Genomic DNA, 72,089 nt, shown 5'->3' with positions numbered 1-72,089 from the left:
CCACCTTTGCTAATTCATCTTTGCTTTGTGTTAATGGGACAACAAATTCAGCTTTCTGTCCCCAGAACAGATCTAATCATTGCAGGCATGGGAGAGGCACGGCCCCCCGCCACGCTCTACAGTCAGCCCGGGAGGGCAATCTCTATCCCAAAAGCTGAGAAGTTTTTGGCAGGATATTTTACTTTGATATTAAATTTCTTTCCAGCTCAAAAGATACAGTAGTATCTCCACACATGTGCTCTGAGCCAGACCCTTAGCTGGAATATATCAGTGTGGTTCCAACGACTTTTAAAGGACAGTTGTATTCATTAATGCTCTGGCCTCTTACTAATTCATGTATTTCACCTCTATGGGTGGCCCAGGTTTAAATAACTTGTTATTTTTATTACAAGGAACTGTGAGCAGGAAGATGATATTTAGGAGCCAACATAACAGGACAACTTCTGCTCTAAAACCAACCTCTGCCCCAGAGAATGGGAAGTCAGGAGCAATATGAACTTTGTGAAATGACAACACAAGCTCACACCCAAATGCTTTCAAGTCACCGCATCGCTCCATATACTCAGATCGCCCTTATGGTAACAGCCAAAAAATTCCTGAGCCCCCAAAGCACAACAAAACCAGCACAATAAATGCAGCTAGCAGTGCTTCAGAGCCTGCAGCAGCCGGGGTGGTTGCTGCCCTTGCAGGACCGTTCTCGGTGTACGGGCTCTCTCTTGTGGCTGTCTGCAGGCAGCACACGGTGCTCGCTGCGCGCTTGCACAGCGCCCAGCAGCACATGGTGCCCAGCAGCACATGGTGCCCAGCCTTTCTGGGCATGTCCCTGACCCCAAGACCATGATGTGGGGTCTCTGACAGGTCTGTGCATGCTTCAGGGCCTTGTGTTTTCTGCTTTTGCCATGCAGCTGCCTGGGCATGAGTGCCCGTAAGACGAAAGACAGCCTGCTCCTGCTCCCCCCTTCAATGGGGGCTCCCGTCCCTCCCGGCTGGGCGTCAAGTTGGGTGCATCTCCAGAACCCACAGCTGATGCCGCTCACTGATCCCGCACAGAGCTGTGGGGCAGGATGATCAGGAGCATTGCTTGGTGGCCTGGGAGGGGTGGGCAAGGGGCAATGCTGACCCATGGTGGCGCCCCTGCAGCTGGGTCCCTCTCGGGCAGCACACACAGCCCCACTTGCCACGCAAGCAAGAGATGCTGAGATGCCTCTGCGGATGCAGCCCTCGGGCAGGGCAGAGGTGTGGGGCTTCTGGCCCTAGTGTGGATGAATTCTTGCTTACAGCACTTCCCAGCGTCTGCTGCAGTGGGCAGCGGCAGTTTCTTTCCAGATTAGTGCCCTTCTAGGCAGCCGGGGCCATTAACTGCACAAAATGATGTTGTGGCGTGACGTGCTGCGGCTGTAGTCTCGGCTATTTTCATGTTCTTGGGTGGTTTTGCCTTCTGCTGCGCGCCAAGTCTGACCGCGGGCAGGAGATTATGATATTGGAAAGACTTTGGAACACATGGCCCCCCCAAAGACAGCACCGTCCTGCTGCCTCCCGGCACTGGGACCGCAGGAAAGGATCACATCTAATTGCCAAACAGAGCGGGTATCTCCAGGTATCTATGTCAATCTCTACTTCTCACAGCCCAGCAAATAAAAGAGGCCTAATAACACAGTGTGACCGGTTGGTGGGTACAATGACCTACTGTCTACAGCTGCCGTTACTATTTTGCAGGCAAATCTCCGGAAAACCATGCAGAGCAACTCAGCCTTCCCCACCTGCAGCTGCCTAGGGCATGGCTCCTGAAGCAAGCAGATGCCATGTAGTACATACTTGTGGCTGGGTCACTCTGTGCACACGTGGCAGGAAAAATCACCCTGTGCCAGCCAGCAGCAAGCAGCACTCGAGAGCTCTCTGACTTCAGCCACCCCTCTGGATTTTGGGGACAGGCTGATTACAGATGCAAGCTGTGGCTGTGACCCAGAGAAGAGCCAGTAGCTGTTCCCTGCAAGTGCTCAGACAGCACATTAATAATCCTGAGTGACAGTGCTCGCAGGAACTGATACGCCAAGCTAATAGATATGTTTAGACACGGGAAGGTGTCCATATGCTTTGGTGATTGCATTGCTCTCCCTTATTGCACCACATATGCTGTGCTTTTTGCACCTAATAGATTTCTAAATTGGCTCTTTCTATCTGAGTGGTCGCCTTAAGTGTTTCCATATCACATCTTTTATGACTAATAAGGCTTCCATTTACTTAACCTGGGCTGCAATCAGCGTGGGACATGTTTTTATATCAGCGCTGGCCATGCCCTGCTCAGTCCTTCTCCCTGATGCTCCACGTTGGTGGTGCTGTGCCATGCCATGGGGTTTGGGCATGTGGGAGCAGCTCCACTCCAGGTACGGGGTGGCCCACCAGGGTGTCCCTGGGGCCCTCTCAGCAGCACGCTCAAGGCTCTTTCACATGTCCCCCATTCAGAAGGAGTGCAAAGGTTTGCTCTTTCCTTTCAAGACAAGACCAGAGGAAGAAGCAAGGAGACTAGCTGCTCTTTTTGTCACTCTGCTGGCCTATAAACATGCCCCCATTAGAGAGGAGGACAGCCTGGAGGGAGCCCACTCAGGGGGGTTTAGTGTGCCGAGCCAAGGGGATGAAAAAGGCTGTTGAGAAATGAATAGCAACAAACCAGCAATGGCAGCACCTTTCAGGGCTGGGACCCGCTGACCCCTGAGCTGCAGACTGGGACTGAGCTAATTAAATAGAAAATAAACAGTCCTGAAGTGCCACTTGCCTGGGTACGCTGGCTGCCCTCACAGAGAATAGCCTCCACTGCCTTGTGTGCTGAAAAATGGGACCGGACAGCAGGACACATGGGGTCAGTGCTGATGCCGTGGGGAGGATAGCCCCCCAGGCTGCGGCTTCATGGCTCGTACACTCTCAGTGTATGCTCACTGATTGAATCTGGGTGCAAAACACCGTTGTTGCAGAGTTAAGTGGAGCAGGTGTGAGCCAAGAAGCCTAACACAGGGAGCCAGTGTGATCGCTTTGCTCTGCCCTTACAGCACCTCGTCCGGCACTGGGAAGCCGAGGGTGATGCAGATGGTGAGATGGTAGCAGTCGTACACCGTAAGTAGCCCCCGCCTCCAGATCTGTGGAGCCCAGCCTTGCACCGCTGCTCTTACCCACAGTGGGCCAGACAGGACAAGGTGCCTCTCAGGAGATGAACTCCACAGCTTGCAGCTGCCCAAGTGTCCAAGCTGCTGGTTTCATTGGTCTTGGGCATGAGCAACCAGAGTTGCACTGGATATGCCAGCTTTCCCCAGTGCCATGTGCAATGCTGACAACATTCCCCTGCCTCCATGGAAAATACCTCTCTTGATGTGTCCTTGCTTTGCATTTTCTCAGCCACAGGCAGGCTCAGAGCCACCTTGGAGCTGATGCCTACATGGATGGTCTTTCTGTCCCACTATTACTCCCAGCAGCAACTCTTACATGTCCCTAAGTGCTGCAGTCCCAGCACTAGCAGTAGTCCATAATAGGCACCATTCAAGCACCCTGCTACATCCCTGAGAGCCCCAGTCCTCCCTCCTCACATCCCTGCAAGGGTTAATGGCAGGGTTCATGCCCCAGCAAGGCGGAAGGTGCCCTGAGCAAAACAAGTGATGTTCTGAGATTGTTTTGTTTGATCAATGCTATTAAACTGATAGATTGTTTGGGGAAGCTTTTTATCTCAGCCCTCACATCTGTTCTGCATTTGGAGGCAACGGTACGAGGCTGGGGGTGAAGAGCAGGTGCTGCAAGTATCTGGTGAACATTAGGGAACATTCACTCGGAGGCTCCGGAGCTGCCAAGAAGTGCACTGATTGGACAGATGTTACTTCATTACTGTCAACTCGTCATCCTGGATGTTTTAAGGGAACATTTGTTTGTCAAGGAAACACAGCTGTTGCCAAGAAATTTGTTTTTCCTTTCCTTTTTTTGGCTGCAGGGCAGAGAAAAGGCTCAAGGTACCTGGGCACCTTCAAAGCCCCTTTCTGGGCAGCACCCTGCAGCTGAGGAAGGGGCACAGGCACAGGAGGACCGTGCCTGGTCACCTGCCACCTCTTTGCCCCAGGGCTCAGCTCCATCTAAACTCTCCTGGATATGTTTTCTTGACCTGGCCTTCAAAATTTCCAGCAGTGGAAGCCAGCTGGTACTAATGCTCTGGTTGTGGGGTCACTGCTGGACCCAAGCAGCGGAGGTGGGTTTTCCATGGGCTTCTGGGTGCTAAAACCTTCTTCCCACTCGGGTTAAGGGCAGATCTTTGAGAAATTATCCCCAAAGCATGATTTGTTTCAAGGAACTGCATGGATGGTGCCATCCAACAACAGAGTTACCCAGAGGGGAATCGGAGCACAGTTTGGCCCACAGCCCTGCCATGAAATTCCCCCTGGAGGGTACACACAGGTGGTATGTATCTGGTTTATCCTATTGCATGCCTTCCAAAAAAATGGGTGCATAGACTTCCCTCCTGTGTTCAAGCTAAGTTTCATCCAGAAATACTTATTGGGAATGCCAAATCTGTGCCCTCAAGGGCAGCCTTGGCCAGGAAGACTCTTGTCTCCTCCTACAGCAGCAGTGCCTTGTGCCTGGCACCACCCTGCAAAAAAATGTGCAACCTACAGGGAACAGCTATGGTGCACATTTCTGATCTCCTCCCATGGTAAGTCTCAAGAGCAGCCAGGTCTTCTCCACCCTCTGAATGAGACTGAGATGCCATGCCACTGGGACTTTTGGACAGAGCCAATTCCAGCCCACAAGGGTGTCAGGAGGAATAACTAATCCGCCAATGTCCTGTGATGCTTTGGCGGGAGGCAAAGCTTGCTATAAGCTGGTAGCACAGTTTTCAGAGGAGGAGCAGGCTGTGGGTCACGTGCGGTGCAGTGACAGCCTCTGAATCCATACCGTGTAAGATGGAGTGGGCAATGAATATCTGCTGGAGTAGTGAGAGCACTTATTAGTGAAGTCCTGCTTTATTAGGTATTTAACCCAGAGCAAGTCTCATTTTGCTTTTCCGCTGTGCTATAAATATACATGCCAATACCTGCAGCTGAGAGGGTTGGGAACTGTGCAGCTAATCCAAGCATCCCTTTGTGACACCTTCCAGACCAAGACTTCTGGAGCCACTGAATTGCATCAGCTTAGGCAGCATCTGATCAATTCTGAGTTATCATCTTCCCATCTATTAGCACACTAAATGATTGCCCTGCACCTTACACATCTGTAACTATATGTCTTCCCATGCCTTGCACAGACTTGTTTTCCCTTATTGATTTTTATCCTCAAGCTTTTCTGCTTTGATTGATTCCAAGAGAAATGTGCAAATGAGGAGTCAAACATCTTTATGACTTGAGAACTTATCGAAGGAATTCACTGTTCTTAATAACCTCCCTCCCACTGTTGGGTAAGCATTTAACAGCCGATACACTTTGTCAGGAGGAGCAGGCTGGTCATCCAGAAGGATGAAATATGTTCTTCTTTCATTTCATCCCACTGGCTGCAGGCAGTGAAAGAAGGTGGCTCAGTTTTATGCCTCTCTATAACCTGTTTCTGCTTTTTGCCCCCCCCCCCCCCCCCCCCCCAGCTCCCAGCTCAGGTCCTGCTCTTTGGGGGTGATGTGGCAGTAAGTCCAAAAGAGCAAGCTCATTTCAACAGGCTGTCCTGCAAAGCTACCACGAACGGGTAGGCTCCTGCTGCTGCCTGAAAACAGCTCTCTGGTATGGTATGATCCTGCATATCCGCATCGCTGTTTCAAGCACGGCAGAAATCAGCCTCTGGAATAAGATGCTGAAAGAAGAGAGAAACCATCTACAGAAGTATCATGCCGTGCGTACTAATCTGTAGCATCTACACAGAGAGTGATTACTGAGTGCTTCGGTAGGTTTCCAGCTATGCAAAAGTTCTCCTAGTCAAGCAAATCATGGTTTTAAAGGCTATTGAAACTATCTTTGCTAAAAATACACACTTAACTAAGGGTGGCTGCATAGAAATACCAGAATTTTGATGGAGGCAGAAATCTATCAGTTAAATCCATTGATTAAATCTCCTCAAAACCAAGACAAAACCAACAAAACCAACCATGGGAACAGCTCCTGTCTTTATATTGAGCCAAGCCACATTTCAGATGTGAACCTCACCCAGGTTATGGCACAGGGAATCCGCCTCCTGAAGCCCAGGCTACCTTCTCCTACCAACACTGGGGAGAAACAGCCAGGAAAAAAATCCCAACAAACAACAATAGCTGAAGAATTCACAAACCCTCTCAAACTGCTCAAGATTTACCCAGTTTCAATTGACGTTATGGTTTGTAAAACCATGCTGATATTAGGCTGTTGGGGACCGTTAATTTTTAGGAAGGGGTCCCCAGTGGTTCCCTATTTAAAACAAATGGGACACTATGATCCATAGTTCCCCCCTCCCCAGTCCTAAAAATTGGGAATTACCAGCCTGATGTCCCCTCCTATTCGTGTCCCTTTTAAAGGCTGCTGGAATTGCAGATAAGGTGCTGGCAGTACCTTAACCGCCAGGCTTTTCCTTGGCTTATTAATGTTAAATAAAAGTTGAATGCTCTTTGCAGTTACAGCTGGAGCCGGAGACTTTCAGAACGAATCTGCTGAAAATGAGTTTTATATACTGACTGGCTGAATGGATAATTAAACAAATAACAAAAGTGAAATGCAATTTTGTTTTACCTCCTGGGAACATTATTGTTAGTTTATTCTTTTTATCAAAAGACTTAAGAAAAAAACCCAACTATGCAATTTAACAATATTGCTTTTGTAAACAATTTGAAAATCCAATAACTGTAAAACTTATGACATGTTATTAAAATGTCTTATTTTTTTCCCCTACAAGTGAAAAAGCAATTCCAATCTCAGATGCTATAATTTAATTATACACTTTAGGTTCTAAAGATATACCATAATTCTTAGCACTGAATACATTCAATTTAATGTCCTTCTGGCATGTTTAAGAAGCTCAGACATCGCTGAGCACATCGGTCCGGTTTCACAGAAACTTTGCTCGCCAGGTGCCTTGCTCTTCCCAGCTGTAGGAGGTTCAGGGAGTACAGGAGGCCACCACATGTCCCCAGCGCCCCGTCGCCTGGCCGGGCTGATTTGCAGCCCTGGCTGGCTGTGGGAAGTTTTTGGTTTTCTTTCTAAAACATCTAACAGGCGAGACGCCAGAGGTGTCGGTGGGCGGCACCAGCAAAACAAATTCAGTGTTGACTTGGGAAAGGGGAATGGAGGGGGTGACAAGCCCTAGACTGGGTCACGAGGCCCTTGATGGGGATATGATGAGACGGGGAAACAGGACACTTGCTTTCCTCCCCCCAACCCCAGGCAGCAAAAAGAAATATTACCCAGGCACTAGGATCACGGTGCCTAGTGAGTCTCCTCTGTAAGCCCCGAGCCGCAGCGCTGCGGATGCTGCCCCAGCATCCAAGTGCAGCATCTTGGGCAGTGTGACTTCACGAGGCAACCACGCTCAGAAGCAGGGACGTGCTGCACCCATGCCCACCCAAATGCCATGACGCCGGGTCCACGCAAGTGCTGCCACAATCCTCGACCTGCCTGTGCCCAGGGCCTGCCACCCTACCTCCCCCTCCCTCTCCCCTCCCTGTTGCAGTGACTTGAGCAAATACAAACTTCAGCCGTGGCCTTCAGCAGAGCAAGAGCAGGTCCTACCCTAGCAGCAAGGGTGTTTCCAACAGAAGAACTAATTTGAACAAAATTTAAATGCTAACAAATAAATAAAGGCAAGCTACAGTGAACTAGTAATAAGATACCTTTGGATGTTCATTATGCTGGATTTCCAGGCAGTTAAATAGTTTAATGCATTTCCCTTTGGCTTGCATATCAATCTCTCAGCCTGTCTGAAAATAGCGTCTAATATCCTCCCCCGTTATACATTATTGGCGAAATGCCTCAGTGGCACCAGCAGTGACTCTCCCACCAGGTAGGGGCTGTGATTCATTGACAGCAGTGGCGTGTGGATAATTGATGGCAAGTGATTGTCAGCATGTGATGATTATCTCTTTGGGTTGTCTGCAAAACAATTAATGGCAATGAAAAGAATTTATTTAATTAATCATTTCCTGTAAATATATGCATCAGAATAAAATAAATCACTGCATTGTTTCCAAAAATGGTGTGCTGTAAAAGGCTGCCACATGTTAGCATGATGGAGCTGATGGTGTGGAAGAAGCACAAGAGAAGCTGAAATATCAAGTGGGTGCCAGTTGTCCTTCCTCCAAACTTTGGAAATGTGGGAAGCTTCTTAGGGAATGGGCTTGCTTTAGCTACCGAGGGGCTCTGAAGTGAGCAGGATGCTGGGCAAGGGCCTCTCTCTGTGGGTATAAGCTCTCCCTGCCTCTTTCCTGGGGGAAGCACATTTAATTGAGAACTGGTGCGATGTTCCTCACTGGTCTCATCTCCATCGCAGCAGAGCCCCAGGGCTCCCATGGGGACAGGAGCACAAGTTGGCGCTTGGCTGCTGGACCCGCCAGGTTATCTCTGCTCTAACCCACCTCAGTACGGACTCTCTTTTTATCCTATTCAAGCTCTGGGTTGCTCTGAGGACTCAAATTTGCACCATACAGTGGATCTCAGTCCAGATCCACCTGCAGCAGAGCCCCATTAGCTGCTCTCTGAGTTACTGATGCTCCCGCAGCACAACTGCAGCATCACCTAACTCCTAACTGCACCCCCCCTCCCCAAGGCATAAACCCTGCCCCACACAGATGTTGCTTCCTTTGAATGCTGTATGTCCGTGCTGGAAAGCTGCTGATGACACTTGGGATGAGCAATCATGAAGCCCCATCCGGGTGGGATGGCACGATCCTGCATCCCAGTATGGTATTCGGGTGTTTGAGATGCTTGAAGGGCTCCTGCCTCCCAAAAAAGCTTGTGATAAAGCATCACATAGGGCTAAGCCTACCTTCAGCTGCTGCCAGACTAGGGGGTATAAATCAGGGCAGAATTTGGCCTTCAGAGAAAACAATGGGCAAGAGAAAAAGAAAACAGGTAGGTGCTAAAAATAATAAGGATAGATTTCCATACCACCCATAAATAATCCCAACCAGAAAAATACACAAGCCGTGTCATAAACTGATAGCATTTTAAGAATGCTGAAAGTTTCTAAAATTAATTTTCTTCATTTTACTTTATTAAAATTGCTTTCATTTATCTCCTGTGTTAAATATTTTATTTTTCCATATTAATGGCTGCAATTTCTACTGCAGCTTGTTTCTGTCATTAACACTGTACAAACTTAATATCATTAGTAGTTTTTTCCCTTAATTATGTGAGTGGAGAAGAAAAACATCAAAGTTTCCGTGAAATTGGAATAGTATATCTAAATTGCCTCATGTTTATTTTAACATTAACAGTAAATGAAGCTAATGGGCTTTTATATTATTAAAAGCAGCCATTTGTGTCCTGCCTGCTGTAATATATAGCAAAGCTTTAAAAGATGTTAAATAATTAGTTATTTAATAGGGATGTGCAAAATAGATCAAACAAAAGGCAAACTTCCTGGTAGCAGAAGCTTCGGTTCAAACCAGGGCCCCTTTGTGACGCCTTAAAATTGGGTTTTTCCTACGCACATCTTATGTCCCACTGTTAATCTGATTGCTTTAATCTACAGCAGGCCCAGAGGGTTCCCAACCTGCCAGCCTGGGGGACAGCTGAGTCGCATGCCTAGAAGCGATGGTGATGATGGCATTGGGAGGATGCACGGCTGTGGTTCCGCATCGCCCATGGGGGCTCGGAAATGGCTCCTACCCCACGCGAGATCTTTCACAGCAAGCAGTGACCTTCCCCCATCCCTGGCCAAAGGCGGAGGTGAAGGGGGTGAGGCCGATAGAGAAAATCCCCTTGGGTTTCACTGCTGCAGTGTAAGGGCAGGAGCCCCAAGGGCACCCTTGTGCTTTGTGGGTGCACGTTGTCTCCATGCAAGCCAGCACTTGCCAAGCGTATGTCAGGAGTTATTTACTCCAAAATTCACAGCAACAAATGCATTCTCTCTTCCTGGGGAAATCCTCCGCATTGTAGCAGTGACAAAAGCTTAGCAGCAAGATAACAGATGTAAGGATGAGGAATGGTAACGCTCTCTCCATCACTCCTCCATTAGATGAAGCCTATAGATTTCAGCACAAGGACAAATTCAAGAGCAAGTTGCTAACTTGTAGCCAAATTACAATACTTTAGGACGATATTTGGCAATTAGGGCAATTGCCTTTAGGGCAATATTGCAAAAGCCTGCCCATCTAATGGGGAGTAGTTGCAGGATTAGTGCCACTTTCCTGTGTTCCCGTAAGGCAGCACAAGCTCAATTCTTCTGCTCGCACAGAATGACAATTAAACACCTCCTGGTATTGCCTCTCACACCCCCATACTCCTGCTTCAGCACTTTAAAACACCGGTAACAGCCTATATCTTCCTTTCCCATTTGTTTCTCTGCTGGGGAGATGCATGCACTTAAATCAGCTACAGCCGGCCTAAAGAAAGGGTGTGCAAATGAGAGCATTTCTCTCTTTCAACCTATTAGTGCTATTAAAAATGTGCCTGCAATTAATAATAATAACAAACTGCTGTGGCTTAAATAAAATCGATAACAAATGGCAGATTTGCAGAAGGCCTGGGGAAAAGGCTGGAAGAGGGGAGGGAGGACAGAGAGAGGGATGCGCAGGGGAGCACACCTGGGAATGACAGAAAGTGCTGGTGCTCCCTGGCTTTGCTTAAGCAGAGCTTAACTCCCAGGGGTTATTTTTTGTTTCCTGCTCATCTCACAGCATCTTTGTAAGGGCTTTCTGAGCGGTGTGCTCCCCTGACACCAGCCTCTAGCGTAACTGTAAGTCTTGGACAGCGAAGCGATGCTATTTCCTGTGCCTCGGAGAAATGGAAAGCCGTCAGGCTAGGGATCGCTCTGCCTCTCTGCAACATGGGCTGCACATGTAGGACTGGAAAAAATAAATAAAACTGGCCCCGTATTGCAAGCCACAGGAATTTGTCATCTGAGGAGCACTGGAGAGGGGAGAAATCACTGCGTGGTTGTCACTCCCGTCTAGGAAAACTAGTTCACACCAGCAGACTGTAAGTTTACACCAGGCTATAACGGGCCAGTTGTTCTTTCATCACCCACGTGCATATGGCTGAACTTTAAAAAGTAGCCCCCAGAGGTCAAATGCAGCTTGAAGAACTGGGTACAGCAGAGGAGTGTGCTGGGGATATCACTGTGGATAAAGATGAGAGATTATGCCTAGTATTTTTGCTTTAGCCTTCATCTGGGTCAGGGAAGTAGGAGACAGAGTGGGATAAAAGAGGAATTTTTTGGGGAGATAGAAGGTTTCTCTAAAACCTTGGACCTTGGGATGACACTAGACTTGGAGCTTGCAAGCTAGAGTGTTATCTGATTCAAAGCACCAGCTTTACACCCTGCTTGGACCACAGGGTATCAGAAATGCCACGGTGTCCCTTGGTGTGAGCCAAGGTCACACTTGCTGAGGTCCAAACTTCAACCCAATGGACCTCCAGCAGCAAAGAAGACACCCAGGAGCAAAAGTGCAAACCGTCACCCATGGTGCGAAGCAACGCTGGGCATCACCTCGGCTGCAATCTGGGGGACCGTCTGTGCCTCCGGCCTCATCCGTGCTCTTCACCCTCTCCGATTGCTGGTGGGTACCACTCTTCCTTCATCCGAGGTGACAGCATCCAACAAGCCACTGTGAGAAGGCAGGTTTGTCCTCCCTCCATCCCGCACCTCCGGGCAGAAGGGTTGGGAGGAACGTGCCCCGTTGGTCGAGGGAGAATAATTACAGGGAAGTGGCAGCTTTCCTTCTGCTTAACTTGCTTTGGAAGGAACAGTTGGGGGTACTACAGAAACTAATGTAAGGTAATGTAATCATTTACAGAAGATTTGTGGTAAATGAATGTTTGGCCTCTGTCCAAGCGCGCAGCCAGGGCTCATTACGCCGGAGGAGATGGCAGTGAAAGCTTTCCACGGCCACTGTTTGTCTTTCATTTCATCTCATGTCTGACCCGCCTGACCTCGGCAAAGCCTGCGAAGATTTTGCTTTTTGCTGGCTGGATTTCAGCTGCGGTAAATGCGATTTCTAAATGACAATGCTGTAAATGCTCGGCATGCTAGACCTTTCGCGCAGTAATGAGCCACGGCTTTTTCAAACTCCAGTACTTTAGCGAAGAACAGATTTCTTTTTTTTTTTTTTTTTTCCACATGAAAACAGCAGCGAAGGCCCTGGGATAGGGTAACTTAGCAACTCCACCGCAGGGATTAGGAAAATTGACTCCAGACCAAACTAAAACAGCAGAGTTTCCTGTTTTGAGCCACTCTGTACTATATTAAAATTATTTATGAAAAGGGTAAGAAGGAGGGGAAGGATGGGGAGCTGGGGCTGCTGCTGGGGAAGATGAGCCGGGGGGGGGGGGTTCATCCCACTACTGAGCTTGCAACAGAGATGGGCAGTGTGTCAGGGGCTGGGCTGCTGAGCTGGGTCTCAGCAACAGGACCATGGGTCACCCGCCCATGCAAAGGTTGGGTCAGCATCTCTGTCCCTCCGACCTGGTTAGCAAGGCACTGGGAAGCATCCCAAAACTTCCCAGCACTGTTGTATGGGGTAGATCCACCATCGAGGTGAAGGAGGGAAGATTGGATGGATCTGAGCTTCTGAGAAAAAACAGATGAAGCCCACGAGCACATGGAGGTTGATGAGCAAACACCGCCCCTTTGATGTATTTAGAATCATAGAATCATTTAGGTTGGAAAAGACCTTCAAGACCACTGAGTACAACCATTAACCATTTGGTGATCTCTTGACTCCAGGCAAAGTTTGCAGTGCCTGCAACTATAAGTTGTTTTTTTTTCCTTTCCTATTTAAAGGAGACAAACTGCAAGAAAAACAGTGAATGCAAAGAAGCGTCACCGTCCTGCATCACCCAGATCCTTGCTTGGCGAGGGCAGAAACACTGGTGTAGTTTCAGCGCTGGGGGTCTGTTTTATGTGGTGGCATTGATCCAGGGACCGGAGAGATGTGACATAAAGGTTTTGAGGGAGATCTTGCTCCTACGCTTTCTTTGGCTGTTGCCGCTCTGGAGGCCCAGAGCTGGGCAGGGGAGAGCTGTAGCTTGAGCTCCCCTGGCTGCGGTTGTGCCCAGGGACCCCCCCAGGTGTGGGGATGCCCTGACCATGGCTGGGGAGGTGTGGGTGGAGGGGCACAGCCCCTGTGCCCCCCAAATTTCCCTGTTGGAAGCAGTTCTCCCACTCCTCTCGCGGTGCCCCTGCGGTCGGGATGAGGCAGCTCCATTTTTTTGGCACTTGCTTCTTTTTATTGTTACAGATTTCAAAGAGCTGCTTTTGTTTAAGGATTTTTGGTAAATGGAATTAAGCAAAAACCATTGCTGGTTTCAAACTTCCCGAGTCTGCACGAGGGAAAAAAAAAGCCAACGAGGCCCACAGGCAGCAAGCAGCTTGCTTAAAATCATCAGTAGGTTATAAATAGCCTTGTCCCATGATTGCCCATGTCACGGGCCTTGCTGTGAGCTACTGGAGTCTCTTCAGGGTATCTAAAAGACGGTTACTGCACTGTGAGTTGGGTTGGGGCTCCCCCTTCTTCTAGTGACACGCAGCCACCCCAAGAGGTCCCATAGATAAAAATAGCTCATAGATGGGGTATGAGCTAGAAAAGTGTAATTGCACATTGGCCAACACAGGCTGAGGACCTTGCCGGTGTGGTCGGAACCGCCCTGATGATGGATTGCTGCTGGGGTGGTCGTGGGCGGCCCCTGTGCTTGTGGGGATGAGCACATTGCCAGCTCTGCCCACGGACACGGATGTTTTTTGTGGTCCTTGAGGCTGGGTTGAAAGCATTGCCATCATTCAGCACTTGAGAGGACACCTGAAAACTGCTCGCTTTTCCAAGTGAGATTTATTATTTAAAAGGAGACATGCCTTGGACATGCAAGAAGAAAACTCAAAAGGCAGAGAAAAAGTACCTTGTCAGAGCCCAGTTCTCCTGCCATTTATCTTCTAGTCCTTAAGACATATTAAAATAGATTTAAAAGGACACTTTAAGATTTTGCTCTTTAAGGAACACATTAGTGCTACATAGGCTTTTGTTTTAATTAAAATAGGTATTGAAATCCTCCATGAAGCTTCAGCGGAATTGTTACAGACTGCGGTTTTCTTATGTGCAGCGCAGCCAAAATATACTGTAGCTGTTATCTTGCAACAAGGCAGAAGTCTTATTAATTTAGTTCAATCAAATCAAAGCTGCTTTAATTTACAAAGCAATAAAATCTGCAAGCATCACTTTAGATCAAAGAACTAAAAACAGCCTAAACACAAGTGGAATGTTTATTTTGTACAATGGTCCATAACTGCATTTATGTGATTTAAAAGCTTTTTGAAGCATGTGATAATATTACATGCATATAGAATTGTGTCCTTGTTGTGGATCATTACTCCCCACAGAGACCAAAAAGCATTTGCTGTTCAACTCCTACCTAAAATATTTCCTTTTACATAATTATTTTTTCCCCCTTGCTTTAAATGGGATCTGTATGGTAATTTTTTGGTGGGGTCGTGATGCAAAATCATTTACTAAAAGGAATGGGAATGCTGTATGGCATAAAGAAAACTCAGCCAGTTTTTCAGCTTTGGATGAAGGGAATATTTGATAGTTTTCTGGTGCTGAAGGAGATGCTTCACTCAAGGGGCAGCAATGGCTGGGCACTTCTAGGAACCCAACTGCACCACAGCTGCTCAGAGGAGACCAGCACCAAGCAAAAAGCCACTTATGCTGCTCTGGGGCCAATTTGCATCCTCCTACTGATATCAGCCATATCTGGATGAGGATTCTGCACTATGCAGAAACAACGTGATGGTGAGAGCAGGGTGGTCCCGTCCTGCCGGGACGGACCGGGATTCATTTGAGATGCTCCAATCTCCCTATGTTTGAAGGGTGTTTGATCTGGGGAGAAGCCCACTACGGTTCCCCAAAAAAGGCTAGAAAGACCTCTGTGCTTTTAGGTTTCAGCTGTGTGTCTGTAAATAATTTGGTGAAACAATGCCTGTTCTACTGTACTTCAGAAGGAATGAAAAGTATTTGCACGTTAACAAAGGAATTTAATGGATTGGAAAATGACTGCCATTTTGAACATGAGGCTTTCCACTGTATTTGAGAAATCGCACAAAGTGCTGAAAAACTGGATGCTGTTTCTCACCTAACCATTAAATCCTTCCAGATGTGGGGAGAATGAAATATCTGTAAAACTGAATAAGCCACCCCAGCAAATGGCCTGCTCTTCGCCAGCGTTGTTTGTAATGGGAACATACGATTTTCTCCATGTTGCATATTTTTATAGATTTGGAAATATTTCTGCTGGAGTTTTTTGGATGATGCTTTACACCAACATCACTGATATTTAAGACTTCGGGTTTAAAAACCCCCACCCAAACACAGAACTAAACCTTTTCTCATCTTTCTTTTCCTTGACTTTTTACTCAGGCCAGAAGATGGTGGCAAAAACACAGACTCTCATGAAAAATAGTTGAAATACAGAACTGAGTGTTTATAAAAAAATTAATACTGAGAAAATCAATTGCAGTTGACCAATGGAAACCTAATGAAACTGCCATGGCTTTCTAAGAAAAAAAACCACAATTCAGCCAGAGTCCTCAGTGCCGTGGCTGGGTTTATGCAGCAGTAACTCAGACTGCCAGAGTTTTAATAAAGGAGAATATACTACCGAAACTGCTTTTTAGCAGTTACCCAGCAAAGTTTGATGTTTCTGTGGATTGCTACCGACTACCCCATCTAGACCCAGCGCCCGGCAAGCTGGTCCCCAGGAGCTGTCCGTGGGTTTCACAGCTGGAGCAGCCGGCTCGAGCCACCCTCTCTTGCTGACATCCTTGCGGTAGAAAAAGCAATTAAGCTAACTGGATTTTTTAAATTTTAGAGTCACTGTAAATAATATGGAGCATGAGTTATGCGATGAGGGCGACAGTAATTGCTGGCTTCTTCACTTTTTATTACCGACAGCACACTGGGAGCTGGTTTATTGGCCCATTTGAGTGTATAACAGCCCTGCTGGGGTACGTCTTGCCCTCCCTAAATCTGCCTTCGGGGTTGGGCCCTCTGGAGTCTCCCACAGGCTCTGTTTACCTGGCTGTCATTGCTTCCTGACCCACCAGCACCAGGGATGATTTAAGCATTCTTCAGGCCACAAGCACTAACTGTATTTTCCATAGTAAGACCTGCAAGCACCATTGTTTGCCTGGAGATCTCTGGGTATTTTCATCCCCATTTCTCTGATGTATTGACATCAGGTGCTGCTTCTGCCTTACACCCATGCCTGACTGCAACTAGTGCATCCTACAGGATTTCATCCAGCATGAACTGAGATGCCATTCAAGGATCTGCTAAAAATCACCTGTGCTTCAAAGCCAGTGTCCATTCAAATCAAAATCTTTCATTCACTCCTCCCAACTTGGTTCAGGAGCAAATGAAACCATCGCAATCCTTCCCACTCACCCTGGTGTAAATAGAGGACTATCCCACTGCTGCGCCTATAGCACCAAATATATCTGTTGTATCTATTTCCCTCTGCCATGTGCCCACGTTTGCTCCAGAAAAAGCTCTTCTTATCAGGGTGGCCAGGATGTAAATCACAGAAAATGACACACTACACAAAAGTACCCAGTTGTTCATAATACTCAACACTCGTCCTGGTCCGCTACCTATTAATAAAAAGCAGGAGAATTTTCTCCCTCCCCCTACTTGTCCTTGAATCCGTTACTTTTCTTGTTGCTGCTTAAGATGGCTTTATAAAGAAGAGGAAACTTCAATGGCAGCAGATGGCAGATAAGTAGGAATGGTAAATAGTTTTAATTACTGCATAATGTAAGTGAGACAATAAAGGGGAGAGAGTGGGAACAAGCTGCTGCCATGGCAGCCCTGGAACTGTTGCGGGACCCAATTTGTCTGGAAGGCAGCATGTGTTGCTTTTAGTCTTAGGAGGGCTTTAAAAGAGAATGCCGAAAAATATTAATTGCATGGCTCATCTGCCCATCCATCTTCACAACCGAGTAACACGCTTCCTTAATTTCAGGGGAATCGTTTTCAAATGGGAATCATGCAAATGAGTATTTTAGCTATTCATTTGTTTTACTGCAAGCGCTTTGTGAGCAAATGGCCTACAGCTTGCAATGAATTAAAAGACACGGGCACTGGAGACCGATTTTTAATACAAAGTCTTGACACAGAGACGACCCCGACCGACAACACAGAAAATGTTGGCATAGCAACTTTGGGCATTTTCATGCAAATTGGCTCCTATATAGATGATACGAATGCAATGTTTTCCTTCAACTAATCATCATAAAATTAGTTTCACTATATTTAAATGCTTCTACTTAATGCATTATATCCATATGCATGAAATTGCCTCAGCTAATGCAGTACATAAAATGCCAAAGATACAATGAATAGCCAAATTGCAAACAGTTATGTTATCTCCCATAAAAACTCCTTTTTTCTTATTGAATGTGTGGGCCCCAAAGGCATCTATCACAAATTGCTATTAATGCACATACACACATACGCGCGTGCACCCACACACAAAACACCTACATTTAAGTAACATTAAGGTTGTTATGCAATCTAATACAAGCCAAAAATCTAAATTCAAGCTGGGCTCTTTACTTGTTGTTGTCTCTATTGTACACATACGTGTACTTGTGAACATGCTACTTATCAGCTTCACAGGGGAGATGAACCTGATGTTATATTATTATATACACAGTTTTCTAAACCTCAAAGAAATGATATTTTGCATGAAACTACCCCCGTGCAGGTCCCTGGATTGCATCCCACTGGTTCTTGTAATACTCAGGTCCATTGAGAGGAGAAGGAGAAATTGCTGCTGCCACTTTCAATTTCCTTGCTTCTGATGATTTTATTCCAAATCCTGCTACTAAACTGCATGTAGGGTTTCGGGTTTTTTTGTATCTGGACAACAGTGCTCTGAAGGATATGTTTATCCTGCACCTGCCCTTGTTTAACACTTAATCTTCGATTTGGGACAGGATCTCCCCAGTGCCTCTGCCTGCTCCCCTCTTTGAAATCAAGTTTCCCTAAGCACGACTTGACAGCAGAAAAATGACCCAGTCTGCATTAAAAGCCTGACCGAGCAATTGCCAGAGTCAATGAAACGGACTTCTTGGACTTTGACTGAACTCAGTCCAATGCTCAGATAACAGACGTTGGTGCAGTGCTTGCATACAAGACGTCTCTTGGGCTTGAATATAAATAATGACTCTACTGTGCTATAAAGGCACGCGGGGTTTGGTCCTGGGTTGCACAAACTGACATGAACACTTAGACCGGAGGCACAGAGGAATTCACGTTTGCTTCCCAAGGGGCTCTTAGATGTCTTCAAACAAGAAATTCTTCTCTTTTGGAGGGCTCAATACGCCAGCCCAGGTTTTCAGAGTCAGGCAGGACAGACTGCAAACATATTTTGTCTGTCTAAAACACTAGGGACAATAAATCATTAAGAAAACTTTACACTGTGCTAAATGCTGTTGGGGGAGTTATATATTTGGAAGCATTCAGCCATTCATCTCCTTCTCCAGCAAAGAAGCCAAAGCGAATTGAATGGTGAAATCTCTACCCCACCTTGGAGCTGTTTTGGATGGTGCCTGTATCTCTGACTTCTGAGGGTGCAAGTGTCACCTGGAAGGGACAAACAGGACCATCACACCCACAGATCACTGCCAATTGCTAATAGTCTCTCACTCTGTGCTCCCTGAGTAACTCTCCCCCAAAAGTACTGCGGAGAGCAGAGGAGCAGAGAGCCAGAGTCCCACCGCTGAGAAGGAAGTGTCAAAGGACCAAATCCAGTATTTATACACAAGGGATGCAATGTTGTGCATCCTCCTCATCACAAAATAGCTGATCAATAGTGTATTTTAATTTGTCTACGTATTTTGCCATAGTCCTTGGGGCCCAAATGCACTTCCAGAAAATATTGATTTTAATTGAATCAGTTCTTCTAATGCTGTAAATATGGATGGTCCCAAGCAATCAGCAAAAGTAACCCCCAAATAGCTGGCTGGCTGCTTTTAAGAAATCTCAAATTGTTGAACAACTCATCTGATTATGATGTCCAATTCTGGAATTCCCTCTCTGTGCATCTCCTCGGTGGTTTGGTAGCACTTGAACAGAGATAAAACACCTTACCTCATCACTCAAGGACTAATTGCAAGATGATTTAATTAAAGTATACCTCTCCTTCCCCCAAGTTAGTTGTATTTCATATTGCTCTAGTAGGAGTAATTTGCAGAAATTAAGCATTGCATGTCACTGAAATGGTACAGGTGCAATGGAAGAAAAAATCCCTTCATGCAGCAGCAGGCAGTGCCACCAGAGCTCAGTGAAATATCTGTAATGACTCATTAATTCAGCAAATGCTGCACTTTGCAGCAAACATTCAAATTATCCACAAAAAGGCTGTTTTTAAAACTTGTAGGTTATTCATAATTGCTCGATGAACACTTCATGCAAATGTATTTTAGCCCACTGGGCAAACTGTTTGCTTTGAATGTTTGCTACATAACGTACAATTAGCCCCAAGAATTTATTACATCATGATATCTTTCAAGCCAAAAGCAGGACGAGGAGAGGAAGTCAACAGGGATAACAAGAGCATCGAGAGCTCTTTTGGAGACCAGGAAGAGGCACAGAACCAGGATAAATCATCCAAATGGTTGGGGAAGAGGTTGGGAAGAAATTACTTCATGTGTACAAAACCATCGTGGCTGCTGTCACCCGTGCATGGCCCGGGGATGCTCCCGGACTTGGCCTGTGAAAGCAGATTTACACGCTCACAGACATCTGTGCATAACATGTCCACATTAGCCATATATTAAACACTCCAACCAAGCCCCATGGATGCCCGTGATGAAGGGCTTTGCACAGCCGAGGGAAAGGGGAAATGATTTCTTGTGGGGGCTGGAGAACATCCCCACTTGCACCATCCCCTGCTGACAGCAGTGTCACAGGGGAAATAATCCCAACATTTACAGCTTTGCTTTCTACCAGGGCCAACAATTTTTCAAGCTGTTAATTCGTTTCATCTTACGATTCACAAGTGCGTGCCTCCCAGATATTGGCAATCATAATTTTTATTACTAGTTATTGTAACAGTGAAGTCATATTTGTCTCTATTTCACCCTGGAGAGTCACGCAGCAGCAAATTAACATGGTAAGCAAAGCAAGATAGGCAGATGCTGATGGGGTAACGCTATCATTGCTCTCTGAAGGTGTCACTTCTTGCAGACAAAGTGGCGGCATTGCTGGTGCCAGCTGCAAGTCCTCCGAGGCCACCGCATCACTGACACGCAGGAGGCCCATGCATCCTGGTGAACAGAGGTGGGGAACTGGGTGTGGGTGTAGTCTCAGCTCACAGACCAGGGCAGCCCAGGGAAAGGCTCGTGGGACTTTGGGGGTGCAGGAGGATTTCCTGGCACCTGTTTGTACGATGCAGCTCATGAGCTGGCAGAGTGGGAGCATTGGCACCGACCCTGCCCGTCACTGAAGCCTCCTCTTTGCTCTCTAGCTGACATGACACTAATTCCCTTCTCTTTTTGCTCACACGTGATAATGTATATTTAAAGGCAATAAAAATTAGAGCCAAATTTTGCTGAAAAAGATCATTTCTTTGACTTGATAGAAAACACATTTTTGTCTGCAGATGTGCACCAAGTAAAAGAGAGCTTGGCAGGCACCTTTTAAAATGAAATTAAATCATGACACAGGCTACAGGATAGCCTTCATCTGTAATTCCACAAACACCTCCTACCCAGGAGCAGGGTACCCAGTCCCATGCCCAGTACCCTATTTGCCCAGGCAAATTCCCTACTCCATGCAGGCATTTCTGAACGTGGAGACAACATGCCTGTATTCCCAAGGATTTGATGTATGGATTTAAGCACGTTTCACAACATCCATTTTGTAGGGTTTGGGAACGTGTTATATTCCAGACTCTACTGACTGCGGGTCTGGGTTGCATCAGATGGCAGTCAGCTCTGTATCCAGGTAATTCACATCATGAATGTACCATCGTCATTTTAAATAGGCAAGGCATGACTCTTTTTAGGAAAATTTGACACAATCAGGGTCACTTTATATATTGTCTCATAGGCCAAAGCTTTCCCTGGGTGGGGAAAGCATGTCCACTCTGAAATGTTCTGGTCAGTCTCCCTCCAGCCCTAAGCATCCCATGAGAGTTTGCCACTCATCAATGAACTGGCATTGTCACCATGGAGGAGCAACTGCACATCACGGAGGGAATGAGAGTCAGAGCCTGTGTGCTGGCTAGACCTCGTAGAGGAAAGCAATGCCAAAAAAGGATGGATGGCATCCACCATCAGAAAAATGAAAAATAAGAACAAATGCGGAAAGGTGGCATCTACTCGCCTGTAGCTTAAGGCATGGCACGAACCCATGGCACTGTGCTGTGCACACTCCTGTAATGTTGAAAACCACACCGGGCGGCTTTGCAACCTGAGGTTTAGATTTTTTTTTTCACCTTTTAACAATCGGGAAGGGTTCATTTAGCCGCTGCTCCCTTAGGAATATAAAGTTAATCAGTCTTCTCCTAATCCTTTAGCCTGGCTGCACCCTGTCTTTCATTGTTTAGTCAAGGCAATGGAATGGTGAATGAATCTGGAAAGGGGAGAACTGCTCTGTGGGGTGGGCTGAGACCCTGAGCTCTTCCCACCCGCCATGCCTGCTACAGGGTATCCAACTGCTGTTGGGTGCTTCAAGAGAAATGGGATGGTTTCCTCCCTGGAAAGCCTCTTTCCTGATAGGCAAAAATAGGTAAGACTGTAGGTAAAATGGAGTCAAGTCCCTCCCTCCCACCCCTCTGTGCTCGAGCCGGTCCAGCCCAGATGAGGGGATCGAGACAGCACCCAGAGAGGCATCTCTGTCACTTACTTACGGCATAATTTGATATCTAGTAGTTCATTAATTTTTTTTTTTTTTATTTCCTCTCTCCCCTCCCCCAGATGGGGAGCACTTATGCTTATCTTCAGCTAAATAACTCAGGTCATAAAAGGTAATACCATGGGTAGCAGAATGTAAACAAACGCATTCTACCTCAATAAACATGCTAATTTCCAGCTATAATATTCACAAGTAAAATATCCATCACACAGACCCTATTTGGCGAAGGCAGCAGCCCTCATCAGTCAATGAAGTAGGCTCCTGCCAGTTCACTGCGGGAGGCAAATAGTACAACTTAACTCACTTGATGATGCCCTTGGGGGGAAAACATGAGCCTCATAAATGAGTCTGGAAATGTGATAAAAGGATAATCTTGCATAAATGAGTCTATATCATCATTACCTGCACAAACAGAAGAGCGTGGAGATTGTTTGAATGATGCGGCCACATTTAATATAAATTAAGCTGGGGAGTAACCACGTGCAGGCAGCATTCATGGTCCAACTCGTGGTAGATGCTGGGGATGGTGCAGCTCGGATGCTCCCTTTTGTCCCCCACTGTCACGGCACAGCCCCTTGTGCCCGCGAGCACCCACGCTGTGGGGCAGGGCTGGACCTGGGGCTGAGCCTGTTCAGGTGGGATGGCCGAGGCTCCCAGGGGACAGGACCCACGGGACCAGCAGCAAATCCAGGCACTTCACCTGCACAGGCTCCTCCTGGCTCTCGGCCGTATCTGGATGTGGCTTTATGTTCCGTTCCAACCGGAGAACAACCGAGTGACCTCCCAAAATGACATCAGTGAATGGAAACAACCCAAACGCACCTTGCTATGGTGCTGAAACCCCTTAGAACAAGAGATGATACCAAATGGCCTTCTAAGATACAGCCAAAAAGAAGTAATACAGGGGGGCATGACTTCATCTCCCCCCTGCATTTGCAAAGGCAGCCCAGAGCTGCGGCATTTCGTGCAGCACCCTGGGCTCTGCTGACCATCATACCTGTACTCAGCTCATCTTGGGAGAGCCCCAACATCCATCCCGTGCTGGTGGGAAGTTAGGGTACACAGCTGGGTGGCACCTTCTCTCCCACATTCAAAGTCTTTAGTGCACATGTATGCAGCATCACTGCGGCAGCATGCAAAAGGCTGCTGGGGGGCAATGGTCCCATGGCCAGCAGGAAAACTTTTCCCAGCCTTCCCCAGTAAAGCATCTTTCCTACCACCCGTGCAAGCACTGGCACCGGGCCGCTTGCAGTTGGGGGAGCACAGCTCCTTCCCAGATTTTGCCTGAGCACCCTGCTGTGCGCTTGGGTAAGGGTGCCAGGCACCAGGACAGCTTCCAAGCCACTGGTCTATCAGGTTTGATTTTCAGCCTGTTACTTTAGTTAAATGCCTAAGAGAAGAGCCAAATAGGATTGCTATTCCAAAGGATGCAAAATCTTTCATTTCAGCTTTTCAAGTGAGAACACTCATGGTAACATCCAGTTCATCTGAGTTTAAAAACAGGCTGCTCGGATTGTACTCTGTTGTAACACTTGCTAGATAACATTGCTTTTGGGAAGGCTTTTAGTCCTAATGGGTCAAACACTCAAGCAAAGGGCAAAAGAGGCAAGGAGAGCTTAGTGCTCCTGCTCCCCTTACTTAGTCTGGCCCATAGGACCTCTGTGCCTCGGTTTATCCAAATACCACAACCTTGAACTCACCTGGAAACTATGAGTTTAAACCAGTTTGATTCATCTGAAAGCATAGCGTTTGGAAGGATAAAGCCCAAAGCCTTCAGAAGGAGAAAATCAATTGTGCCTTACTTTACTCACCAGGTTAATCTCTTGGGTATCACAACCAATCTGCACAGTGATGGTCTGCAGTGACCCTCCCTGAGCTGCCAAAAACTTTTCACAAACAGAAGGCACCCGCTCGTCTTGTTTGGATCAGTCTCTTTGCAGTTTCAATGCGTCTCTCAAAACGAATTATATTGCAACTGTTCCCTATATCAACAACCGCATGGCTGATTTAAGAAGCATTTGAAATGCTTGTTGAAAAGGCACAATTAAAAACACGATTCTTAATTATTTGGACTGTATATTGATCTTATGGTTCCATCTGTTGCTAACTGCTACATAGTGTAAATGAAAATCCTTGCTCACATCAGACCTGTCACATACCATCAGCCTGGGAAGCGTGTGCAGCTGTCACCGCGGGGACGGGGAGGAGGAGATTTGCTCACTGGTTTGCAGGGTAAGGACTGCTGCGATGGTCCTTTCCAGGTGTGTTGCAAAAGGGCAGCTAAGCTCTCCTGCTGTTGGCATCAGGCAGGTGTGGGGGACAAACCCCATGCTCCCAGGCTTCCCCAAACCATGCCCTGCAGCAATCCAGAGATCCAAAACCAGGAGGCCTGCTCTGTCCCCTTTGCTCCTGCTGCTCAAAGCCCTTGCTCAGGTTTAACCCGGCTGCTCCAGCACAGCTTTGGTAACTGAACTCAACCAAGGATGCACTTTCTTTGTTTTGGTTAATTCCTAGTCTGGGATAACAATGAACACGGGTGCGTGTATACGTGTGCTTATTACCTGAGGCTACAGAGTTCAAAATACAACAGAGAAGCCTGGAAAACTGCTAACAATAGGGTTGTGTTTTATACTGCATGTGCCAGGAGACAAAATGTCCTCTATGCAGCATGCCATCAAATATACTCCTCTTCCAACCTCAACATCCCAACTCCCTTTGCCTGGTGGGATCTTCCCATTATAAGAGCCCTGCACAAATACAGTGCAAAATACTGTTTCATATCCCGCCCCCCCCCTTTTTTTTTCCAGCTTCAAATGCAGCCATTCATGTTTGCAGCTACAATCTCCCTTTTAATTACAAAGTGCATTAAAAGCTACAACATCTAAGAAACTCAGAGGTCCTTTGAAATGAGAGGCTAGGATATGAATTAACCTCTATTTACAGAGAACTCAGATCTTTCTATTTAAGAACCCCCTATTTGCACCTGGAAAATCCCATGACTGCTGAAGGACACCTCAGGTAAAGCCATCAGCTGGTGTCAGCTGAAGGTGAAGGACCTGAGACAATTTGGAGCAGCTGAGAAGCTTCACATGGTCAATGAGAAGCCACCATAGTAACAGGAAACACTGTGAATTAGCACAAAACCCAAGCCCCAAGAGAGAAGACGGAGCTGTTGCTCAGGGTTTTTGGTTTTGGGTTTTTTTTGTTAAGTGGCTATTTGTGCTCTTGGAAAGAAAAAAAGAAATCAATAAAATAGAGGAGCAGAAATCTTAGTTGCAAGTCTTGGCTGAGAAATGATATGGCTGTGCCAAAAAGTGACACATTTAAGCTGGTGTGTAATTTTGATCTACATGTTTAAAATACTTTTCTTCGTTTTGTAAATTGAGGGTTTGAATGGGATGGGGGGAGGGAAAGTACATTGTCATTATTGAAAACATACATTTCTAATCACGACGACTTCAGTCCATAAAACATGTTGGCTGAAAGTGCTCTGTTAAATAATAGGGGGTGGAAAACATGACTCACAAGTGCTGTGGACGTATAGCACTTGAAAGGTTAAAATGAAATGCTAACACTGGTCTCCCGAGGAGGTGCAAGGCTTTGAAACAAAAGCCCAGCAGCTGGTGTGGCAGCATGGGCAGGGGCAGCCGTGCGGGGTTAACCTGCTGGCCTGCAGAAGAGCTTTGGTTGCTACTGTTGATGCGTCAGTGACCCTGGTTGCATCTGCAGCAGTGGGATCCCTCCACCCCATCTGCTTGGCACACAGAGATCATGGTCATGGGATGAGGATCCCAGACAGCATCATCACACACACCCAAGTAGAGATGCTCGGTGAGCAACCTGGGCAGAAAGAAACCATACAGACCCACTCCTTGCTACTTATTATTATTATTAATATTACTTTTATTTCTATTTTTAATGCAAGCTACACAGCCACCAAGACGACGTTCTTACGGGTCACCCTTTTACAGGAGAAAAATGAGGCTTTTCCCCTGTAATTCCTCAAAATTCCCATGTCAGCAGCACTGATATGGGTGTTAATTCAAAGGCAGTGGGGATGCCCCGATCACAGCCTGGCCACATGCAGGGTGCTGGGACAGGCTGCGTGCCACCGCAGCCGCTGCCCAGACCCTCCCAGGACGCTACTCACAACAGCGACGGAGCTGAGCCATGCACCAAACCCAGTGCAATTTCAGGTCAAGCACTGAGAATTTTTTTTATAATAAGTAACTATTTGCAACATGGAGTCCTGCTGAAATGAGATTAAAAATATTGCGCTCTCATCCTTTTCTAAATCTGCAGCATCTTTTACCAGCCTTTTAATTCCTCACTTCATGAGCCAAACCGTGTAGAAGGGGAACTGCTCATTCTTTGTCCTGGACATTCCCCAGTGCTAATTTCTACTTGCTTAATCAGGGCTGTTTGGGCAGGGTGTTATGTTGTATTTCTTGATCGGGTCTCAAGGTGGAGGGAGCTCCAGTTCATGCACTTTGCAGATGATTGATTACTGCTGCATCGTCCTTGGGCTCTCCACAGGCTGCTGGAACGTGAGAGCTGAAGACAACGATCCATCTTCATCACCCCTTTGTGTTTCGAGGGATTCTGTCTCTTGGTGTTAGAGGGGTAAAAAAAATTTGTCCACTCCCTCTTCTCTTCCAGCTTGGGGAAATGTTTGTGTTTGTGCCAATCCCAGTGATTCTGACGCTGAATTAAAGTGGGGCAGACAGGTACCATGAAGAGCAATTCTGCAGCAAGCAGGGCAGCTCCTTGGCTGTGGCTTTACAATTGCATCTTCCCATTACAAAGCAGTGCTGGCATGCCCACATGCCAGATGTGCCCTGTGACTGCAGATGCCTGGACACACAGGAACCCCTCCCCCAAATATATTTCTCCATCCCTCTCCATGCTGTTTGGAGTTCACCTTTGCTTCCTAGCAAGGATGCACACCTGTTTTTGCTGGGACATCAGTCTAGTTTGCTAGATTAAAGAAGAGAAAGACCAAGAGGATTTTTCATTTTTGCCAGCAGGACTTTTTACCAGCAACCACAATGGCTGTTGGGCCTGATAAATACCTGTCTCTCTAATTAATGCTTTATCCTTGTATTTGATGTATATAGTTTGTCCTTGCATCACGTATCCTTTCCTCCCGCAAATTTTAACACCTGTATTTTGAAAAAAATTATCCTGTCTCACAATACCTACCATTTATGATGCCCTTTGAATGCCTGCTACTTTATCTAATCAGGTTTCACCACAACTTTTGGAGGGCCTGCCACTGGGTGCCAGTCTATGCTGTCCATTATGGTCAGACAGAGATTGCTAGACATGGACCTAGCCCAAACATGCCATTTGGATCGGGATCCCAATCTGAATTTTGCCACTTGGGCCTATCTCTAATTTTATTATTTCCGTTGAAATAAATTATGGACTTAATTGGAATTTCTGATTTGATCTACCTACTCCCTATGCTGCATAAATATCCCTCAGCATTTATTTTTCCCCTTGCCCATAGCTCATTATATTTCCCTGTCTTGGGATTCCTTTTTTTATAGCAATTTTATCCCATCTGTTCAGGAAAGTCCTTGAGGAAATGAAGCTATTTGGGGGCTCTGCTTCCTTCCCCATTCTCAGGGGTGAGGGCTCCCCATGAGCGTGCTGGGACAAGGCAGCTCCCTGGGGAGACACCCACCCTCGCTCCTCCGCATGCACAGACGCTATTAATTACCATGTAAATGACTCTGTGCAATGCCTCACCCCCGTTCTTAGAAGCTGATACACAGCTCTCCGCAGCTGCATCTCCAAGTTTGCTCTGTGCTTTAAGGCATGTGCTGATCTGTGCGGGGAAATTGTTACTTTGGGTACCTAAATACCAATTTTCTCACCTACTGCTGCTTTGTTGCAGGAGCCACAAACCATCTATCAGCCACCGCTCAGTTAAGCTGTGCACTTCAGTTCTAAAATACCATTTAATGGGTTTTAGAAAAGATTTCCTAGTGCTTTAGGAAGCTGACAATACAAGGCAGAGTGTGGAAGGGGCATGGAGGCAGATGTACAACATGGCCTTAAAAATATCCTAAAATACCAGCTACCTCCTTCCTGCACATTCCCTTTCTGCAGAGGCACCCCTGAGCTGGGGACGGACCTGCCTCGCTCTGTGCCACTGCTGCACCAAACTCTCCACGGCACCCACTCAATGCCATTTTTCCAGCAGGTTACAATACTGGTCGTTGTAAAAAGCACCATTCACTGCACTCAAAACATCTGACCTCTTTCCTCACAGGCAGTTTCTCCAACCTCAGCTCCTGGGGTCCTCACATCCCTAAATCCGCCCTCTCATCCCCTTCATGTCATCAATGCACTGGGGCCTCTGCCCATCTCAGAGCTCCCCAAGTTTTACAGGAATTTAGAGAACGTATGCGTAGAGGCTTCAGCCTTGAATTTAACCTCCAGAGCATTGCTTCTGCTCTGCCTTAAGGCATCGGCGCAGACCACGACTAATGCTCTGCTCCACATCCCCAAGCACCCTGCCTGGGTACCTTGTGGCCCCTTGCACCCAGCGCACGACCCCATCGAGGAGTTACTTGGAGCTGGGGCCGAAACTGTCTGTACTCACTTTTTCTAGACCACCTAATCCACCAATCCTTTGTTTTGGTTGGAACTTCTACGTTCTGCTATAATAACACTAATTGCCCCCCTTCAACCACCAGCAGCACCCAGAGCCAGCTAGAGGCAGTTTTTGGCTGAATGTGAGTGTAACAGCTCAGGCTCGCCAGCAGATTTGCCTTGTGCAAACTATATATTACAACCTATCGTGCATGTTTTACAGAGGCAAAATTCCAGCTGTCGTAGCTGAGAAGTGCAGGAACAGGTCGGGAGACTTTCTTTTTAACAAATACATGAAAATAATGGAGACAAAGCAATTCCAGCAGACCCACACTTCTCAGTCTTTAATCTTGATGCACAGCTATTAGGGAGACCTTACTGGGTATCTGGTGTTTCTGTCATTTTTCTTAATGAAAAATTAGCAAGCATAAGGAATAACTTGTCAAACTATAGGGGAGCATTTCATGCATGACATATTTTTGCAGACGCTGTAACAGCAAGAGAAGCCAAAACAAATAGCAAGAAGTATTTTCATTGCCTAAAGTTGAATATGATTAGGATAAACTGCAGCCACATTTCTAGGAGAAATTTATGTGCTGGCAATAATCAGGCAATTCCAGCTTTCAAACCACCACCCCTTTTCCAAATGAAAATCAAATTAATTAGTACATTTTCCCCCCTCAGAACAATCTTTTACACAAAGCTAATCCCCAGGCCCCCTTCGCTTGGAGATGAAATGAGCTCTCTGATGCTGCTGACAGCGGTCCTGGGCATCTCCCCCTTGGTCCTGGCTGCCATTTGCTCACTTTTACTTTTTAAGGGGCTTTTCTTGTGATCCAGACCACATTGTGGCTAAGCTCGACCTGGAAAGTACTAGCATGGATGGTAAGGAAATGTTCCTCAGCTCAGGAAGAGGCAGGAGAAGCTGCTCAGAGCTACTTCAGCAGAAGCCTTTGCGCTTCCCGCAGACCCATCGTCCGGTCTTGTTAAAGCATTTTACTCCTTGTCATTTACTCACAGCAACTCAGACACTCCCAGGCCCCACTTAGGGGTGTGAAACTGAGGCAGAGGCATTTGCATCACTCACATTGACCTAAAATCCCTAGGGACTGCTCCCGCAGTGAGTGCAGTACTGCTTTGCTGGCACCTTGCAATGTTCACACCATGCTCCACTCAGATGGGAAAGTCAGCTAAAACCTGATTCTGCGTCTGGCAGAATCAAACCTGGCTGGCAAACCTAGTTGAGGGCAGCCAGGTTCCTCCAGTCAATAACTCATCTGAGAGGAGGAAACACGATGTGACCCCTCAACAAAAGCTGAGACCCTCAGGGAGCTGCAGCCCCTGATCAGGGTTATCATCAGCACCATTGCCTTCGTGGCAATCATTTGATAGCCATGCCCGAAAAGCCCATAGATAAACAATGTCCAAGGCTTTGAAAACTAAGGATCATTAGTGCTATTTTATGACAACCTAACCTTATTGATTTTCCCATCCCATTACTCCCTTTCAGTGACTCTGAAGCATAAACAAGAAAATCATTATGGGGACTGTTTGCATGCCCTGGCTACACAGTAAGGATCATGCAGTTGCTGCACCACTGCAGCTGCACGCCCATCACACAGGGCAGAAGATGCTTATCAGGTTTGCTTTGCTGCTCCCAATCCCTTTATTAACTTCTTCCCTTTCCAGCAGGGATGCTTTGGGCCAGGAGTAAGCTCCAGGGATGCTCCAGCCTTGCCACAAGGCTGCAGGCTCTGTGGTGGAGATCGTGTTGCATTTAACATCACTGCTCAAATAAGTTTATGCTACTGAGGAGCCAGTGAACCCAGAACAAGTCGTAATGACCCACATCCACGATGCTGGTGGCGAGATTCATCAACTGCTTCCTACAAGTGTCCCATGATGGCACAGAAACGTCTTAAAACAGCTGTGAGTGCTCTGAAACTGTGTTGGAGAAACAAGAAGACAACAACCAGGACATGAAGAAACATCCAACTGCCCCTTCTGGTCCAGCACTGGCTTCTCTCTGCATTTCCAGGTGCTGCGGAGACGGGTGTAGACTTCCTTGGGACCAGCACATTTAGACCCATCAGCAAGAGGAAAAAATGGTTCGCCCTTCACAATGATTTTCATGGGAACAAGAGACACACAACCTCTTCCCAGCATGTCCAAATCTGTTGGCAGCTGCCAGAGTTGAACCGCACGCCCTCGTTAAGCCACGAATCATACCAGGTGGGGTAGGATGGTCCCACCAGCTCCCCAGGACGGGCGTTTCAGTCCAGCATCGCCAAAACTGCTGCTGAGCGATGGAGGGCAGCTCCAAGCCCCATTAATTAGTCTCTGATTAACTTCACATGCTTACAGAAACCTTCGAACCAGCACTAAATTAGATTACCGAGATTAGTTTTATTATTTTTTCTTGGGTTCTTCATTCAGAGCTGACAGAGGAGCCTTTGTTTCAGACTGGAAACGGTGCAGCAAGACATGGGCTATCACACACCAGTGCCTCCCATGCCGGGTCCTGGCCAAGGCCACCGAGATCCCACTAAGGCCTATGAGCACTTGCACAGTCCTTCGATTCCCAGCTTGAAGGCTCTCCCAGTGCGCTTTTGGGTGGCACTTTTCCAGGTCAACAGCTGGCTTTACTCATTGAAGCAAATGCTTTTGAACTCACTTTCTCTCTTAAACATTATTCCTTACTTCTCGGGAGCCGAAGCATGTTGTGTGGATGAGCACGGCGCAGTCCAGCTGATTGATGCCCTTCTTTTTAAGTGTCGGGTGCTTGCCCAGTTCTGCTAGTTTAGTAAATAAGGATCCACCATGCTCATAAAATTTCAACACAGCCAAGCATGATGGTGCCATCTGCTACTCGTTTGGCAAGACATTGCTTTATAGCAATCAGCGGCACTAAGGTAACACGCTCGGTTATTAACTTCAGTGGTGGCCGTTAAAAGGGCTGTTGCGGTTAGGGAAGGCAGAGCCTGAGCAGGTTTCTCCGTCAGCCCTCGGAGGATATCGCTCGGTCTCAATGGCTTCGGCAGTCATGGAGCCGCTTTCTAAACTGAGCATTGCTGCAGGGGGAACACTGGGCTGGAGTCAGGAGTAAAGGCTCAGGATAACGCATTCAGACAGAAAGATTGATTGTAATTGTGCAAGATAGCCCTTAGCTCACCCGTGATTATAATTACGTTAAATTGCTATTTAATGGTTTTCACATCATCTCTGACAGTAGGTTATTTTTGTAATCTTTATTTAAAATAAACTCTTTTTTTATCTCTTTGCTAAAACCCTTTTCTGCTTCCTTTTGTGCTCAGTACATTAGGAAATCAGTCTGTCTTCATTATCCCTGGACTCCTGTATCATTTCATTATTACCACAAGATTAGAAAATAAGTAGCTCCCCCAAAAGGGCTTCTGGGTGAACAAGCTTTCTGGTTACAGTAAAATCAATTGTAGCCTTTTCCCAATGCTACTTATACACCACAGCCTGTCGTTTCCTAACGCTACCCCGTCAGAGCAGCAAGAAAATCTGGGCTTGAAATACCCTCCTTCCAGCTTTGCCAGAGCTGTTGTAGCAGGGGTTTCAAGGGGAGAGTCGGCTGCTATGGGAAGTGCTGCCTGCTCTCAGGACAGAACAAAATCCAGGCCAACAACTGAACAACAGAACTAATATTTCATCTCCAAAATGCTGTGTTAATGGCTGGGTGCTGTAATCCAGCACTGCCGGTGTACAGCAAACCAAAGGGATATGGACCCAAGCGGAGACACCATGCTCCAGTCACCCCTGGACCTCAAGACGTGGGTTTTGGCTAAAGCCCACCTCTAAATCCACTGCTGGTCACAAAGACTTTTATATCTGTGTGAACCAAAACGGGAGGTGAAAAACCTCTGGACGGATTTGGCGTCCGGGAGCTGCTGAGCTGGAGGGATGGGAGCATCCTCACGGGGTGTCGCATCCCCAGCAGCATCCCTGCACCTGCTCAGCTGTGCCGCATCTGGTTTGGATCGGACTTTCCCCTGCATTGACCCAACCTCCCAGCTGGGATAGAAACCTCCCAGGTCAGAAGCTTTATCATACGTTCCCGCTCAGAGAAGTGAAAAGTCCCCTTCTTGTCCTAAGTTTGAAGGATCCCTTCTTTAAGTAATTTACTTCTAATTAGTAAAGAAACAAGTAAATAAAAAAGGAGCACTTATGGTCCAAGGGGTTTAGCTCTAATTACTAATAAAAAAGTTACATTCAAGTAATAACTGTCTTTAAAAAAAATTGCAAAAAAGTGTTTTCAGTGACTCCTTGCTATGACTACATGGTGAAGTGTTGCAGCAATGAGCATATAATGATTTACTGGGCTGAATATCTCAAGAGGCTTTGGAAAACAAGACCCTGGTACCTGACTGTTCAAACCCCAAACTCAACTGAGAAAAACTAAGGGTGTATTCAGTGGCCTCTGGGATGGATTATCTGAATTATACACTGTCTGTGGCCACCCAAAAGCCACCCCAAGTGCTTGGGCTGGAGCAGGCAGCGCTGGGAGGAGCAACTGACGTTCCCCATCAGAGCAATGTTCCCATGGTGGCAAACAAATATGTAATGCTTTTCCGCATGCTGCTTAACAAAATAAATAAAAAGGAAGGGCTTGCAACCGGCATCTCGTGGTTGGGGTGTTTTACACTGGGAGAAAAGGCAGCGTGGTGACGCTTGGCTCATCCGGAGCTCCCGCATCCCAAAGGCCCGTGGTGAAACGCAGCCTGGGATTGCTCTGGCAGGAGGAGGGTGATATGCAGGACTGCAGAGATAGCCCTGGTCGGGGATTTGGCTGGGGGCCAAACCCACCCCCTCCGACGTGGAGGAAGTTACCTAATGAAGTCCTGTGACCCGGCCCTCTCCCTTATTGTCCCAAATAAACTGCTCTCATGTTGTTTAAACACTCTGCTGTCAAAACCTGATGGTTCTGGGACAGAAATGACCTCGCGGAGACACGCGGCTGGAAAATTCGGCTTGGGCAGTTTGTGTAATTAACGGTCCTGTTCCCAGAGAGAGACAATGATGAATCTCTGCATGCCGGGCGCAGTGGGCAGGCCTAATTCAGCAAACCCAGTCACACTTGTCACCCACACTTCGAGCTGTATCAACAAGCCGGCCGGACTAATGAGCCCAACTTCAACAGAAAATGACCTCATATGGGGCAGGACCCCGGCCGTGAATTTGCTCTTTGTTGTTGCAGCCACCTCCCTCCGACACAGCAGACTTGCAGTGTAATCCCCTGGTATCCCCTTACTCTTATGTGTATTTTATATCTATGAGAAATAGGCTTTGGTTTTGCAGCTAAGGGCATGTTTAAATTGCTGGGCTACTCTATTAACAGTTTATCCAGCCAGATGGAAAAAAGTGGTTCCCACCTGTATGGAAACGTGTGGGATATATGCAGGTCTTTCTTTTCAAGCTAATGATTAATTTATCGCTTCTCAGTTGTTGCTTTTTTCCGAAATGTGATGGAGTAATTAGCAGGGCATTTTCCTAACTAAACTCCACTGACATTTCTCTGTGCATGCTTACCAACAACAGCTGAGCAGAGAAATACCTGAGATACCAACAGAAGACACTGAAAAAAATTATTAAACTGGAAGGAGGAAGGTCCTTAAATATTTCTAAAGCCCTGTCTTTTTCCAGAATACTAATCAAACCATGAGCATTTGCAAAAAATAACAACAGGCCTGCCCGGAACAGAGAAGAGCAAGCCTGAGCCATCATGGTATGCGTTTGCCTGATATACCTACACTTTATTGCCCCTCGCCCTAGCTGGGTTTGTCTCTCAGCTCCTCTGACAGGTCCATAACATTCCCTGGTACCATACTGGACCACATCATTGTTACATCCAACATCTCCATCCACATCGTGAAGAAACCTACCATGAAACCATAGAGTGGAGAGGGGAGAGGAGGGAGCCATATGGCTTTGCATCCACCAATGAAAACCAAATGCAACCACGTCCCTCTAAGACAGACGACAGGGGGTTGAACCCTCTGTATAATGCTAAACATGGCAAACAGACTGATAGCGTGTACCCAACTGCATGGCTGCCAAACTGATCAATTGATTTACCCCCCTGCACACATGGGATGTTTCAGTTTTGTCTGTGAAACAGGCACATAAAAACAAAGGAGGTTCATTTTAGGTGGGAGTTACCATGTGTTTGAAGCTATTCTCCCAGTTCTGGGAGGGTGACACAACCCTGCAGCCAAGGTCACGGACCGCAGCTTGACAGCCGCTGATCCAGGAGGTGGGACATGCTCACTCTGACCAAAGCAATACAAATTGCAGATCAGGCCAGATTTAAGTAATGGCTGATTAAGAATAAACCACTATTTCTTAAGATGGACTAATATGAGCTGTACACCCAGTAGGGAAAGAAAGGATCCTCTTAATCTGGTAGAATTTACTAAAACAATACTCTTAATTTCTTGGTCTCAAAACATCATTCAGGCGATGTTAGCCAGATTGGCCAAGTCCCAGAATCGGTGGGTGTCAGGACATTTCAACCATTTGAAATATTTTTATTCTGATTTGGAACGAAGATAATGTTTTCTTAAATTTCCTATAGAATTAGAATTCCTTGCACTTTGCTCTCAAAAAAACACAGAGAAGTGGCACCCCAAAAATGCACTCTGTCTTTTGGGGACCTGGTAGCTGCTAAGTGAAAAGACTGAGAATCATGTGATCTTTGCTCAGCACCTGCCAAAGGACCAGGGTTGCAATCCAGGCTGTGCCACAGCCAGGGATCGTGTCCCCAGGTAGCTCCAGGCTCCCGCAGGGCTTAGACATCCTTATTCTTGCGGTGGGATGCGACTGGAGCCACTCATCATGTCCTTGTACTTGTGACCCTGAGCCCTGCTCCAAGCAGAGCCTTGGGAGAGGAGCAGCTACAGGTTTATGGTTAGAAACCTCAAAATGTTTATCTTTGAGGCATGACAAGAGCCAGGCCCCTTGAGAACTTGTGGTTCAACACCAGTTCATTGAAACAGGTAAGTCTCCATTTAATATGTAGTTCAAGTAATTAACATCTGACCTAATTGTGCTGAGTTGGAAAGTGTTTGATCTGCAGACAAAGCACATGGTTTGTTTGTGTTTTGTGTTAACACGGCACTCGGATGTTTGTCACTTCGCTCTGCGTTGTTGCACGTCTGGCACAACGCATCTGAGCTGCAGAAAACCCATTGTAGCTGCTAGGTCACCCTTCATACACTTTTTAGACTACTGACTTTGTGACATTAAAGCCATTAGGGTAATGTAAGCGATAAGATTTCAGTCAACGTATTTGTCCTCAGACCTAATGAAAACACAGTGGTGTTACGTTTGTAGCTCCAGAAACCACAGTCTCAAATTCTATATGCCCTGGAGAGGCCTTATCTGCGACCCAGGAAGCAAAGATAAAAATCACATTTAGATATTAACTTCCCCTTGTGCAGGATCTCTTGCTGCTGTTGAGTTGTCTGTTCAGACTGAGGGCACTGGTGCTCCACAGCCATGGGGGTATCCCACTGAGGGGGGCTATTTCGGGGCTGCCATGGCTCTGCTGTCAGCCACTATGGCAAAACCCTGGGCATATCCCACCAGATTTATCAGCAAGTCCTCCCAGCCACCACCACTGTCTGTAGTGAGTCACAATTTCCACACAAATACACCTGTAGAGGGAAAAAACCCAATAAAGCAGGAAATTGAACCCCCTTCACACATCCCTGCTCAGCCAAGTCCCCCCAGTATCAGCCGGGAGGGCCTCTCCACCCTGCACACAGGGAGCATGGCACAGATTTCCAGGCTCCGATTCCCAGGAGCACTTGTGGACACTTACACCATCAGCCTCACATGCTACATTGCTAAAAGACGCATTTCTAGTGATGGAATCATCATCTGAGAGCTAGCTCCAGACCCAAGTTGGAGCAGTTTTGGTGCGTATGGGTTGTTCACCCCTGCCTGAGCTCTCCTGTTCCTTGGATACACTTGTCACCAAGGGCTGCATCATCCTGCCTGCGCACTGGGCAGTGCCCTGCAGCTCCACTTCATTCTTTACGTCTGCACTTCTAAACTTAATGCCCCTGCACGTTACTTAACGTAGTATTTCTGTGTAGATAGGGATTTGCTTAATACCGCTCCTACTGTTAAAAGGCAGAGATATTTATTTATCTTCCAGTAGTGTCAAGGAGAGGCAAACTCAGAGGCACAGAGCAAGTTAAATCTGCTGTAAACAAAAGGGAACAGAAAAGGATTGAATTCATACCGCAGAACGGTCTTACATCCACCCACACTGGTGTATATGGAAAAGGCATCCTCAGAGAAACCCTTCTTTGTCATTTTGTGATCTCTTTTGGAGTCATATCACCCAGAGACACCCAGAGGCAACTGCACTGTCTGTGTAAATCCCCTCTTCAACCACAAAATTCCCTGGGGTTTAGTGTGAACCTTTCAGGAAGGTATGTGGACAAACACTGCATAAGAGGAGGGTGAAGCAAAGCTGCCCATGATTTAGGTCCGGAGATGTAAATGCATAGCACATCCATTTTACAAGCGCAGAGGTGTGTGCAGAGCAGGATCGGACACAGAGCACAGCCCAAGAGCCGGGTGCCTTGTCCCGGCCATTGCAGAGCTCCCCAAAGGTGCCACAGCCGTGATGAGTCTGAGGACCACCAAGGACTTTGCTGCTGTTTACAGAAATCTCCTTTCTTACCCGAGAAGCCACGGGACAAAGAGCACACGAGCACTCCCAAGTCTGCTGCTCGCACATAGCTCCCGTTCCGTCTCCCCCGCATGGTTTATAGCCTGACATCAAGGACTGCTCAGTAAAATCCCTGCGTGCTCTGTGCAGCCCAGCAGTGCAGAGCTGTACCTAGGAGAAACCACAGGCAGCATCGAGATTTCAGGTGGTACCAAGGCACTTCCTGAAGGCAAGTCAACAGGCTCAGCGCTGCCTTTCATTAAATACATGCAACTAAAAAGGTATGTGTTTGGCAACCACCCCTGCTCAGAGCTAAGCCCAGGGAGCATCCAGGATGGCTGCAGGCTCAGCAGAGCCTCCCTGGCCCAGGAGGGGTTTGGCCACTGGTTTCATGCTTTTTTTGTTTGAGCCAGTAGAATCCAATAAGCAAACAAGCCTTTCACTAGATCTTGGCTTACAAGGCTCCGTGAAGTTTCGAACCCCCCCCCGGACTTGGCTCTGAGAGCACGCAGGAGTGCTTTGGACATGTCCCTGGCTCACACCTTCCAGCTGCATTCCCTCAATATTTCCCCTTATAACCCGTATCTGGAGGCTCCCTGGCAACACTGGGTCTGAAATAAACTTCACGCTCCTTTTTGCCCCTTGGCTGCAAATTGGGGACCAATCACAGATGCTGCCATCACCCATTACCAAGATCCCCAACAGCCCAGCTGACAGACCTGCGTGGCCGAGGATCAGCTCCTCCAGCTCGTGCGGAGCCACATGCCCCATGCCGAGAGAGCCACAGGGGACGGAGCACTTTTCACCGCTCACCTGCCATGTAGAGAGGCTGTCAAGGTAGTGAAAAATGAGAATTTGCATGTTGGCTGGGGCCTTCCCGCTGTTACTCCGTTTGGCTTTCAAGTTCGACAGCTTCTTGTATTTCCATGAGGTTGGCATGGCTTGTGCTGCGACCTGATCTACAGCTCCACAGGAACAAACACAGGATTCACTCCCCATCACCCATTAAAAAACAACAGTGCCTTTTCCGAGTGTGTTATAGTCTCTGTTTCACGAGGGATCGTGAAATGATGTCAGCTTGTCCACAACTGAAAATTCAAATAGAAAACACCAGAACATCCAAATTCAGTTACGTGAAGCTTTTTAAAGGCCTTTGATTTGCAGAAGGGATGTGAAGGTTGTTGAGCATAGCAGGATGAAAACGCAGGATCCCCATGCTGTAGCATGAAACACAGGCTGCTATACAAGGCTGGCTCAAAGGGGCCACAGAAAGGTTTCATGCACGAAGGAAGGTGCTTTGCACCCTGCCACCTTCATCCCCAGATGCATGGAAACGGGGGGATTAGGGTGAGAAAAACATAAGAAAATATTTTAAATAATATATTTTTGCAGGCAAGCTTTGACACAGCATGTAAACCCCAGGCTGTGTATTAGGGAAGATGCTGTTTTCCCATGCTGGGGCAGACCCCAGAGGAGTGAGTGAGGATAAGGCAGCTCCCAGCAGCAGGCTGCATCCCATCTCCTTCCCACCCATATATCTGTGACTTAACACCCTTATGGCACGATTGCTCTGTTTCCTTCAATAAATATTATTCAGCTCAAAGTCAAAGTGTCGGTCACTTTATTGTCCTATCTCTTTGCAGTTCCTTCTTTCATAATAATTATGGCATAGAAATCTAGGGACAGCCTGGGACATGTTTTTCCATGATTAGTGGCACTGATGGAGCATGGCTTCCTAAACCGTGTTCCCTGGCCCCTGACTCCTGGGTGAGGGGTGCGATTTCCTTCTGTGTGGCTCAGAGGTGGCCCAAAATCTTCTTTCACTCTGCATCTAGAAATCCCATGAGCCTCCAGACCCAGCCTCTCTGGTAAATTTGTTTTAAATCAGCCATAAGTTCAAAAGTCACCAGGGGAGGCTCTACAGACATGTGTGGTTGCGAATTGCCCGTTTCCTTGGGATAAAGGGTTTAAAGGAAAAGCCCAATATTTTTTTTCCACTTGCTCATGAGCTGCTTTGGGCTGTGGGATATTGGGGCTTGTCGTGGATGTACTGATGCCCAAGGGGGCTGTGGGGAGCTGCCATCACCCGAGCTGCTTTCACCCCATTCCTCTGCATCCTTTGGGGAAAATCAATAGCAAGGAGTGAATATGGACCTCAGCTGAGTGGTCACAGTGGTTGGTGCTGGATTGGGATGTTTGGTGCCCAAATCAAAGGGACAGGTGCTCCTAAGCTATGTATATACTTTGGAAAAAGCAATTACTAGAGATTGTGTGTGTTGCTGAACCTTTATCCTTTAAAGCAAAACATCATTACTGCCTGTAATCAGAAATTAAGAGCAGTGAGATTGAGCTCAAAACTTTCCTATCACCCACAAAGGCATCTGGGGAGAGCACGCCATCGTGTCCAGCACAGGAGAGCCCACTGATGCACAATTAGGGCAGAACTGTTTCCTGACAGATAAAGAAATAATAACCCGATTCCACTCATGTTATCGCTAATTAGTGCTTACAGGGCCAAGTGTGGGGCTCGTATCAGCTTAATCAGTTGGGACTGTGATTAGAGCACAACTCTCTGGCTGGAAATCTTTCTTTCCAATAACTTTAACTTTTATACCATGTTTCTCACTCTTCCTTTTTTAGAAGCAGTAAAAGGGTGGTGCAGGTGTTTCCAATGCACTACAGGTGATGCTAGTTCACAAAAGCATCAGGAGAAAATGCATTTCTTCAGCCAAGCACCCAAAGGTGCTGGTGGCAGCACAGCCCGAGCCCTCTCCCGTGCCACACTGCTGCTGCACCTCCCCATGACCTCGGTTGTTTCACCAATGTGCTGCAAACAAGGCAGGCAGCACCTTCCATTTCATGAGCTGAACAAGTGAAAAGAGACACTGTAGGTCTGGCGCCAGGCCTGGCCGATAAGAATAACTTGAATTTTTAACCAAAAGCTAGAATATTTAGGCAGTGAAGCCCTTTCTGTGTTCAAGGGCTATTTAAGCAGGCTTGGAACCAGGAAAATGTTGGGTCTTTGCCAGCTCCTGCTCGGGTGTGAAAATTCCCGGCCTTTTGCCCAAAATTTTCACAGTAGCAAGGGACAACTTCTGGTGATGGAAAATGCCAGAGAGGTCCCTGTGGGCACGAGGGCTGGAGCCCCAGTGAACTCGGTTTGTGTAAGCAAGCCAAGTAAGCCATGGAAAATGACGACTGAATGATATGCTAAGCTTTAAAACCAAAACCACAAGAAATCTAACTTGTAGAATCTTGCTAATGATTCTTGTTGATTCTCCATCCTTGCCTTATGGGAGAAGTCCCATGCAGTGCAGAAGAAAATTATATCAAGCGGAGAAACATTATGTGGAGGATTTAATGAAGAATTATAACTTTTGGACAACAAAAACCCCTATCGATGGGATCCTGGACTCAACACCACCAGCCCAGGCTCTCCAATAGGACCAGCAGGACCAGAAGCTCAGCACCTGCTGAGCCCGCTTGGGAGCAATGGCTTTTTGGCCAGAAAACAAGTACATCACTCACCTTCCATCGATCTTGGCCATGCGATGGTGCCACCACCAGCAGGTCTGGTAGGAGATTGCTGGCGTCAGGCATCAACTCAATTATACCGAAGGTCCTATTTTTGGGCAGTTCAGCCTCAGGAGCTTTCCTCTAAAGTGCAAACCTTGCCTTTGCTTTTCAACCGCAGAGGGCTGGCGTGCCTGGGAAAGGGCACGGGCTGTTCCCATTGGGCAGCTGAGGGGTTAAAAGCAGGAGAAAGTCTTTGAAGAAAAACTGCTGATGGGCTTGAAGGAATCCTTTGAGGATGGAGGACAGAAACCAGTTCCTATAAAAATGTTTTTCGATATATTTTACAGACTGGGCCCATTTATACGAGCACCAAAACTGCCATGTGGGATGAAAGGCACTGTCTAGCTGGTCCAGCATCCTGTCTCCGAGAGCAGCCAGCGCCGGATGCTTCAGAGGAAGGTATAAAAACAATGGAGTAGTCAGACACGGGATAATCCAGCCTCTGTCATCCAGACCTCTAAGAAAGATTAGTTTATATCCAGCAACCCAAGATTAAATGTACTTTAATAATTTGCCTGGTTTTCTTTACTGACAGATCTCTGTATTCCTGCCATAGCATTTTCCATTTCTATTTTGGAGCAATGAATCGGGGTCACAAAGCAACAATTCAGTGTTTGATTTTTGGGGAAGCCTGGCAGTTTTGGTGCAAAGGGTGGAAGAACTGTTTGCTTGCAGGAGTCCGATGGGTGATGCTGTGGGCTTTAACCAGGATAAAAATAGGAACTGGTTACTTTCCAAAGGGAAAAATAAACTGCTAAGTTTCCACTGACTTGGAGTTGCAAAAATGCATCTTGGATTCTGGACCACTTGGTAAAATATTGTGGTTTAGGCTTGGTAAATAGCAGAGAGCATTAGTTTAGAAATAGCAACGTAAATACTCAGCTTAATGGGATGGTTTGTTTCAGGTTCTTTTTTGGGTTATAGACTCATCAACCTGTTTTAGTTTATGTGCAACTTGCATTTCAGTTTTAAGGGCAGCCCAGGGCTGGCCATGCCCCTTAGCTGCTCGTCAGCCACCCAAAACTGAGCTCTACTGTGCTGTATCAAAAAGATACAATGTATCGTATCGTATCAAAGAGGATACCAGGAAAAAAGTCAAATTGTGGATCTTTGGACATCATCTTCACTGCAGACTGCCCCACTCCCACTTCTGTGGTCAGATGGGTTTGGGAAGCTCCCTTGAGGGGGAAAAATAAACGAGAAGAGTGTGGGGTCATCTCTTCCGCCAGCCCTATCATGCAGCACTGAGTGCACCATTGCCAGAAAAGGCACCTCTAAGCTTTTGGTTTAACGTTTAAATTTGATCTCAAAACCAAATGATCTTCCAACAGATGCTGGATGATGCACAGTACTTCCAAGCAGAGTTGAGTTGAAAAGTCATCATCAAAACTCTTGGGCCTTCTGCACCCATGCTGGATGTCCTTGCACTGTCAGTGATGCCCACCTCGAGCACGCTCACCTGCAGCCTACAGCTTCAGAGACCTGCCTGGTGCCAGGGACTCTCCTTTGCCACCAGCTGCAAACTCCCCATCAACGCAGCCTTCCCTCCATGCCGAGCTGCAGCCCAGGAGATCCTGCTGGAGAAATCCTCGTGGTGGTCAGGCCAGCCATATATAGATTCTGGGTTGTAATGCAAAGTGATTATTTAAAAACCTTTTCAAGTGATGCCTCTCCTATCTCAGCACATGTCCAAAGCAGTTCTGAGAAGTGCTAGGATGCTGCAAGGGTGAGTGTGGTGTGTCCCACGGCGTGTCCCCAGGGGACATGGGCATTTAGGGCAGGGCAGCTCGTTGCTGCTGTCGGAAACAGAGTTGTGGCCCATGCCGCCGGTGAGACATGGAGCAGGCAACCACGTCGTGGGACATGCTCCTGCCTCTTTTCTTCAAGCCATCCAAGGCAGAGCACTGAGACCGAGCAGAGACAGAAAATTAGATTTGCAGAGTGAGCACTCGTGGTGCAAAGCCCAAAGAGCTGCATCCGACACCGGGCACGAGGCTTTTTGTGGAGGGGACCCACCAACAGCACCATCCGCTGCAGCTGGCCTCCACCAGCGTGGTGGGCACCCATCTCACCGCGATGCTCTCAGAGCACAAACCCTACTGCTTCTGCGGCTCCAGCCCTGCTTTGCCACTAGATGGCACAGGTCATTGAGAAATGCTTTATTTTATCAATATTCCATCTTATCCCAGAGCCAGATCCAAGCAGCAGCCTGAGCCCTTTTTTCGGTGGTGGCCACAGATACCTACAAGCTTGCAGCAGGGAAGGGGGAACAACATCCTTGCTCAGCCAGAGGATGGATGGCTCAGAAACCTGCCTGGTGCTTGAGCACCTCTGGTTCAATACCTTCTCCGACCTGCTATCTTACTTCCAGTAATGAAACTTCTTTTTTTTTACCAGCTATAGTAATGAAATACCTCTGTAAAGCTGCCAGCCAATAAACCCTAGCTCATATATTACATAGGCCTTCTACAAATTATTTTTCATGGTGTAAAAACCCAAATTAACAGGTGAGTACCAAGCTGGTTAATTTTTTTCCTATTAATTCTACATATTCCAGATTTCACATGCAAGAATTGGACCCAGGACTCAGCGTCAGACTCCTGCGTGTCCAGATCACACCTGAGTCAATACCTGTCAACAGTGAAGGGGAGCAGAACTGAAGTGCTTTGGCTCTGACAAGAACCTGGATATACAGCCGGTACCTATATAATGTAGCTACAGGTGAGGCTAGGCAATAGTATTTCTCTGCTATCAGTCTGGATTTCAAAGCAAATTCCCCCTTGCTTTGCTTACAGCCCCCAGCTCTCAGCTCCCAGAGACCTTCTTGGGATCAGGTTTTACCAGCAGGAACATTTATGGAGAGTGAATTTCAAAGCCACATGGATTCATGGAAAATTAATTTCAAAGCACATGTCTGGGCACTAACAAGCATCCAAGTGTTCATCTCATCACCGGGGCTGCTTCCACGCAGCTCATCCCATCAGTCCCACTCAGCCAAACACTAACTGCTCCCCAAAATGCTTCTCAGAGCTTCAGACAGCTTAAAAATGCAACATGCACTCAGGTCACCCTGAACAATGATTATATCTGGGCGACAGTAATCATCGTGGGGTGAAAAAAGACTAAATTAACTTCTTAAGTCAACTACCTGCTCATTTCCAAGCAGTGTGTGTGCTTCATGACTGCAGTCCCTGAACTTCCACCAAATTCAGAGTTTGTAGGGAAATACAGACATGGGGATGATGCTACTTCCAAATACACAAGAGCAATTAAATGACATGTCTGAGCATTGCCAATGTTATAGGTTTGAACCTTGTAAAAACTGCAATGGGAAATACAGTTTTCTGCTCAATGTGGGGAAAAAAAGAAAAAAAGGACTTGCTGCTACAGCCCTGAGCCTGGCAAATGGAAAAAGAGAAAATTAAACCTGGGAATGCTTCTGTGAAACTGAGTCTGTCACTTTGATAAATATAAATACATGTGAAAACCAAGCCCCAGCAGCTTTCCCCAAGCAGGATGATTTATAAATCCTTCACAAGCAGAGAGCCTGCCCAAGCTTGGGAAGTGAGCGAACATCCCCAGCCACCTCTGAGGAGCTGCGTGGCTCCATCCCTACCGTAAGGTTGCCATTTTGGAGATGAAGATGAGCTCAGGGACATGCCTGAGCCCCAGACTTGACTTGGGAGCAGATGCTCTGCAGCACAACAGCCACCCCATGCACTGCTTCTCTGGGGACAACCGCTTGGTTTTAACCTGTGCTGCCAGTGATGGGATGTTTTGGGTTTTTTTTTACCTTTCTCTTTCTATAAACACAGCCATCTCCCAAATACTAGCCTCTCTTTGCCAGTTTTTGTTTACAGGAATGAAGGAAAATGTGCATTTTATGTGATTTCTGACCAGCAAAGCGTTGTTCCAGGGCACAGTGCCTCTCCCACTCCCTACATCCTCCCTGCACAACCTGCATTTGCCTTCCCAAGGTCAGGGCTGTTACACCCTGACACAGTTCATCTGTCTCTTCCAGCTCAACCCTTTCATCTCTTCTTCCCTCAAGCTCCAGTTTAGCCTTTGACCAAAGTCCTCTGGGCAGAAGGAGCTCTCTGGACCTTGCAGAGATCTTTCTAGTGGTCTTCTCCTCAGACCCAGCAGCCCAGCCTGCAATGGTCTTAGAAGAGCATCTTCCCAACCTGAATTAAGAGCATCCTCTGAATCCTGATGGGCTGCAAGTACCTGGGCCCAGCCCCATGGCTAGCTTTTGCTCAGACAACCTGGTCTCAGGAGACCACACTTTGTATGAGGGCTGGTGGCCACCAGGAACACTCACCAGCAGGAGAGTCCACAGTGCCCTGTTACCCTGCCAGGTGCTCAGCATTGACCTGTGAAATCAAAGCAACCCCTCAAAACACTATTTCTCATGTAAGCACCCTGAGAAGCTCTAGGCTGGCTCTTTCTGTGAATTACCAGCACCAAACAACCTTGCGTTTAAAGGCAACTTCTATGAATATGTATCTGTCAATTACTTATGCATAACATTTCAATGAGCGCAAAAATTGGCTCATTTGAGCATGGTAAACAAACATTGAGTAATGCAAATTCCTAATAAAAAATCTGCTATTCAGCTCCATTTAAATCAGTAAAACAAGTCAAAACGACACAGCTAACAAAATACACTGTCCATCAGTGCTGGAGCCCAGAGTCACACATCGCACACTGGACTTTGCAGAAGTGCACTCAGAAGCCGATTCACACAATGGTTCTGGTACACGTTGCAAATCAATGGACTTTATGAATGATTTTTGCACTTCTTGGTGTTTGATTGCAGAGCAAAGGAGACCTGAGCAAACAAGGCTAGAGGGTTCATTGCGATGCTCTCGTTTCTACTTTGAGGTGATGAAGCATCACGCCATGGGACTGATGGGCTGGATAACTGTGAGCCACCTCCATCGCTTGGCCTAGGGCACCCATGCAGCCAAGCACAGGTTTGAAGACTCTGCAAGCTTTGGAAAATGACAAAAAGGTTGTTTTCAGGCACCTGAAGAACAACGTTTTCAGATATTCTGGACCTGTAACTAGAAATTCCTCCATGTTCAAAGTGCAAATCCTCTTTAATATAAAAGAGCTTGGATCAAATATGTTTCAGGTTACAGTCGGGTTTGGGGTTTGTTTTGCTTTTTAATAACCCTCTTGCCAATAACATCTAGTGCTCCATGAGAAATGTTTGTGGCGCTAATTGCAATTAAAAAAAAAAAAAAAAAAAAGTGAGCCAGCAGTCCAAACCAAAGTCTGCCTGGAAAGGCTTTAAAGGAGAAAATAAATAAAATGGTTCACAGGCTGCACCAGTTCCTTTTCATGCCTGCATGTGGAAAATGTTAAATGTGTCCACCAAGCAGGCGAGGATCCCCGCAGCACCTCCTGCCAGGCGTTCTGGGGGCAAGCAGAGCACCCTGTGGGTGCCCGTTCATACATATTTTTGCAGAAGCCAGAATAAATCTTCCGTTTTTGCCTGGATATCCCATACAAGCTCCATCTTCCAAGCAGATTAAGAAAATGGATGCTAAACCCAAAGCCATCCTTGGAGATTTCCAGTTGTGCAGGCATCTTGCTAACCCAGTGGCCAGGGCTGGGGGCTTTGGTGGTCCAAGGATGGCTGTGAACATCCCCCCAGCCCTGGGGCAAGACTGCAGGCAGGGGACAGGCACCTGTGGTCTGCTGCCAAAGTGCTCTGGAGGTCCAGTCCAGAAATTCAGTCTTTACTTTTCTATTTAGAGTAAGATTTGTAAGTGTAAGAGCTCAATAAGCATGAAATACATACAAAAAGGTCATTCACAGTGTAGGTGTGTGATCGCATTAAAAGATATTCAGACAATAGCTTTTTTCAGGTTTTTCCTTGTGGTCAAAACAGGCCTGAATTGCAAATACCTCTAGCAAATATAATCCCCACTTGGTACTAGAAGACAAATCCACTCACTTGCCCTAGCAGCCATAAAGCCTAGCTAGAGATGTTTATTTTCATTTCAGGTTGAATACTCTCAGATACTCAGGTTCGTTAGAGCCCAGTTAGAGAACGACAGGCACTGGAAAGAAACACATAACGAACTACACCTATAGACCCTGCATCTTCTGCAAGCTTAAATGCCAGCAAACTCCACAGAGTAGAGGTCTGTGAAGTTCTCACAATTAAATGTAAGGAAAATGCCTTAAGTAGTCACTTACTACAGACCTCAGGGTGTTTTTGGCACGTGATGCTGTATCTTCCATCAATCTAATAGTACCATTTGTTGAGATAAATCACAGCAAGGGTAAAAGCAGGGTGGAAACCATGAGAGCAGGGGCACCACTGAAGAGTAGAATCCACCTCCAGCCCCAACGATAACTGGAGGTATGGGGATTTTCTGGACAGGTCAGGTGGGGACAGCTTTGGAACTAGACCAAGCATAACCAGCCAGTTCAGACTTCTCAGCCTTTTTTGTGTTGAGCATCACTAAACCCGTGTGCCACAGAAAACATCCATGTGCTTTGCCAGGCTCAAGTCCTGACCATCTTAGGAGCAATTTTTCCTCTTCCTATACACCTCTGCAGTGCCTTCAGTGGGATGCCTCGGGCTGGGTGCTGCCAGAGGTGCTGCACAGAGTCTTGGTGCAGGAAGCAATTAATTATACCATCTCTTTCTGTGCTGACTACAGTGGTGTCGTCATCTTTCCACCCAATAAGGCTCCTTCGGGTGGGTGCTAGGGCCAAGGGCCAGCCCAAGGCTGGGAAATAGCACCCAAAGGCAAAGGGCTGAATAAACACCCAGCAGGGGGAGGGGGCACGTTGCTCATGGGTTAGCCCTTATTTTACCTGCTTCTCCAGCAGGTTTTCACAGCAATGTAATTACACAGATGGGAAATGCACAGAATGAGAAAAATCAAAGAATGGGGGATTAGAAATGACATACCATCAGAAACTTGGAATTGCCATCAGCAAGAAGGGCAAAACCTTCATTAGAAATACACTTTTTTGAGTCACAAATAAATTTCTGTTGTCTGAAATGAGTTTATTGGAAAATTATAGAAGCAATCATCACACGTATGGCATCAGATTGCATTAGGTAGCAGTATCCTCAACACGGCGCTAGAGCACATTTGCTCTTCACCTTTGCACATTTAAAGGCCGTGGCTGAGCAACAGCACAAGGAACAGAAAAGCAATTTATGCAGCTTTGCATTTAGATCCAATTTCAGCGTTTGCTCAGAAATTTCCCCATTGCAGACACCAGTTGGACTGCACAAACCCTCCGGTGAAGCCACCAGAGCAGGACTGTGAACTGCTGCACTACTTTCATCCCAGAATTTTGGATGTATGAAAGGCGGGTTGGGATTTGGTCCGACACCAGTTATGCACAGCAGCCACTATGGGAAGCAGAGCTGAAACACCACGGTAACCAGAGGGAGATCACTTTTTAAGCATTTCGCTGTTGCCCATGATATGGGTCCTTGCCCACCCTCTGCCCCATCATGGCCATCCCTGCCCGAAGCTGTCCATCACAGGGACCAGGCGCCTTTCAGCACATCCCAGCAACAATTCTTTAGCCACAGGGATTAAGCATCATCCAAGTGAAGGACTGAGTTGGGGGAAGGCTCAACAAAAACAGGCTTTTTCAGCAGACTTGTGTTGCACCCAGAGCAGGATGATGCTGCGAAAGGCAATGTCCTAGTGCCACCAGCCCCCTTTTATTTTTATTACCCTTCAGTAAAACCAAAAGCAAAATAAAAGGCACAATAAAGGGAGATCTGAACCTCTCCTGATTGGAATATTTTCAGCCAGTTTCTCTCAGATTTTTCCCTGCTAAAGCATTGGAGGGGGAAGGGGGCTTTGCAATAAGGCAGATCCACAGACCAGCTGTGGGGCCGGCTCTTTCTGCGGGGATGAAGGGGATTGCTGTGGAGGCACGGCTGCTTAGCGGTGGCCACGCAGTGTTCAGATTATTATTTTTTTTTAGTTGGTGCTGCCAAACAGTTGCACATTTTTTAACCAAAATAAGGAGCAGAAAGTACACAGTGGTGGGACACACACAGGGACCCCCGAAGGAAAGGACAACTCTTGTTTGAGCAAGCACCAAGCATAGGAGACGTTGGTACATCAATTATCTGTACCACAACAGCCTGACCCAAACCCCCTAAGACCTCAGTGACCATAAACACCCATGGCTCAACCAGCACGAGGGGAAACTGAGGCATGTGACAGGATTCCCTCCGGGTCCCTCAAGCCCAAAAACAAGGCAAACCCCAGCCCAGGGACCAGTCCCAGTGCCCTCCTCACAGCCAACCTCTAATTGTTTAGAGGCTTAATAAGTTGTAACTTAAAACTAGTTTATGGCTGTACATAGGGAAAAAAAAAAAAAAAGTCCTGTCGTAAAGTATTTATTGCACTTCCTTTGGAAATGATGACAGTCCTCCAGTGAATGTTTTTATTGTTATTCATCATCTTTCGAGAGAGTTAGACAGCTCTGAAATACAGCTTTAATATGAGAGCCAAATGAGAAAGTGCAGATTTAAGGGAAACCTCGGCAGATCAAGTTTCACTCAGTGCCTGCAGCACTTACAACATGTGTTTCTGATCTGCAGCTCGACTTTGTTGTACCCAAACTGAAACTGCATTAAATTTGCTTCGCAGGAATTGCAAAGGCACAAGAAACGCACACAAAACCCAGCTCATTTTACGCGTGCGACTCCCACATAATCCATCACCTGGAGACAGAAACGGGGTTTATCCTGCCGCAGGCTGCGACATTGCTTCAGAACCAAGATAAGCAGAATTGGCTTCCCGTTTTACTGAGTTTGTGGTTTGAGCAAACAAAAATAAAGATGTGATTGGAAATGGTAAAAACCCTGCCAAACCCCTGCAGGATGGTGCTGCAGGTGAAGCCTTTAAGCAGATAATCTGGAGAAATACACCAAATTTTCCTCAATTAAAAAAACCTCATGCATGCACAGCCCATGTCACCCTGCCCACAAACAGCATCTCGAAGCCCAAAGCCCAGGAGAAAGGGCTCACTCTATCCATTCACACCAGCTCTTGGGAAAACAGGGCTGGAGCGGACAAAAACCCATGGCAAGTCAAGAAACATCTTTAGGCTTAAGGTGCCATGACACGTTATGACTATTTATTATTTATATGTGTTAATGCAAGAGTGCCTGCCTGAGAAACCAGCTGCTTTGCCAAGCCCTGGAAACAAACTTGCCCCGGCTAAAGACCTGGAGAAAGACAGTTATGCCGCTCCAATAAGTAACACCCACTGAACCCTATTGCATTTTATCACCCCTTCCCCTAAGGCATCCCCGTCAACGGCCGGAGTGAGGGTGCACCGCGCACTCTCCCGCAGACCCAGCCTCTGCCGCCCACTCCAGGAGGGCGGGGATGGCAGGAGACAGCAAATTCCTCCACGCCTCGTTTAAATCACGGACATGACGAATTCCTGAGCTTTATGGCTCCTATAAATACTCAGCAACATAACCCTGTTGCCCTTCCCCATAAAAGCCTGCAACGCATTCTATCAGAGCAGCCAAACCTGACCTGTTTTCTAGTATGGTCTGGACAGATAAATACGGACGCGTATCTCCACCGATAGTTTGGGCAAAGAATTCTCTGGGTGAGGAGGAGAGAGAAAAGAAAAGAAGAAAGCCATATAACCCACAGAGGTTTGCTCGTGGGACCGCGGGGTGGTGGTAGGGCAGCATCCCAACCGCATTGCCCTGGGTACCACTGCATCACAACTCACACCCTGCCAGCAACCCCTGGCCTGTGCTGCCCTCTCAAAAGCCATGAGCTCTTTTGTCTGGTTTAACAAAAGACCATCCCTGTGGATGCTGGGGGAGGAGGGAGGATTCCCGGAGCGCTGGGCAGCAGATGCTGGGGAGCCATGCAGCCCGTTGTCTGTTTTCACTTTGTTTAACAGCTGCCCTTTGGATCATGCTACTTTGCAGGCTGCAGACGACAAGGCCGTTGCAGGAAACGCAGCCAAACATTTACCTACCCTGCTTTGATTTAAAACAGCTTGAGGAGGGCTGAAAGTCCGTATGTCAACATTTAGCTAATCCAACCTTTCCTCCTGCCAGAGACAGCAAGCACTGAAGAGTTAATGAAAATAACTCCTCTGTCCTAAAGAAATCATAGTTTGAACGTAGAGTCATGCAAACTCCAATCACCCTCGCTCGACACTTGTACAGAATTATTTTAACACTTGATTTTAACTTAAACAAACACACTCAGTACTCCAGAGAGGGGTGTGGGAGCTCCCTGCTACTGGGCCACCAAAAATCAGAGCAGGAGGAAGCATCTACCCCCAGGACAGGAGAGGTCAGCAGCATCTGCATTCATGGGGGGCAGACACCATCCTGAACCCAACAACGTTACTGTGGCTCTGCTCTTTGACAGTTCAAGCTTTTTTGCTTTTTTTCTTTTTTTCTTTTTTTTTTTTTTTTTAAGCTAGAAATGAAAAGAAAAAGGTTCTCTAAGGATAGCCCAGAGTCCTGCTGCACTGCTGAAAGGATGCAGCTAATTCAGAGCCACTCTAGAGACATCTGCAAGACGAGACATTTCCTGGTGACTTCTCTGTCCAGGACAGTCCCAGCTCTAGTGACCCACTGAGAAATGCTGCCCTAACGCCCTGGACAGCAATTTGTATGGGGCCTTTTTGGGGAAAAGGGGGGAGGAGGGACTCCTCTCCCTGACCCCAGGACTGGGATGCTTGGAGGGCAGGTCTCGCTTTCCATCTGGGCTGCAAGCTCAGAGTGGAGCCAGTCGGTCTGACGACCACTGGCTCTTCCTTTCTTATAAATACTGAGAACATCAGATAATCCAGGGAGGTCAGGGTCAGCCGCTGTGACTGCTTTATCCTAGCCATGGTTCAGCTCTGTGTGTGTCCAGGTACTGGGGATGCCACAGCCTCTACCTTTTTCTACTCAATATTACTTAAAAATGCCTCCTTTATTAGCCCTTCTCACAACAGACCTGCTGAAGCCCAAAGGAAAACACTACAGATTAGCGAGCCAGGAGATTTCCACATTTTTCCTGACTCCGCACAATGGCAGAAACCCTGCCTCCCATCTCCCAGCCCCGCTGCACCCTGCTCTTTGCAAATAATAAGTTGCTCATAAAATTTAAGGTCAGGGCCCTTGGCTCATCTCATCTTCCCTGCTTCATACTGCAGAATTACATTGCTTTATAACATCCTCCCTGCTCTATCACACAGAAGACGACTGAGCTCTGCTGAGCCCAATAACTGTTTGATTTAAGTATCTTTTCCAGATAGCGTATATATTTTTGCTGCTGTAGCTCTTCTGGCAATTCTTCCACAAGCTATAGCCTAAAGCCAGAGGCTGCAGAGGGACTTTCCAGGGTGCAGATTAAATGGTGAAGCTGTTTGTCCCAGATGCTGCGCATTTCACACATCATTGCTCCATGCAGGGAAGAATATTTGTGTTTTTTTAAAAACCCTTGTACTAGTTTTAAAATCTGTGATGTGGACAACTTCTTCAATGCCTATGGTGGACTTTTGGGGGAGCACCCTGTCCTGTCCCGTCCCGTCCCGCGTGGCTGGTGAGCAGTAATGCACTTGTCCCAGGCCAGGCCCAGCATAAGGGAGCCACAGCTTTTAACTTTGCATTGGGCCAAGTGGCTATTCAGCACAGTCCATTGCTTTTGCAAAGTTTAAAAAAAAAAAAAAACAACTCCCAAAAAAGACCCAAGACTGTCCCCAGCAGGAAGCAAATGTCCAAACCTTGAAGTTTTTCACAAAACCCCCAAATTCTTATCCTGCAGCCAGTTGTGCTGCAGCATTGCTCTCCCCTCCAACAAGTGCCCATGCCAAGTTGCCACTAGCCCAAGGCTGCAGTGATGGAGCCAGAAACAATCCCCCCCAAGGTAAGCATCTCTTCTCCCCACCTCCTGTTTCACGTCCTCCCATCCTTTAAGAAGGGGGGTTTAGACCCATTTCCTCAACAGCTTTTCATTTGGAACTCAGCTTTCCTCTGGCAGGCAGCGAAGCAGCATCGGTGTGGAGTTTGCTGCCACGAGCGGGTACATCACCCTGCTGCAGGGACCAGCCATCAGCAGCTGGGTGGCTGTGATGCTCCTGGTCCTCCGTCCTTCCTGCGCAGAGGAACCAGGACTGAAATGCCGACTGGTTTTCCCAGCTGGAGTCGTGTGTGCTATCAGGTGTTGCATTTGGAAACAGACAGTCAGACCCCCCAGAATCACACAGTTTATAAACTATTGAAAAAAGAATAAGGGCTCTGGGGGAAAGACAGGCTGGCCCCTGGGTTCAGAGTCAGTCCAGCACCCATAGGTCACATTTTAATGTTTTTCCATGAAAACAGGTAGAATGACAAGTTTTTCACTTTTTAAGTAGGACCCGCATTCTCATGTGTTCTTTTCCAAAAGTCACTTGGTGAAAAACAACCCTCATGTGGTCTGCAAAGCTCCTGAAAGAGCAGGTAATGGGCAATGAGCAGAGGACGAGCCCAGGGCTATGAGGCAGGGTGCTGCAGCTCATCCCCTCCCCAGCACCCAGCTGGTTAATTCCTCTCTGCCACCGTTCACCCAGGGTCACCTCAGGGAAGGTGGATCAGAGCTGAGCTCTCCGACAGGGCTCAGGCACCATCACAAGCATTGCTTCCCTCCCACGAGCCCAGATACTGGGCAGATAAGAGCCAATTTTAAAATATTCATGGTATGTAAAAGCAAAAGGCACATTTACAAGCGGAAAAGCCAGGACTGCTGAAATAGAGTGATAGGAAGAGCCGAGTTAGAGAAAGTTTAGCGTGGCTGGAGAAACAGGCAGATCCTGCAGTGCTGAAGCACAGCGGTACCCAGTCCTGCATGAACAGAAAACCTGCCTGTCGCCCCAAATCCCCCATTGAGGGGAGCTGGCCTCAAGAGCAAGCCTTCCTCCTCTGAGCAATTCAGCATGGACTCACTGCTCATCAGCTGCCTGCCTAGTGCTCTTGCTTTTCATGCAATTAAATGTCTTTGTTTGCATCATTTTCCCCGAGATAAGTAAGAGCAGAGCTGCATGGGCTCTTCACAGGCTCCGCAGCTGGCCGCAGGGCAACTCGCTTTTGTTTCCAGGATCTCACATGCACCAGCTGCCTGCACGCATATTTACTTCTTTAAAAAGCATTTTTCCCCTGTAACTTGACACAAAATCCAATTGCCACACTCTTTTTCCTTCTTTAAACAAACAGTGTAATATGTGATAATTATGTTCTTTAGATGGAAACTTAAACTGATCAAATACAAATTTGGGGGTATTTGTCTGTCACACCAGCTGTGGAACAGCAGCCAATATGCTGTACCCCAAGAGATGTGTATCCCTTTTCTTTTTTAAAGGGATGATTCCTAAAGGAATCGTAACTTATTTAGTTTGTATGGATGCAACATGTCCCCCATGGCTGTAGTTTTTATGCCATGGCAAGACAAGGCTGAACGGCACTTGTTGAGCACACAACCCTCTTCAGGCATTTTTGGTGTGAAACCTCATCTCTGCAGCAAGTTGCAATTTGCACTTATAATAAGCAGGGAAGTATTTCCCAGGAAAAAAAAAAATCTGCTTTGTACCAAGAACTATCCCCCTGTACATCACTTTGTCCGCAGCGGACAAAGACGGAGCTCCTCGCTGATGCAGCAGCAGCAAGGGAGCAGGCATTGCTTTTGGCCTGGGACAGAGGACCCCAAGGCTGCATCCTTTGCTCTAGCTGCTTGCTGGAAGCAGATGGCAGAGTATTTTGCATTTCCATTCAAGTCGAGCGTGAAGGAGAGCGTGTACTTCACTAACAAGAGATCAGCTACTATTTATCTTACACGGGTGACTTCATTGTAGAAATAGTACTGAAGAGAGGTTTAAAACCTACTCCTCAACAAGCCACTTTCTAAACAGCATTTGGGAAAAGAAAAAGCAGAGCTCAGAAAATAAAAAGGAGAAAAATTTACAGATGGGTGTGTTCTCAGCAAACTTGTTATTTTACAAGCTTAAGACTTCTTTTTTTGTATATTAAAATAGGAAATGTAGAGGTTGACTGTCTTGCATCACTCTTTTAAACATTATATCTCAGTTGTGGATCCTCGAGCAGCAGTTTGGTTTCTATTTCCTTATTTATCATCAAAAGCCGAGGCATTTGTTCAAGCAGTTGTTCCAAGGTAAGGGTGTTTTAAGAAACCAGACCCTGGCTTTGCAGGTGCAGAGATGCTCTCACCCACGGGTCACCCCATAGCTCACATTATTATTTTTAATGCTTCCTCAGAGTGCAACAGGATGGACCTGGTGGAGGATGCTGATGGATAAAGCTGTGGGCAGGAGGGAAATACCTGCTGATGGTGCCTGGACATGGGCCAGCCTGCAGGACCGCAAATGAAGCAAGGACTAACAATGTCAGGAAGTTGTTGATAACTGACTCGACGCTCAGTAATGACATTTGCTTCCTTTATTTCCCACCTTTTACCACCCCAGGCCCGGTGCCTCTGCTGCACAACACTCATTTCTGTGCAATACCAGCACAACGGCAAAATCTCAGCATCTGCCTGGCTCTCGCTGCTAGAAAACAGCTCGCAAAAGCAGGAGGTGAGACCTGTTGCACTAATGCACGAGAAAGTTTCCGTTGGAGACAACAGGTTCTTTAAAAAAAGAATATATTCTAAAAAATAGACAAAGGTGCTTTATAGACTTGATTCTATTTTTGCAGCAAAGGGAGATCCCTGCATAAGCTCTCCAAGGTATAGATGTTATCAGCTCCTGCCATGGCATAAGCGTATATTATTTTAGCGGTAAGTAGATTAAAGCCTCCCTAAAGACCACCGTTAAGAGTCCCTATAACTTGAGTAACATTACTGCAGCACAGGGAATGCCAGGGAGACACTGAGATCATTGCCACAGGGTCAGTGACTTGCAGAGGCACTTGTAAAGGTTTTTAACCTTTTCCATGATTCAAACCACTGCACTATCTGTGCCTGACCCATGGTAAGTCCTATTTATCATCCCAGGGGACTTGGAGGAGTACAGACCTGCAAACAGGATGAACGTTCACTGAGAGCAGAAGTTTGTCAAAGACAGTGGTGGAAGCAGTAAGAGAACCCAAAGAAATACTACCGTAGGTATAATTTTCTTTTGATTTGGCTCATACTTACATGCTATGGGATACACAGTTATGATATCAGGCCAGTGCACAAAGCAACTCAAAACCTGCTTTTAACACTAAAAAACAATGATTCAATTTTAAAGTAAGTTGGAGCAAGCAAAGAGCACTGATTCATCCTGCCCAAGGCTTATGACAGCTGCCAATTCATCAGATGCTAGCATCAGTTCAGAAGCAAGAAAACCAGCTTGTTAGCATTTAAAGGAAAATTTCTGAGAAAAAAAAGGAATTTAAAAAACCCCAAACACACACAGATTTCACTAGATTTCAGGATCTTTAGCAAAATCAAACTGGGAGGATGGTGAAAGTAAGGATGTGTGAACATGGGCAGACAAGAGAGTTTTCAGCAGCTCCATGATGCATTTGCTCACCCCTTATTTCTAGAGGTGCCTTACATGGTTGAAGCAAACCTGATAAATCTCTGCCAGTGACTGGGATGCTGGAGAGTTTCCTCAAGGAAACTCTCCTATATCATCCTCAATCATCTGGCAAAATTTGACAGCTCCACTTCATAAGGTTAAAGGCATCACTGAGGTTTAAATGAAGACATTCTTGGCTGGACTCTTCTTTATTTTAATTGAAATATTACAGCCCCCATCCACAGGGAGGTAATAAACCACTGTTTTTGTAATGATGCAGACAGCTGCCATCACCATCGAAAAGGTCTGAACAAGCAAATGGGTGAAATAAAACTAGAAACAGCGTTCTGCTTTCTCATCCGTCACATCACTGCCCCTGGACTGCTGTGGAGGACCCTGCTCCTGGAGGACCCAGAGCTTCAAAAACCATGTTGGAAGTAACACAATTATTATGGGCTTTATGCATCCAAAGACTTCTGAGATCTTTCCGACTGCTGGAAGACTTGGAACTGGTTTTTGCATATTTTGGATGACCTATTTATCCCTGAATTGGCAAGGCTAGGGAGCCATTTTCCTCACCAGGCAGGTCTGGGTCATGGGGAGTTGGTAGGAAGGAAGGAAGGAGGTGGAAACTTTGCATAAATAACAGCCCTTGCCCCTTCCAGCTCTCCGCCTCATTGATCGTGCCCATTCCTTGGCAGGGAGGAGGTGGGACATGGGGGTTTGATTTTGTTTTGAAATAAGTAAATCCCTTTTTCAACTGAATTACATAGCCAGAGCCTCAGATCTCTCGCCAGAGGCATGTTCTCACTGTCAGTAACAGACTTTAAAAATAAATATGCCCCACGTCTGCCAATAATGAGTCTTCTCTAATTAATCACGAATCCTAACTGCCTTTGCTGAACAATTTTGGGTCTCTGGTGCTGGGCAGTGGCTGCCATTAGGGACTGCTCTGTTACATAGGACCTGAATAAACTCTGCTAGGTCCCTCCCGAATTCGTCTCCTCTGAGAGCACTGCCCCATTTCCACAGGAGAGGGGCGATGGGGCAAGGAGCTACCATTAATGCGTTAATGGGGTGGCAATGAGGCAGAAAGGACACGCCACTGAGGTCTGCACTCAATCACGGTCAGCACCAGGAGTCCCAGGAGGTATATGGCACAATATGCTGAGCATACACAACATCTCAAGGTATTTTCTATACACACATGCTGTAGGGTATCACATGTACTGTATTATTCTTGTAGTGGACCCTAAAGATTAATTATTAAGAGCAATTTGGCTTCCAAGAGTTCTCCACACCAGGCATTTACTAGCCCAGATGGATTTGCTAAGGAGCACGCGTGCACTGAAGAAAGGTGGCCGTGCTGGATCACACCCAACCCACACACCTCTCACCCCACCTCCTGGAGCAGTCCTGACAGGAGCACAGGGAAAACTCCAGGAATCGCCCCCCAAAGAAACCAGGCAGGCTCCCTGATTTCCCAGCAAGCAGGCTAGGGACTACACTGCACCAATCCAGGCCCATCCCTGCATCTCCTATCCCTTTTCCTGCCTAGGAATTGCAGGACAGACATTGCCCCATCAGCTTCTGATGTTACTCTATAGCACCCCACTGCCCAGCCCTCATTGCCTGCTGTTGCCCAGTTGCCCGAGTTTTGACCTGATCAGTGAAACTCAGGGGTGAAATCTCCCATGTGAATTTTTTACTTTGATTCTTTTCTTCAGCTTTGCTCCAAGTCTTTCTCCATCTGTGCCTCTGCACAGGGGAAGCCTGGCATCCTGGAGGCAGTTTTCCTCCACAAGGAGCACCACTTGAAGGAACAAGAGGGCCTGAACATGGTGCAGCCCCTACTTTATGCCTGGGTCAAGCACAACACCAGCATTCAGATGAAATCTGGTCTTTACCCTCACTGTTCCCAGCCCCACTCTTACTCCAGCAGCCAGAGCCCCACTGCACCCACACAAGCCCCCTAAAATATTGATGAACTTTCAAGTGGATTTTTTCAAATTTTTTCTTCTTTCATTTTACCTGCCTTTTTCTTCTTTAAGCTATGCAATTCACATTAAGAAAACAAACAACAACAACAGCCAAAAAATCACATTAGTGCTACCAGCAAGCTGTCCTAGAGGTGAGGCTGGTCCTTTATCAAAGGTCCATGCTGGTTTACTGCTGTGCACTGAGTCCTGCCCTGCACCTTTATCTTGACATAGAATGCAAATACTATAACTCACATCTATTTAACTCGCTTTACTAAATTCTCCATGCTTAAACTGCTTGAAAATAGCCACAGATGTGGTGCATGACTGTCTTTAAGTGTTATCACATTTGGTTTTAGCTCCACTCTAGCCCTTTCCCAGTTCTTTGCTCTCTACAACAAGCCTGTGAGCTTCAGCTCCAGAACAGCTATTGGTTTGTGGTTTTGCATGCTTTAGACACCAAAACCAGTTTAAAGGGTTGAACAATTGGTGGACAACAGATGCCCCTGCAGCCACACAATGCTGCAACCACAGCCTGCCATGGTTGCTCCATCCCTAATGGCACCTGGCCCTTGGTCCAACTGCACTCCTGCTATTTTTATATCCTTATTTAAGATGTTGTCTTTTTCTCACTAGTTATACTTCAGGCCTTCAAGGCCACAATTTTGGAAAAAACACTGTATTTTCCTAGGTGATGAGAAGTTCAGCTTCCTCAGCTGATGAGTTTTCCCCTGCAGATGGAACACTGGAAGGGGGTGGACACCGCCGGCACAGTATCTGAAGCACACGCAAGAAGCCAGCAAGAACAGAGACGACCAAGCTCCTGTTACTCCAGCGCCTGGAATAGAGTGAAATTATAATCCCAGAGATAATAAAGAGGCTTTATTCCAGCTGTCAGTCAATCTGCCTCCACTCCTCGCCTGCCCTCCAGAGAATACTTTTAAAGCCCGCAGACTTGTAGGTGATGATGTTTTATTACATCTCAAAAAGAAAGAGAAAAAAAACACACAGAGGAATGCAGTTTCATTTGCAGTTTCCTGAAACCTGAGCAGAAAGTTTATAAAAACTTTGGGTCATGTTTGGAGTTAGGAAACAGAATGAGAAATCGCTCTCCTTTTCCTCTTTCTGTTTGCTGAGCAGCACCACCAATCCCACAACCTTCCCACCGCTTTTTTTTTTTCTCCAGCAGCATCACAGTTCCAAGCCTTGCTCTGTTGGCTTGGATGTAAATCAGAAAGCGAGGGTCTGAACAAGATCCTTCTTGTAGTTCACACACCCTCATATAAAAAAACCCAAAGGATTAAGCAAGCAATTCGATCCCCACTTCCTAAGTCTGAATTGTCTGGAAACTGCTGTTCCTTCAGGTCAAAAGAAAAGCAGAAACCCCCCAACCTCTGAACGTCAAAACAAAACAAAAAAAAAACAACAAAACAAAACAAACAAAAAAAAACCAAACCAAAAAACCAACAAACAAAAAAAGATGTTTTCCCTAAAAAGTAGGAGCTGACATTGGAAACGAGGAGAGGAGCCAGTCTGAGCCACCCTGCAGTGTCTTCCTCACTCACGACCCTCAAAAAGGCACCATTGCAAAACTACTTTAGGCAAAAAGGCACCCAGGAGAGCCTGTCCTGAGAACCCCTCACCAGGGCTGGTTTGCACCAAAGATGGGCTACACTGGGGAGAAGAGCAAGGGGGAAGGAACACTGCTGATGAAATTTGGGCACCTGCATGCCGAGCACGACCAACCCTGGGCACAGAGGGCCTGGGTGCAAAGCAGGGTTTGGGAGACTTCCTGGGGGTGGGGATTAGTGAAGGCAGCCCACTGTGAATAGCCAAGGGGAGGCCAGGTCCTAACCACCCTGTTCCTTTGCAGAGGTATCTACGTTCATACTGGGCATCACCCACTCCAGCCCAGCCATCCCACTCCATTTTTACTCTCAAATAATTCTCTCATGTGTTTTGCATCCTCAAGCCTCCAGCAGACGCACAACAGGCATAAGACACCATCTGCATCTCTGAGCACTTCCCCCACATCCATCCAACAACCTATCAGCACATAATACACTATTCCCATGGCTACATATACCATAAAGCAAAGATGCAGAGTCTAACAGGAATGCCCCCTTATCGCATCTCCCAGCTGCTGGCACTATGCTGCAGAGCATGAAAAAAAGAGCATGAAAAGGCCATATGGCCTCTTCTTCCATCACTTCTTCCACTCATGTCTAGCAGCAGCAGAAAGCACACTGGAAATCAGGGCTAGATATTGCACAAGGAGACTGAAATAAGTTCACAAAAGCAGCTTTATTATAATATTTCCTGATTTTAAGACCTGAACTTTGCATCCTTCACGATCTTTTTAACATAGTTGGGTTTTTTTCTGAGTGTGGTTTTAAAGCAAAGATGTTGGAGGTGGCGTGGGAACAAGGCCAGAGAGGCTGTGTCCGAGCACTGGGGTGGGTGCATGACGGACTTGTGATATTTTGTTCTGGGGAGGAATGTCACACTTCTCCTTCAGGCCAGGAACACTTCATTCTGGAGAGCCATCTGGCCAAGAAGTAGACAGAGCCACGCAGGAAAATTAATTTACTATTTCTTGTTGCTGGTAAGTCTTAAAGGCCAGATCACCAGCGGCTATGAACCCACAGAGCTGCACCAGCTCCAGCTCTACCTGCTGCAGTTCAAGTCCAACAGTCAATCATTTAGATAATAAAATCAAGCTCAAAGATTTCAGCAAAGTGCCAACATTGGGACACGTTATCTTTTAAATCCTTGGCTTTCCATACCAGCAAGCTGCTGCCAGCATCAGGACAAGCTGCTGTACCCTGGGCACATGCAGTGCTTGTGGTGGATGGATCCAGCACAGACCCAATTCCAGTGTGGTCTAGGAAGTTCAGGGGTAGATGGATTTTAGGGTTTTAAGTCCCATAGCACTCCCAAAACCCCAATCTCTGGTGCTGCATGACTTCAGCCCGGGCCACGTGAAATCCCAGCCAGCCTATTCCAGCAGGTGGATGGAGCTTCCAGGTGCCTTTGGATTTTGTCCCATTTTGCCACACATTCGTGACCACTTTGCACAGAGAAAGCTAAGAGAGACTTTAAGGACTCCTGTGATCCCTTGGTCCACAGCCCATCCTTGTGGTTTCAAAAAAAATCTGAAAATAATCAAAAAACACCCTGGGAAGGCTGCACTTGGAGAGCAATATGCCACAACTGTCCAATCCAAGGAATTTAATGATCCTTATAAGAAAAAGGTATTTTCACCTCCTTTCCCTGCAGGAAGGCGCATCAGCCTGGCTGCAGAGCCCACTCCTTGGCATGAGTCCCACCAGCCTGGGCTCATCATTGTTTTCCAGCTTCTTCAGGTTACACCCAATTTCTTCCCTCTTTACCACCCTGCCAGAAGAAGAGCCCAGCATTGTGCTCGGGGTTTCTGAAAGCATCAGCATTTTTCTTCGAAATAAGCCAGGCCAAGCTCAGCTGGAGAGCCCTTGGACACTGGAGAAGTGGAGATGCGAAGACGGAGCTAAGCCAAGCTGGGTAATTACAAGACAACCTCCTTCTTAGGAAAGCTAGATCAAGTCTCATCACACCTCCAGCAGCTGCCTGTGCCAGGCCATGCCCATATGAACAGCCACAGCAGCTACATCAGAAGAGTCAGGAAGCACCAAGATGTTCATATGCCCAATCACCCAACAAGAGACTTCAACAACACCCGCAGGTTTTTTGCGCTGTGGGACCTGAAATGCCAGGAAAGCAGCTTGGAGCTGCTCACAGACAGCCCCCTCTTCCACAGGGGATGAAAATAGCCAGCTGGTTTCAAGTATGACTAGCCAAAAGCAGTTATTCATGCAAGAAAAGCAGCATCCATTTCTCTTGAAGTCCACTTTTTTTTTTTTTTACTATCACCCCAAATGTCCAACCCACTAATGTAATGAATGGCAGAGAAAGGAAACATTTCCATCTCCTCTCCCCAAAGGACGCATTACCCACTGGCCCCTGCATTAACTCCTAGAGACTTTCCAAGTGTTTTACCATGTAGGGTTGGAAACAAACTCAACCAGGCATGCCATGTGCCTTGGATTGCTGCTTTTAGATGGACCACAGCTGTCTCTAGGAAACTAAGCAAAAAACAGTGTCTTAAGCGAGAAGTGTTTCTGACATTACAATATATTTTGCTTTTAATTCGTTTTTCATCTCAGATTATTAGTTGCCAAAAGTTTTGCCGTCTGAACAGGTCCAACCAGCTCTCACTGCATACCTCTACTGAAACCAGCTCTAAATGCAAATGGTAATTATGCGTTGAGGGCAGAGGAGATCATTAAAATAAATTACTTGGATTCTGAAGCCTATAAACTGTCCTCTGCAATTAAAGTAATTTCATATTTCGGTTCACTTTGTCACCTTGTCTATCTTTCCCCAAGTTGTAAATTAAACCCAGGAACGTATATTAAAAGCCTGTGAAGTTCTGTCTAATAAATGGGATTGTAGCATTGGCAAGAGGAGCAGACATGATGCACGAGTCATGCTCTCCAGGCTGCAAACCTCCTCAATCCGTGCAGCTTGCACAAGCGCAACGGGCCACTGAGCTGCTGGTATTGGCCTCCCAGCATGGATGCAGGGCTCCGATCTCACCTGGTACTGCCTCGTTTGCCCTAATAGCTTCACACAACTCCTCTTTCCTACCAAGTTGCCCTGCTGAAGGGCTGTGTCCCTGCATCCCATCACTGCAGTGCCAGTACATGGTGAACACCACGCTGCCCATATTTTGTGGTCTACATGGGACTGGCACTGTCGTTTCACACAGCTGCCAGAGATCATGTTTACTCTCTCTTCCCAAGCCAGTGAAAAACAGCATCCGCAGCCCTGGCTGCTGTCCTCTACAGGCAGCACACGTAGTCAAGCAGCTCCAGACAAACATCATGGGCATGTAACAGTGTCTGTGGACAGCCAATCCCGATTTCTCACAGGCAGCACTGGGGTGCTGATGAAGTCCTTAATCTTCTCACTCCTGCAGCTCAGAAGCTAAGGAAATTACTCTTTATTCTTACTGTACACTTAAGTGAACCAGTTTTTTTTTCATTTGGTCCTGAGGCTGATGAAGTTAAACAGAAAAAAATCCCATTGACTCAACTGTGCATTGGATTGTATATTTAGAGCGTGTGAATGACGTCTCTGTACCACTCAGAGATCCACCTCAAAGCACCACCTGGGCTGCTGCAATGATTTCATCACATACTCTGTCTGCAGGGTTACAAGAGCAGCTCATACCCACAAGCAACGTGGAAACCACTGTGCGGACAGCATGAACGCATCTCCACCTGCCACCACCCAGCCCTTCATCCTACCCAGGACTAGGGGACCTTTGACATGTTGAAAGGCATTAGGATGCACAACAGAATTAGTAACAGATGCTTGCATTTGTTAAATGAAGCCCGAGAGAGGGTTTGAATGGGCTAATGGGACCCCCCAAGCACCAACTAAAATGACATCTGTCATTCCTGCTAGTGCTATTGGCTTTATGTGAGACCTGTTTTTGTCCACGAAGGTGGCAGAAGTGAGAAGACTCAGGTTCACCACAGCCCATCCCACCAGATCAATCCCGATGCTCCTGCAGCAGTCTTCATCGCTCGGAGGAGGAATGGAGGCATCAGTCCTCATCTGACCGCTCTGTGGAAACCCAGAGTAAACATTTGACATCCAGTAGATCAGCTCATTCATCCCGCAACAACACATCCCTTATTGTCCACCAGACAAGCTCTGCTGTGTTTCATTTGCCTGACCTTTCCAGCGAGACCCCGATTGCCTTTGGTGACACCACGCCCCGGAGCCACATTCCTCCTGCGCTTCGCCATACTAGTGCATTGTGCAGCGGGACGCGCCAGCCTGGACGTCATCGTGCGGCCAAAACATCAGACCCCGCAGTACCCACAAGCCCTCGCTCGTGCCAGCAGACCTGCCGTCGCCGGGCTGGGACGGCCACCGCCAGCCCGCGTGGGTAGCGGCCAAAGAGGTGCCCCACCAGCCCTGGGAAAGAAATGCCCACGGGTTTGAATACGATTAGCAACCCCAGGCTGGCAGCGCATCCATGGTATTTATTGTTCCAGGGCACAAGAGCTCTTTAGGGAGAACAGTTTCATGAAGCGCCTTTGCGGATAGATTAGACCGTTTCCCTTCATTGCTATTATGCTCCAAGATAAAACTGGCGACGGCGGCTGATGGAGCGTCTGACTCTGCCTTTGTGTGCTCCAGGCCCTCCGCTGTTTAAAGCTGTTCCCAGCAGGGAAAGTGACCCCACAATTTACAAAAAGAGACGTTCTCCAGATTGGCGACAGCTGGGCTGTGGCTCTGGGACTCTCTAAGCAGTCATTCTCCAGCCACGGCTCAGCCAGGGATGAGGGTGGCAGTGGTGATGTTAAGGTCTGAAACCCCAGGGGCAATCGTAACCATTTTACAAATTCCTCCCTAGGATAGGGGATGCACACTCCAGGGAGATGGCTGCATCCTGCTCTGAAGGCACAGGGGGACATTGACAGCCTCGAGCATCCCCAACCCTGGAGATGAACTTCCCTCACTGAACATCCCCAACCCCATCACTTCCAGAGCTCTGCACTCTAGTTGTTAACCATGACCACCTGCCTCAGTGTCCTTGGTGAAGGCACCAAGGGGAAGCACTGTTGGACACGATTGTGTAGGAAAGTCATGATTTAGTTATTCAAGAGCAGTGTATGGGGGCAATGGAGCTGGGTAGCTCCAACTCAGTGCATCAAAACGTTTTCCTTAACTTCATCACTAGCTTGCTGGTGACCCAGGACATGTTGCTTCACCCATTTCTCTTCTGTAAAACAAACACATACTGACATCCTTCATTAAGATCTATCGTGAATCCCTGTTTAAGAGCTTTTTTTCGGCTTCACGCGCCAAATGACGCTATATTTTGCACATACTTATGGAAAAAAGCACACATCTCAGAGACACCTGCCCCACAACATCAGTTCAAGTCCAAGTGTCTACAGCGACTGGGGAGGCACAAGGAAGAGAGATGAGACCAAAAGCAGCCCTCCTGGAGAGCTGAGACCTGCCAGGAGCCACCGCACAGACAGACCTCTTGGCTGCCAGCGCTGTGCAAGATCTGTCTTGCTGCCACCCACCCCATTTCTCATTTTCTCTTTTCATGGTTTTGTGATTACAAGCAATTACAGTCTAGTCATATTCATGGACTCACAGGGCACCCTGAATGGATGCATCAAAGACAGGGCTACACAGAAAATGATCGCCAACTCAAAGCCACAACACTTCCAGTTGCGTTCCTCAGTTGCGACGGGGCGAACTGATGGAGAGTTTGGATGTCTGAGAACAAAAGCGCTACACAAAGTATTCCTGCCCAACTTGAATCACAGCCCTGACTGCTGATACAGTCTCAAATGCAGTAATTATTGCTGGCTTTGAAGACTAACATGTGCAGAGTGCACTTTCCACACCTATTTCACCCAAACGACAACACTTACCTCATCCTCGGCGTACCTGCTCCTCCAAAGCCCTTTGTAGTCCTGCCAGGGCAGCTCATTACTGCTCTCAAATGCAGCTTCTTTTGGAACAAGAGACAGTAACTTTATGCAGGAGAGAATACTAAATGAAAAAGGTTGCCCTGAATTACAGCTCACATCACCATGAGAAAACCTTTTTTTTAATTATTATTTTGACCCACTTGATGAGGGGAAATTAAAGGATTAAGTTTCCAAGAGGATGTCTGTTGTGCACACCTTGCACATGCCCGACCCTGGCTGGTCCTTGACCTGCCACCCTGAAGGACCCTCGTCTCCCCAGTCTTTTTCCATCTCCTTTTCATCCAGACCATCTGCATGCTTTGTCAGTGCAACCCAAAGCCAAAACCAAGTCCCTCATTGGAAATAAAGACTTCTTGCCATTTTACTGTGGAAGTGGCAAATCCAGAGGAGCGCTATAAAACCAAGGTGAGCTTTCCCAACACCAACCTTGCAGGATAGCAACCAGACTTAGAAATCCACTCTGCTACCCCCAGCGACATCCCTGAGGCAGTTACAAAGGTAAACTAACTCAGAAAAGATAACATCAGAAAGCCCAAATAGCTCTGACCCAGTGATGCGGAAGAGAAAGCATGTTTGCCCAAGAAAATGCTCCAAGGATATCTTAAAGATGGTCTTGACCAAGTAGAGGTGAGCCAGAGCACTGTGTCAACAGTGAACATAAGCCCTGCAGAGCAGCCACATGGCACCAGCGAGCCAGAGCAGAGCTCAGCAGCCTCTGCACAGCAGCACAGCCTCATCCCCCTTCCCAGAGGCTGGTATGGGCCAGTTGAGCCCCACACCACTCTGCCCATACCCACCCAGTGCATGTTCAAAGACACAGGGTGGCCTTAGCAGACAAGATCCATGAGATAAGGTTGCTTCATCAGCTAAAACAGAATAAATAAGTTTGGTTTATTTGGTTCTACAGGAGCTGCAAGAGTCCCTCACAAGAGGCTTGGCATTCACACACTGCCACCAGAAAGGGAAGGGCAGGAGGTGACATGCAGCCAAACACCAACAGACTGAGGCATTTTGCTTGATCAGTTCCTGCACACCTTGGCTGGATCCCTGTGATAGTGAAGACACAAGCAAGGGTCCACCAGCTCTATCGGTCAACAAGTCAACTCTTCCAGCTCAGCAGCAGAAACCCATTTCCAAGGGTTTTTAGGCAGTTTGGAGGCATTAGCACCCAGGAGCAAGAGCTCCTTTGCCCCATGGGACCATATTCCCAAAACCTAGCAAGGGACCCAGCCATCCCAATGTAGGGAAGCTCTTGGGAAGGCAGTAGCCAGGCACACAGACCAGCTGTGCTCTGTAACCTCTGTGTATTTGCATTTCTGTGGCATTAAAGCTGAGATATTACAGAGGTGCTGGTATATCATAAAAAGCAAAGAAGTTTTAAGACCAAAGGCACAGATGCTCTTTGCTCTGCTTAGCTCTCCAGTGGGGTTGGTACTGGGAACAGGCTTTGTTTTCTGCTTTTCCCCAGAGAGGATCAGCTATGCTGGTGGAGACCTGGCAAAGGGAAAACTGCAGCCATTTGCCACCAGCAGTAACCCTACTCAAGCCATGACCAAAGGGAAGGAGAATTTTGGTATTTTGGTTAAAAAGAGAGAGTACCGCCACTGCCCATGGTCAAAGATGGCAGAGGGGCCACAGTACCTGTCTGGCACTGGGCTGAACGCAAACTCCAACCATGAACAATGTTGTGTCTGTAACACACCGATAATGTGTGTGTGTGTGGGGGTGCCACAAGAACCAGAAAATCCCTGCAATGATTTCAGACATTTTCTGGCCCCATGGAGTCTTGGTCAGGGAATAAATCCACAAGCATTTTCCTTATTCAGGCTGATATCTGGCAGTGCTAAGTGCCCAAACACTGCTTTGCACAAGCAGAGGCTGCACCAGCTGCCCTGAATAGGTGTGACTGGTTTGGTACATTGTGGTGTATTTTCCAGGCTGCCTGGCTGAGCTTCATGAGTGACCCCAGCCCGGCAGCCTCATTTAGGAACGTATTGGCCTATTTCCTCAGTCGTTTGTGTGTGCAGCTCAGAAAAGCACCACAAGTAGATAGTGCTGTTGGTCATTGTCAGGATTAGAAATCAGCATAATCTTCTCCAGATCTTCCTGGATTCAGATACCCAATCCTCTGACTCCTCTAAACAAGGGGGGCAGCTCCCAGTGAAACTGAGGCTCAAAGCCATGCAAGCAAAGAGGCCAGCAACATGGCTGTTGCACTCTGCTTGTGAAACCTATAGATGCATCAAGGCAGTTGTGCTTACAGAGCTGAGGCCCAGGAACCTGCAGGGCTCATGCGTCCATGGAGTGCACATCACTATTTTCAAAAACAAGAAAGGAAAACTGAGGAAAAAGCCCATAACTCAGTAGGGAAAAGACTCCAAACAGGTTTCTTTACTGCACTGGTACTTGTGGAGATGTTCAGAAGGGCAGAAGGTCAACTCTCCACCGGTTATGAAGTAGTACAATAAAACAGATGCTCTTTAATATCATCACCTGTCCCCAGCTTTAATAACTGGGCTGGGACATTAATGAGCCTATTTACCAGAAGCACTGCCAATCCACTACATCTACCAGTACTTAACTCTACATTTTGTAGTCCTCACTGGTGTTTGCTTTTTAGAGCATATTTGAAAAAAAATAATGTCCTAGTCCCCCAAACAGCAGACACACAATATCTTATTCAGAACTACATCACAAAAAGAAGAAAAATAGCTCTGAGGCACAACTTTTAACATTTCAGAGATGGCACTAAAGTTATCAGAAGTCATCTTCGCTTGCTAAGCCCAGCACCTTCTGAAACCAGGTCCCGTCCCTGCAGCTCTAATCCATGACGACTGAAAAAGCCTTTGGGTGTCTATCAATACAATTTCAGTCTTAATTACAGAGCACTATTAAGTAACGCTATTGTTCTCTGAAAAAGCCTGTCGAGTTATTTATTAGGAAAGGATTTGGCAGATTGAGCCAAACTGCCAAACTTTTGATAAACTGAAACCTCATTTTCCCTGTGATCTCAGTGAAACAGATTTTCTTTTTTTTTCCCTTAATGCTTTGAAATCTGAAGTCAGAGTAGTTGTCACTAAGTGATGATGACAAAGGGCTATCTTCCTGCCACTTGGAAAAAACAAAGTTTTGCTAGTCTTTTCAGTGAAAAATAACCTGGCCAAAGCAACAGTGTTGGCGACTTCTTTATTTCATATCTGCAGTAGGCAATACTCAGATATCTTTCATCTCAGAACACTGTAGAAAGCATAATAAATACATTACCCCTACTTTATGAGCTGGGAACCACAGAGAAACAAACTAGAAGCAGGTTCCCCCCCCCCCCCCCCCAAGGTGGCCCCTAACTTTCTCAATTGCAATTTATTTTGATATGCTCTCATGGTACACAAGAGCAGAGCTGCCCCTCATCAGAGCCTCACCCTCCCAATAGGAAGCAAACCCCATGGAAGCTTTGCCTGCAACTGCCACGAGCCAGGACCATGCATATTGCAGGGCTTCTCCAATGTCTGATATGGAGTCACACTACAGCCTGGCACAGATGCTGGCCCACTGCTTGCCACCACAAGCCAAGACCTGGCTAAACTCACATGAGGAATGAGTCCCTCAGATTTACTGCATACTGCAACAAGGAACTGGCCCACAATGAGGACTTCCAGATGAGATTGCAATCCAAATTGCTCCTGCTTTTACCATCAGCACAGTGGCTGGAGACCAAACACCACTTCAGTGCTGCTAGAAAGAAGACTCAATTTGCCAACGGGACAACCAGTTTATTTCATCAGGACATGTAGCAGTAAGTGAAAATTCACTTCCAGCCTACTGCATTCTTTAAACACCTTTAATTATAAACTTTTTTCACCCCATCATTGTAGAAATACCTTCTCCATACAGTGCTTGCTGGGATGATTATTGCATTTATACTAAATGACACAGAGATGACACTTGTGGTTGATCTAGTCAGCATCTCATGATGAATCTTCAAGTAACTGTCAGGAAGACAAGTGTTAGTAGATGGATTTCCCTTCCTACACCACACTGCACAGGACAGTATCGACCCTGATGGGCTTGCTCTGTTTCCATACAAGGAGGTGCTTTTTACTGCCAACAGCTAATTCCTGAGCAAATTCTTTTCAAATGTTAATTACAGTAAAACATGGTTGAATTTTACTGACCCCATCAAATTTGACAGGCAACTTCTCATCTTACCCAGAGCCACTTAAAAGGAAAATAAAGCTGAATATATCTCCAGGCTAAAATATTTGTTAGTCTAAAAACCTGCAAGCTTCAACCATAACCTTGCAATTTCCCTTGTATGTATTTATGTTGATAACAGGCTCAGGACAGTAATTACTGGGCTTGTAAATACAAGCAAATATCAGGTCTCGGGGCCAAAGGCCAAAACAAGAGTGTGTCTGGTGTTCAGGAAGACTGGTAACGTATTGTTACTCAATGACACACAGACAAAAGAGATTTTATTCCTAGATCAAGGCAAAGTACAAGGCAAGAAGTTGCTTGAAGATCAGGCAGTAGTATTTTTAAGAGCAGGCCCTTGGAGTAAATCCCTCCTCTGCTCCTTTGGGAGAAGACGACCTGCAGGTTCCTTCCCAGCAGATACCAGCAAGGACCTGTGATATTTATTCTTCCTGACCAGCTTCTTCCAAGCCTTGCCCATCCTGGTGTACCTCCAGCTATTTGGGCACACAGGAAGGCCAACCTTTACCTCGAGGCAGATTTGTCATTTGCAGCAGATGGGCAGACCACAGCATTTGCCCAGAGCTGTGCACAGGGCACGGAGGGGCCAAGTGTTTGACCCGCAGCAAGAGTCGGACAGAGCATCCTTTTTTGTTTGTATTTTTAAACAAACAGGCCTTCCAGTCACCTGCTCATTTACCACCACCATCCCACTGGGCTATGAAGCCCTAGTTTGGCAAATCCTGCAGGAAACATGAGTGGGATATTTGGGAAGTGAGTGCCCTGGATGAGTATATGGCCTCAAGTTGCAGCAAGGGAGATTTAGGTTGGGTATTAGGAAAAACTTCACCGAGAGTGTTGTCAGACATTGGAACAGGCTGCCCAGGGAAGTGGTTGAGTCACCATCCCTAGAGGTATTCAAAAAGCATGTAGACAAGGTACTCCAGAACATGGTTTAGTGGGCATGGATGATGGTTGGACTCGATGATCTTAAAGGTCTTTTCCAACCTAAATGACTCTATGAGAGCAAGGTTGTGCAACTCTTCCTTGTGGAACTCCTCCTGCAAGGATTCAGAAAATCTTGCTGTGGCTGAGGATTACAGAAGAGGAGAGGGAGAAGTACAGTGCCACTAGGACTAGAGGGGCATAGCATCCCTTTTCCAGACCTGAATGAGTATGAAGTTGGAACAAGAGAGATGTTCATCCCCATTTGGAAGAGGTGACCTAGGAACATGCCAGCTTCTCCTATCTACAGCCTGCATCAAGGATTTGCAGTCTGCAGCCAGAAAGTACAGTCTCTACATAACTGGGGAGGTCTATAACCACCATCAGAACAGACTGGACCTAGCAGTTCTTCTGACATTAAAATCTGTGAAACAGCCCCAGGGAGACAGTGCATGGTACCAGGGATGCTTCAGCACTATATAAATAGGACAAGAAGTATCTCACAGGCCAACAGCAGTGGGTGGCCCAGGTCCAAACTGCTCCAGGTGGGCCAGCACATGCCCTTCCCACCCCCAAGATGCACCCACACATACAGCCCTCACACCACAACCCCCAGCACAACCCTACGAAGCCAGAAGTTTCTCCAGGGGTTCACCCACACATGTCCATATTTGACACTTCAGCACGTAGGAGAAGAGTGCCAGAATTTCACCCCCACCACCCCAGCCCACACCCCCCACCTTTTTCCATCTTTGGAACAAGCTACTCTGTGCAAGTGCCCCTAAACCACCCATTGTCCCTGATGCTCACCCAGAGCACCCCACGCCCTCTGGCTGTCCCAAAGCAGGGTGCCTCTAAACCCTCTCCTATGCCTCAGGGTGCCTGAACAAAACAAAAATCTCAAGTGTAGACATGACCTGTGCTTAATCCACTTCTTCTGCCTT

This window comes from Accipiter gentilis, chromosome 10, assembly GCF_929443795.1.
Source record: "Accipiter gentilis chromosome 10, bAccGen1.1, whole genome shotgun sequence".
Lineage (NCBI taxonomy): Eukaryota > Metazoa > Chordata > Aves > Accipitriformes > Accipitridae > Astur > Astur gentilis.
This window is presented reverse-complemented; position numbering follows the sequence as displayed.